Raw genomic sequence first — 71742 nt, 5'->3', positions numbered from 1 at the left:
GCAAGCATTATCTGTAATGGGGATAAGCTAGAAGTTTTCTCAATAAGAGCAGGGGTGAAATGAGAATGCTCATTGTCACCACTATTATTCAGTATTGTACTAGAAGGGTTACCTTTAGCAGTAAGAGAAGAAAAAGAAATTGAAGGAATTAGAATAGGCAATGAGGAGACAAAACCATCACTCTGTGCCAATGATATGATGGTATACTTAGAAAATCCTAGAGAATCAACTAAAAAACTATTTGAAATTATTAACAACTTTAGCAAAGTCAAAGGATACAAAATAAACCCACATAAATCATCAGCATTTCCATATATTACCAACAAAGCTCAGTAGCAAGAGATAGAAAGAGAAATTCCATTTAAAATAATTGTAGACAATATAAAATATTAGGGAGTCTACTTGCCAAGACAAACCCAGGAACCACATGAACACAATTACAAAACACTTTTCACACAAATAAAGTCAGACCTAAACAATTGGAAAAATATCGATTGCTCATAGGTAGGCTGAGCTAATGCAAATCTGTCTAAATTAATTTACTTATCAGTGCCATGTCAATCAAACTGCCAAAAATTATTTCATAGAGCTAGAAAAAATAACAAAAGTCATCTGGAAGAACAAATGGGCAAAAATTTCAAGGGGATTAATGAAAAAAAAATTGCAAAGGATGGCAGCCTAGCTGTACAAGATGTCAAACTGTATTACAAAGCAGCAATCACCAAAACTATTTGGTGCTGGCTAAAAAAAAATAGAGTGATGAATCAGTGAAACAGATTAGGTACACAAGACACAGTAGTCAATGACTATAAATAATCTACTGTTTGGAAAATTCAAAGACTCTAGCTTCTGGGATAAGAACTCACTATCTGACAAAAACTGCTGGAAAAACTGGAAAATGGTATGGCAGAAACTAGGCAAAGATGAACATTTCACACTGTATACCAAGATAAGGTCAAAATGGGTATACAATTTAGATATAAAAGGTGATACCATAAGCAAATTAGGAGAGCAAAGAATAGTTTACCTGTCAGATCTATGGAGAAGGGAAGAATTTATCACCAAACAAGAGATAGAGAACATTATGAAATGCAAAATGGATAATTTGGGTTACATTAAATTCAAAAGTTTTTGCACAAAGAAAACCAATGCAGCTAAGATTAGAAGGAAAGCAGAAAGGTGAGAAACAATTTTTACAGCAAGTGTTTCTGATAAAGGCCTCATTTCTCAAATATACAGAGGACTCAGTCAAATTTCTAAAAATACAAGTCATTCCCCAATCCATAAATGGTCAAAGGATATGAACAGGCAGTTTTCAAATGAAAAAATTAAAGCTATATATAGTCATATGAAAAAATGCTCTAAATCACTATTGATTAAAGAAGTACAAATTAAAACAACTCTGAGGAATCATCTTACACCTATCATATTGGTTAATATGACAGAAAAGGAAAATGATAAGTGTTGGAGAAGATATGGGAAAATTGGGACACTAACGCATTGTTGGTGGAGTTGTGAACTGATCCAAACATTCTGGAGAACAATTTGGAACTATGCCCAAAGGACAATCAAACTATGCTTCTTTCAGACTAGAGACAGACTGACCCACCAAGTTACATGATGGTCACAATAGTGACTAGTGGAAGGTGGGTTAAATGGGCCATGGACAATGTACTAGTTACATTTTACTTTCTTTTATATCCTCCATGTTTTCAAGGGCTGACCAAAATTCTTTGGCAGGCCCCAACCGGCCGATGTGACCATCATGTAACTTGGTGGGTCAGTCTGTCTCTAGTCTGAAAGAAGTGAGAGTTGTATCTTTTCTTTTCTTTTCTTTTTTTAGAGGGAGGGAAAGGCAAGGCAATTGGGGTTAACTTGCCCAAGGTCACACAGATAGTAAGTGTGTCAAGTGTCTGAGGTCACATTTAAACTCAGGTCCTCCTGACTCTAGGGCTGGTGCTCTACTCACTGCACCACCTAGCTGCCTCAGTTGTATCTTTTCACAGTCATTACTGGCACTGAACAGGGACAAAGTCAGGGCAACCATTTGCCAATGCAGTTGATGTCTGCTATGCAATGAGTGGCAACAATGTGAGGGCTTCTTCCCCACCCTTGCTGTGCAGATGCCCTCCAAGTTACATGAGTGTCTGGCGCTCTCTCCAAGGTCAGACAGTTAGTTCTATATTTCTTTGTATATGAGCAGCTGCTTTGAATTTTTTGGTTCCAACATTAAAGTTTTGGGGGGAACTTTGTAAAATAGGTGAGAAGAAACGGAAGATCAAACCAGCATATAGAGTGTTTAATCCAGAGTGGACAGATAGATACTTGTTTACCTCCAGAAGAGACAAAATATCATGCCTCGTTTGATGAGAATAGCTGTTTTTGAAGGAATATAATCTTTGTCGCCATTTTGAATCAAAACAAATTGTTGAAAGATCTCAGTGGAGAATGATGGTTTTTCAAGAAAGTAAACTCAGAAAATGAGGTGGCTACTACGGTTAGTTTTCAGATTTCTAAAGAAATCAATTTCAAACATGATTCTAGAGTATGATAAACTGATTTCTGACAAGAAGTGTAATATGTCCCATTAATTAAATGTAAACAGTAACAAAACCTGAAAAATGTATTAAAACTTGCACCATTTAGCAAAGTAATTTCCTTTAACATTAGTGTGCTTTCATGATAAAAAATCTTAAGTAATAAGCGTAATTAATTGATATTGATTGAAATTTCCCCTTTTAAAATATGGTTTATTTGCAAAATAGTGTAATCATTAATCATACCTTTACTTGGAAAGTGAGTCACTGAATACCCATCTGTGGCCCAAAGAAGTTTAGCCTATTTTAATTTTGGCCCTTATCTATTGCCAAGTTGTGCAGGTCTGATCTAAGACGATTCCAAAGACTCGTGACAGAAAATGCTATCCACATTCTGAGAAGGAATCATGGAATCTGAATGCAGATCGAAGCATATTTCACTTTTTGGGGTTTTTTTTGTGGCTTTTCCCTTTTGTTCTGTTTCTTCTTTCACAACATGACTAATGTGGAAATATGTTTCCATGATTATACATGTATAACCTATATCAGATTGCTTGCCATCTTGGGAATGAAGGAGAGAAGGGAAGAAGAGAGAAATTTTGGAACTCAAAAATATGAAAAAATGAATGTTGAAAACTATCTTTACATGTAATTGGAAAATATAAAATACAATTTACAAAAAAAGCCCAAATTTGGTTGGAATGAGGCATTATGGTCACCTAGCTCTTAGCTTTTGTTTCAGCTGGAGCATTACAGCCTTTGCTGCAACATACCATGTGCAAGCTTTGCTTCAAAGTGGCCAGGATCTCATTGCAGTAAAACACACAGTCTTGTTGCAACAAGTTTTGTTGATCTTTGTCTCACGAGACTATTCGGATACTCAGGACTTGGTTGCAACAAGGTGTCCCTGTTACTGTTGCAATCCTTTCCTGAACTTTCTTGCAACACAACACAGGGCTGGTGGCAACAGGACGTCCCAGTTCTGGTGGCAACAAGCTTCTCTCTTTGCTCCTACTTACTTCTTAAAGAGAAGCTATAAAACAACAACAAAGATTCTCATTGGGATAAAATGTTAAGCTTCTTGTTGCAATAATCTTCTTGACCCTAGCTGCAATCTAAGATGCGAGTTCTTGTTACAAGAGCATCATCATAACATAGCTTCTCTTATTAATGACTGAACTGAGTATGTACAGGCCCAGCTGCAGTCACAGTAAGTAGCTCCCTGATTCCTGGGTGCTCTCAGTTAAGACAGATGGACAATGGGCCCACAGGGCCAAGCCATGGGTGGGGAACCTGTGGCCTCGAGGTCACATGTGGACTTTGAAGTTCTTGTGTGTAGCCTTTTGGCTGAGTCCAAGTTTTACAGAACAAATCCTTTTATTAAAGGGATTTGTTCTGCAAAGGTTGGATTCAGTCAAAGGGCCCCACTTGAAGACCTAGAGGGCCACCCTAGAGGGCTGCAGGTTCCCCACCCCTGGGTCACTATCTTGGAACCAACTATCACAAAGAAATGACTCAATTCATTCTGTCCCTAAAACTACTATTTAGATGCTGAGAACAAAAGGGCCAAGGGTCTGGGGAATCTAGAAAAGAAGAAGCTTTGGAAGTAAGAACAAAATTGTAGGTGAGAAAGCAATGTAGAGAGATCTTCTGTTGGAGGATATATGAAAAAATTCTACCAGGTTCCTTTCAGGAGAGGAATGAAGGAGAAAATGTCAGTGGTAGATGGATGATGGTGGCTAATAGGCACAAAGGACTTTTAGATAGCCAAGAGTAGAAGGTATGATGTCGTAGAAAAGATACTGGATGAAAAGTTAGGAGGCCTGGTTCTCATCTTGGCTTTAAATACTGTGTGAAGTTAAATAAGTCATTTTCCTTCTTTGGCAGAGCTATAAGGATGAGATGCTTGTCTCAGTCATGAAATCCGAAGAGGCACAGAAAATTATATAAAATAGGTATCTACGATACCATGCACAGCATAGCATTAGGATAAGGGTACAGTTTTACATTCTTGTTACAGACACAAAATTAGCTAGTTACCATGCTACTCTCTGGACCTTTGTTTCCTAATGGTGATCTGGGAGTGGGAGGGCAAGAGGAGGAAGAGGGTTGGCTTAAATTAGCTCTCACTTACTTTTCATGTCATGAAAGGAGAGATTAATAAAATTGAAAGTAAGAAAATTATTGAACTAATAAATAAAACTAAGTGCTAGTTTTATGGAAAAAAAACCCACAATGAAATAGGTAAACCTCTGGTTAATTTGATTTTAAAAAAGAAAGAAGAAAAGCAAATTACCAGTATCAAAAATGAAAAGGGTGAATTCACCACCAACGAAGAGAAATTAAAGCAATAATTAGGAGGGTTTTTTTTTGCCCAACTGTATGCCAATAAATCTAACAATCTAAGTGAAAAGGATGAATATTTGCAAAAATATAAATTGCCCAGATTAACAGAAGAGGAAATAAAAAACTTAAATAACCCTATTCTATGACATTGGGTAAGTCCTTGGGGGAGGGGGAGTATTGCATAAGATGCTATAATTAGAATATCTACATTCATTCACTCAACAAATATTTATTGAAACTTATTATGTGCATGGTACTATGGGAAATACAGAAATGGATAAAATGAAGTCCCATCGTCATCCCCTTGAGGAACTTACAATCTAGCAGGAGAGATGAGACACGTATACAGATCATGACAACACACATTAGAACTATGTAAGCAGCTCAAAATACACTAAGAATTAAGAGGAAGGAAAGAGATCTTTCATCCATGATCATCAGAGAAGGCTTCACAAAGGAAATAAAAGTTGAGCTGGACCTGGAAGTATAGAGAGAGGCAGAATTTTTGATAGAGATGTAGTAGTGATCAGTCAGTCAGTCAACAAGCATTTATTAAGGGTCTACTATAAGCTAGCCACTGTGCAAAGTATTGGGATACAGAGAAAAGCAAATGACATTTTTACTTTCAAGGAAGTTGCAGTCTAATGGGGGAGACAATATGTGAACAACTATGTGTAAACAAGATAGATATGGGATAAATTAGGTATAATCGATAGAGGGAAGACACTAGCATTAAGGGGGATTAAGAAAGGCTTCTTGCAGAAGGTAGAATTTCAGCTGAGATTTGAAGGAAGTTAGGAAAGCTAGGTGGTAGAGATGAGGAGAGAGAGGATTCCAGGCATGGGATGGGGGGAGAAGGGAGGATGACATTCTAGGAAGAGGGAATTTTTTTTAAAAAGGCATAGAACATGGAAAGTGATTATGGAGAAATGTTTTAAAAGTCTGGGTTTTATGTGGTAGGCAATGGAGTGAAATTGATGGTTTTTGATGGGGAGAGAGATGTTTGACATGCTGAAAGTCATTTTATTATAATGTGTAAGATAGATTGAATGAAGGAGAGAATAGAGGCAGGGAGAGCAACTGATAAGTTATCGAAAAGATAACATAAATATAAATCTAATAAAGCTGCAAATGAACATTTGAGTCAAGAACATTGAAATCTTTTTTTTTAATAGCTCTTTTTCTTGCAGGACAATGTCTATCACATTTATATTGAAAATATATGTTTTGCTACTAGGTCTATAACACACAAAAAAAATCAAAGAAAGAAAAAAAAAGGACCCATACCTAAAAATATATATATATATATATATATATATATATATATATATATATATATATGTGTGTGTGTGTGTGTGTATACACAGAGAGAGAGAGAGAGAGCAGCGATTTCTGTGTTGGCAAAGAACTGGAAATAAGTAGGATACCCATCAGTTGGGGACTGGCTGAGCACCTCATGGCTTAGGAATATAATGGAATTACTAACATGTTGTAAGAAATGATAAAGGGGACAGTTTCAGAGAAAGCTGAAAAGACTTGTATGAAATGATGCAAAGTGAAGTGAGCGGAACCAGGAGAACAATTTTAACAATACTATAAGACGAACAACTTTGAAAGACTGAGGAACCAACTATAATCCCAGAGGACTCATGATGAAACATGAAACACCTCCTGACAGAGAGAGGTGATGGACTGGGGCTGCAGATTGAGGCACATATATCAGACATAGCCAATGAGGGATTTTTTTTTGTGTGACTATATATATTTGTTACAATGGTTTTTTTTTCCAAATTGGTGTGTGTGTGTGTGTGTGTGTGTGTGTGTGTAGAGGTGGGAAGGAGAGTAGGTTTTTGTTAATTAAAAAAAAAATTAAATTTGGTGATGACTGAAGGCTCCAGGGGTGCAAGATTCCAGGATCATAGGACCATAGAAGTAAATCTAGGAGAGATCTTGGAGATCATCTTGTCCAGGAATTCTTAACCTAGGGTCCATGAACTTGTTTTTAAAAAACATTTTAATAACTATATTTCAATATAATTTGTTTCCTTTGTTATCTTGTGTATCTTATTTTGTACATTTAAAAACCTTATTCTGAGAAGAAGTCCGTTGCTTCGCCAGAATGTCAAAGGTATCCATGACACAAAAAAATGTTAAGAGCCCTTCATCTAGTCAAACTACCTCCTTTTACCAAGGCTCAGAGAGGTTAAGGGTCAGGTCTGAGATCTCATAGGTAGTAAGTGGCAAAGCTAAGATTCAAATTCAGTTCATGTGGCTCCATTGAGTTCATTGTTCTTCCCAATACCAACCACCTGGATTCCCTTTTCAGTTTTGCCCAGGTGACACTAGACTTTCCCATTCCTGAGGCTCTAATTGACCTTTAGAGAAGCCTCAGCTCAGAAAAGGGAAGTAAAAAGTACTGGTACAAATCTGAAGGAAGACAGTAAAATCTATGAATACTTGATAGGGAACTTTCCAATTCCCTCACCCTTAGTCCAGGCTCTGGGACCTTAAAAGAAATGTTGCTCCCAGATGAAGGAATGAGGATCTGGACAAGGGGAAATGCAACACTCTCCCTACCCCTTTCCCAGCCTTACTGTTGTCTCTGTTCTAAGAGACTTTTCAGGTCCCTCCAATTACAGGCAGGGTGCTATAGTTGAAAGGGGACTGGATTTGGTGCCAGGTGACTAGGGCTTGAATCTTGCCTGAGAAACTCAATAGCTGTGCCTCAGTTCCCTCATCTGTGAAATGGGGATAATAAGACACTACCTCACTCGCAGACTCTTTGTAAACCTTAAAACCCTAGGGAAATATTTATTTGCATTATCTCTCAAACACTTGGGAGGAGACATAGTTTTCTGGGAGGGCTCTGTTGGAAAGGGGCAACATGTTTCTGGCCTGATAAGATTGTCCACAGAACTGGTTAGTAAGATAAGCCCCTGCAGGTTAGGAAGACAGACAGACAGCTCAAAAAATGTTAGAAGAAGTTAATTCTGTTAGCAGGGAGATGGGGGGGGGGGGCAGGTTGGAGGTAGGGGTCAGGAGGCTCTTGTCTTAAGCCAATCATTTGGTGATTCAAACTTAGGGCTTATCTGGCCCTACACCATCATCATTTTGGTGCCTAGAATATAGTACGCATTTAATAAATGTTTGTTGAATTGTTTATGGAGCTGAATATTCCTCTAGGAGCCTCAATTTGGGGGATGGGCCAAGCAGTCCATGTTTCCTTCCCCTTCCGGCTCTGCTTTTCATGCTCAGGACTTTGCCACCATGTCTCAGCTTGGAACTTCCCTAAGTGCCTAGGGCCTTCCACCCTGCAACACTTTTGTTCCCTTCTGCCACATGTGAGCTTCTCTAGGGGGTCCTCAGTTTGGAGGACAGAGCCATGGTGTCTTCCTCCATTAAAATCTAGTTCCTTAATGGCTGGGACTGTCTTCTTGTATTTGTATTTCCACTGCTTAGCCCACTGTCTGGCACATGAATATTGTTGCCTTGCCTTCTCTAACACACGAAGGTTTACGTGAAGCTTTCCCCTAAATACCCCAGAGGGGTTAAATAATTTGCCCAACATAACAGTCTATAAGTTGTCAAATTTAGGTCTTCTGACTGGGAATGGAGGCTTCTTTCCAATACACCACCGATGCCTGGAAGCATCACCATTTCTACCATCATCACTGCAGCAATAAACACACTACTAGTACTAGTACTACTACTACTGAGCCTGTGTCTCCCCAGCTGGCCTAGGTGCTAAGCACAATGGCCACTCATGGACTGATCCCAGAGGAGCTTTGGCCTGCTCCATGTCTGACCTTGGCTGATTTGCCCACCTTAGGGATGAGAAAAATTGAGAGAGTTCTGGCGGAGAGGAGTAATGTATTTCTGGCCTGATAAGATTGTCCACAGAACTGGTTAGTGAGATAAGTACCTGCAGGTTAGGAAGACAGGCAAGTCAAAAAGTGTTGGAAGAAGTTGATTAGAAGCCTAGTAGCCCCCCTGTCTCCAGAGCTCACCATGCTGGTGCTCGACTTAGTGCAGATACCCCAGCCCCCAATCCCCCCTCCCACCAAAGGCTTTAGCTATGTTGCAGCTAGCTCAGAGCTCCCCAACTCAAGCAACCCACCAGTCTCAGACTCCCCCAGCTGCAGCAATTATAGGCCTACACCACTACACCCAGTCACCAAGGCCAACACACATTTATTAAGAGCCTGGTCATACCTATAAAATTCTTTAGGGTTATGAAGAATTTTACCTCAGTCAGTCCTCATAACAACCCTAAGAGAGGGATCCTGGTATAGAAAATATTATATTAAATTGTTGCTGTTGTTCAGTGGTGTCTGACTTTTCATGACCCCATTTGGGGTTTTCTTGGCAAAAATATTGGACTGGTTTGCCATTTTCTTTTCTGGCTCATTTTACAGATGAAGAAACTGAGGCAAAAAGGATTAAGTGACTTGCGTCAGGTCACACTGCTAGTAAGTGTCTGAGGCCAGATTTTAACTCAGGAAGATGAGTCTTCCTGACTTGAGGCCTGGCACTCTGTTCACTTCTCCAAGTAGCTGCCCTGTTAGTGTATTAAATAGAGAGTTAGTAGTTAGGAAGATCTAGATTCAAGTCCCACTATGGATACAAATGGGTTTTGTGATTCTGGGCAGACCTCTTAAACCCCCCAGTGCTTCAGGCACTAACATAATATTTGGTACAGAAGGTACCTATGGAATACCATTAGTAGCGGAAGTTACTCACTAAGAACTCCCAACTGATAGCATCACAAGTCCTGTAAGAAAAAAACAACACACAATCCTACGAAGTAGGTGGTAGGAATCTTGGTAACCCTGTTTTACAGAGGAGAGTGCAGGGTCAGAGAATTGACTCACCCAAGATCACTGGGACAGAGGTGGGGCTAGATCCCAGGTCTTCTGACTCAGATCTAGTACTCTTCTCACCACAATATCCTGCCGCTTCTTCCCTAGCACAAAACCTTATTCAGCATCCCTCCCTGGGCTAAGGAATATCGTCCTTGCCTTCTGGGACCTAGCCTCAAAGACATATAGAGCACAGATGTTATAGCACACCACTGATAACAATGGAGGGAAACCCAACCAACTTTCTCTTGTATTTCTCTAATAATACCTCACATTTTAAAAGCTTTTTAAGATTTGCAAAATATTTTCCCAGAAAAAGTCCTGTGACATAGTCATTGTTAGCTCCAGTACTGTAAGCTCCATTTTACAGATGAGAAAACAGAGGCCTCGAGAGATTAAATGATTTGTCCACAGTGACACATTAAGTGACGGATGCCAGATGTGACCTCTTCAAATTCTAACCCTAAATTCATTGGTTTTTTCCACTAGGTCACATTACCTCCCTACGGCTCTTATGGTTTTCAAGTTTCTCAGAAGGAAGAAAGAGCCTATTTTAAAGATTGAGAAAAAGAAAGCTCAAAAAGATTTACTGACTTGCCCGGTCACAGAATGAGTAAATTCCAGAGGCAAGTATCTTCAATTCAACTTGTTTAAGTGCCTAATAAGCACTGAGCTAGAACCTTCCTTGGAGAGAACCTTGAGACTTATAGAGGTCTGAGCAATGGGTAGAAGTTTCAGAGGTGGATTCAGGTTCCATGTAAGGAAAAATCATTTAAAAAAAATAAATATAACTATATCTACCAGATTGGCTAAAATGATTGAAGGGAAAATCAGCAAATGTTGGAGGGGATGTGGAAAAATTGGGACACTAATTCATTGTTGGTGGAATTGTGAACTGATCCAACCATTTTGGAGAGCAATCTGGAATTATGCCCAAAGAGTTATTAAACTGCCAATACCCTTTCACCCAGCAATACCACTACTAGGTCTGTTTCCAAAGATGATTAGGGAAAAGGGAAAAGGACCTATATTTTCCAAAATATTTATAGCAGCCCTCCTTGTGGTAGCAAAGAACTGGAAATTTTGGGGATATCTGTCAGTTGGGGAATGGCTGAACAAGTTGTGGTGTATGATTGTGATGGAACACCATTGTGCTATAAGAAGACCAAAATGAGCAAAACCAAGAGAAAACATTTTGTATACAGTGACAGAAACACTGCTTTAAGAACAACTTTGAATGACTAAATCATTTTGATTATCATAAATAGCCAAATTAACTACAAGGGATGCCTGAAGAAAGATGCTATCTGCATTTAGAGAAAGAGAAATAGAAGGATGTATAGAATGATTTTGCTTATTTGTGTCTAATGGTAGCCATCTTGGGTGGGGAAATGAGGAAGAAAGAAAGGGGGAAAAAGAAATTTACATAACAACTTTGTTGTATATTTGAAAGGAATAGCAAATTGTGCATAACAGATTTGCAGTTTCATGTACAATCATCTTTTTTATTGTACTATGTTTTTGAAATGCTTGTTTTATTTCATAAATTAAAAATAAAATACATTTTAAAAATGATTTTAAAATAACTTTCAATTAAATTATTTGATATCTTTTGCTTTAATATCACCTAGATTTTCCCAACTATCCCTTTCCTTTCCCTCTCCTTTCCCAAATGTCGACCCCCTTCATAATGAAGAATTTTTTGGAAAAAAATAAAAAGGAAAAGGAAGAAATTTCAGCAAAACTGATCAATATGTTGTCTGACATTTGTAGGTGCCAGCATTCTCCCAGTTACTCAGGTTTGAAACCTAGGTATCATCCTCAATTATTAACTCTCCCCACCCCCACCCCCATCTCCAATCTATTGACAAGGCTTGTCGATTTTGCCTTAATAAAATCTTTTGAATATGCTCCCTTCTTTTCTGTGACACTATCACCACTCTGGTATAGGCTTTCATCACCTCATGCTTGGACTGCTGCAATAGCCTGCTGATGGGTGTCCTCTAAACTCCAGTCCATCCCCTACTCAGCAGTCAAAGTGATCTTCCTGAAGTGTAGGTCTGATTGTGTCACCCTCACCCCGACTCCATTCAGTAAGCTCCAGGGTCTCCCTATCAGCTCCAGGATCAAATATAATGTTTGGTATTCAAAGCTTTTCACAACCCCACCTCTCCCCTCCCATTCTTCTTATACCTTACTCCCTGCCCCACCTTGTGCTCTAGTGACACAGGCCACCTTACTGTTCCTTGCACAAGAGAATCTTCCTACTCCAGGCATTCTCACTGGCCATTCTCTCTGCCTCTTGTCATTTCCACCTCCTGGCTTCTTTGGCCTCCTTCAAGATGAAATCCTACCAGCCACAAGAAGCCTTTAATAATGCCCCTTAACGTTAATGCCTTCCCTCTGTCAATTTTCTCCATTCTACTTGGATATATCTTGTTTGTACATAGTTTGCATGTTGGAGTGTGAGCTCCTTAAGAATAGGGACTCTTTTGCCTTTCTTCGTACCCCCAACTCACAACTTGATATACGGGCAAATACTTAATAAATAAACATTTGACTATTGATTTCAATGTTCCATACTTGTGGTTCCCCTACCTCTACAAAGGAGTTCATGGAACTCCCATATCTTCCCATATTTCTCCCATATCTTCTTTGAGGCCAAACTTGGGTCATTAAATTTAATAGCTAAGAAGTAGCTGTAGTGGATAGAACATGAGATATAGAGTCAGGAAGACCTGAATTTAAATCTGACGTAAGACATTTATTACAGATGAATGACCCTGGACAAATCACTTAACTTCTGGATTTTTTTTTTTTGGAGGGGGGAAGGCAGGGCAATTGGGGTTAAGTGACTTGCCCAAGGTCACACAGCTAGTGTGTCAAGTGTCTGAGGCTGGATTTGAACTCAAATCCTCCTGACTCCAGGGCCGGTGCTCTACTCACTGCGCCACATAGCTGCCCCCCAAATCACTTAACTTCTGTCTGCCTCAGTTTCCACATCTGTAAAATGGTGGTTAATAATAGCACCTAACTCACAGATTTGTTGTGAGAATCATCTAATATATTTTAAGGGTTGTTATGAGGATAAAATGAGAAAATTTTTGCAAAGTACTTTGCAAGGTAGCTAGATGTTATTAATAATTTTGTAGCACTTTCGATTGTTTTAATGTTCTTTCCATTTACATTGCTGTAGTTATTGGGTATATTATTTTCCAGGCTCTGCTTCACTTTACATCATTTCATGTAAGTCTTTTTGGGGTTCTCTGTATTCATCGCAGTGGGCACGGTAATATTCCATCACATTTATGTACCACGATTTGTTTGGCCATTCCCCAGTCAATGGGCATCTACTTTGATTTCAGTTCTTTACTATCACAAGAAGTACTGCTAGAAACATTTTGGTGTTTATGGGGCCTTTCTTTTCAGCAATGACTTCCCCAAAGTGTATACCGAGCAGCAGAATCTCTGGATCAGAGGCTATGGATGTTTTAGCCATTTTAATCCTGAATTGCTTTTTCAGAATGGCTGTACTAATTTGTGGCTCCACCAACAATGCATTAGGATGACTGTCTTTCCACAACCCCTCTTGGACTATTCCAGTTTTTTGTTAGCTTTGCCAATTTGCTAGGTATGAGGTGAAACCTCAGTATTGTTTTTGTATTTCTTCTATTAATCATTTGGATCATTCTTTTATATGACCGTTAATAGTTTACAATTCTCCTGAGAATTGTTTATATCATTTGATCACTTATCTATTGGAAAATAGCTTGTGGTCATAGGTTTGTTAGTTGTTTATGATGTATATCTTGATGCCAAAATATTATCTATGACATTTGATAATATTTTTTACCCTAGTCACTGGCTTTCCATATCCCAGATGCATTAATTTTGTTTTCTGCTGGTAGCTAGATAGCTTAAGTTGGAGGGATAAGTCTGAATCACGCCTCTGACACTTACTAGCTATATGACCATGGATAGGTCACTTACCCTCTGTCAGTCCCTATTTCCTCATCTGTAAAATGAGGATAATAATAGCACCTAACTCACAGATTTGTTGTGAGAATCATCTAATATATTTTAAGTGCTATATAAATCCTAGTTATAGCAGCTAGGTGGTGCAGGGTATAGAGAGCTGAGCCGGGAGTCAGGAAGACTCACCTTCTTGAGCTCAAACGTGACCTCAAGACATTTACTAATTGTGACCCTGGGCAAGTCACCCAACCTTTGCTACCACTCTGGTGTGTTTGCTGAGAAAACCCCAAACAGGGTCAGGAAGAGTAGAACAAGACTGAATGGCAACAATAAATGCTAGTTATTTGCAAAGGTTTTCCAATTTTATACAATCAAAATGATCTCTTTCTAAATTTTGCAATATTGTTCTGTTCAGGATTCATTTCCTACCTAGTTGTGAAAAGTATATGATCAACTTCTCTTCAAATTCTTTTATGGCATGATCAGGTCTTGTATCCATTTTGAATTTATTTTGGAATACATTGTAGTAGGTTGGTCCAAGCTCAGTTTCTGCCATATTGCTTTCCAGTTTTCCCACCATTTCTTACTATATATGGAGTTTCTTTCCGAGTAATTTGTATTTTCAGAGGAAAAACTTCTTAGCTATTCGGACCTGTTCCAAAGTTCTATTTTATTAGACGTTTTCAAGCAGAAGCTGGATAAGCATTGTCAGAAATGTTATACAGGAAAGTCTTGCTCAGAAATTAGTTGAATTAAATGACCTTTTCCAACCGTGGCATTCCATCATCAAACTATGTTCTATTTGAAGGGAGCACTGCTCTGGGAAGCCGTCGAGTTGAGATCAAGCTGGAGAAGAGACTTAGTTTCCCGGCACAGTAGCAGAGACAGGGAGGGAGAAGAGGTGTTTGCAGGCAAACTTGAATTTTTGGCCCCTTTCCAAGGAACCCCTGGAAACTTCCCCATAGCCTGGCATGGGGAGCCTGAATCATGGTTTAAAGTCGGAGTGGGGCGGGTGAAGAACGGGCTGGGGGATGGGGCAAGGGAGGGAAAGAGCAGACATTGATCATGTTTTCCATCTTATTTCAGATTCATAAAGGAATAGTTTGTAGCGTGTCTCCCTTTTGGAGAACAGTGTGACTTCTTTCGGGCCAACAGTGAGATTTCATTCAAGCCTCCAAGCCAGCACTCAATCCTGGTACTTTCGGGGAACTCTAACAGACGCGGGCAGTATAGACCAAAAAGAGAAAGAAAGCTCTAGCATTTAACTAAGGGTGGTCACTCTCCCTTTAAATAACCTTCCTGAGTCCTCCAAATACCCATGCACCCCTCTCCTTCCGAGCACCACTGCACAATTACCCAGAGTTAATCAAATTTCCCACAAGTCTAAGCTGCAGAATCCGCAATTTCCCCAAACTGGGTACTACAGTTCCCGAGATGCTCCCGTACACAACACTGATCACTGCGATGTTCTTTGGGAATTGTAGTTCTGTCGGAGGCTCCAAGGCACAGGAAACTACTCACCCCAGATTCCCCCGCGCTGGAGGCGGGTTTTGCTTTCCGCCTGACCTTCGCCTCTAGACTCCACCTCCCGCCGTGCCCCGCGCGAAATCGCAGGAGGCGACGAAGGGGACTTTCGCCAAGGTGGCCGCTGGGAACTGTAGTATTAGAGCGGCGAGGCTAGGGGGAGGCGGAGTGACTCGGCGGCCATTACCTGTGTGGAGCTGCTGGGACCGGGAGCCCAAGCTAAGAGGGAGGCCTTGGTCGGGTGGGGACGCAACCGCGGTCATGGGCTCCCGCCGAGGCTAGGCCTCGGAGAGCGGAGCAGGCGGGTCCTCCCGCCTCCTGTCCAGCCCCGCCTCGCGGTGGGGCCCGCTAGGCCTCTTTGCGTCCCCGGCCTCGATTAGGCCGCTCCTTCCGGCAAGGGCGCCCCGGAGGCGGGCGGGCAGAGCCATGTCTCTAGTTGCCTATGCCAGCAGCGAAGAGAGCGAGCCGGACGAAGCAGAGCCCGAGGAGGAGGCGGCCACCTCGGCCCCGGCCGCTGGACCTAGCCTGGGGGGCCTCTTCGCCTCCCTCCCCCCGCCCAAGGGTCCTGCCCTGCTGCCCCCACCTCCCCAGCTGCTGCCCCCGGCCTTTCCCCCGCCGCTGCTGCTGCCCCCGCCGCCGGCCGGAGACCCCCGGCTGCAACCCCCACCCCCGCTGCCCTTCGGCCTGGGTGGCTTCCCCCCGCCCCCGGGCCTCAGTTTGGCCGAAGCAGCGGGGGTGGGAGAGGGGCTGGGGCTGGGGCTGCCCCTGCCGCGGGCTCCAGGCCTCAACCTGCCCCCTCCGATCGGCGGTGCCGGGCCCCCTCTGGGGCTCCCCAAGCCAAAGAAGAGGACTACGGAGCCGGTGCGGATCGCGGCCCCCGAGCTGCACCAGGGAGATGTGAGTAGCCGCAGCGCGCTCCCGCCCCGCCCCCAGAGCTGCCCACCCCGCGGGGCTCCACCACCGGGCTGCAAGTGGGGGCCACGTCCGCTGGCCGGAGCCCCCTCCAGTCCACTGAGTCCGAGCTCTCCTGGTCGTGCTCCGGGGTTGTGAAAGTTAGGGCTACTTGCACATTGCACTTTTTCTTAAATTGGGCCACTCTTCTAAGGATCCGGCTGATCCTGGTCCCACGACGGACATCAGGACCCCGCATCTCGGACGCTTCTCTGTTGCAGTCCGTGGCTCTTCTTTCCTTCACCCCCCTCACCCCTGGGCCTGTGCTCCTCATAACAGACAGAACTAGAGGCCGAGATAGATACCAGACTCTCGAGTTCTATTCCTTGATGAATGTCATGGCATCATAAATTTATCCATTCTTTCCCAGACTGTGAGCTTCAGTTAGGAGCACTTCTGTCCATCTCCCTCCTCGCCTCCCCTTCTTACAGAAAGATGTGTCAACTAAAAACCATCAATGTCTTTGGAAAAGGTGTACTTAAGGAACACTTGTGAAGCTGGACTACTTTCCCCTTTGCTCTTCTTCCATTTATACCCAGGGGAGGCAGGGACATTGAGGCTGTCTGTCATTGGAGGTTCTATATCTCTTGGCCTCAGTGGTTTCTTTTTTATTGGAACAGCGTAACAGAGGTAGGATTACCTGCTCTTTAAAAGGGAGTTGGGGATGCCCCAGAAATTCTTTCTTTGACTTTCCCACCTGATTTCACATTTCCCTAAATAGTCAGTACTGACCACTGCCTCTTCTGAGTTGTTGGCTGGTCCCCGGGCTGACATATTATGAGTCTTGGGGCTGCTAATTCTTTTCCTTAAAGATTTTCATCACTTTCCCTATCTTACTGGAGATCACTAACACAACCTAGGTGTCCTTCCTGTCTCTGGGTGCTCTTCAGGACAGTATTATAGACTCTTAACCAGTGTGGTATTTTGAGTTGAAAGCAGGCAGAAATGGTTGATTTACTTTCCCTGTGATACCTCTTAAGGAGCTTGCCCCATCCTACAAAGGGGAGGGACGTGTATGAGGCAGAGGAAAATAGATTCTCCATTTTTTTGCTCATTGTCTACTATTGTCATAGTCTTTGATCTCAGACTAAATTAAGGGACATGTGGGTGATGAATGGGTGAAGCAATTAGACTTCTATAGTGATAACTAGAAAAAGCAATTGTAATTCTGGTAGGAAGTATAAAGCTGATGAGCTCAGATGAAGAGGTAGAGATTCTGTGGATTCTTTTTTTTTTATTTTTTTTTATTTTCACTTAACCAAAATCCTCCTCTCCTTCCCATATTCTCCCCCCTTGAAAAAGAAAGAAAAAAAACTAAAGGTCTTGTACAAAGCAAGTATATAGCCAAGCAAAACAAATTCCCACATTGGCCATGTCCTTAAAAAAAAAAGCCTCAATCTGCACTCAAGTACATCAACTCTGTCAGGAGGGGATAGCATGTTTTATCATGAGACCTCTGGAATCATGTTGGGTTATGTTTGATAGATTTTTTTTGTCTTTTTAAACTTTTTAATTTAAATTACATTTTTAAAATTAACAAAAAATCTTTTTCTCTCCCACTCATCCTCTTCTCTCCTTCTTTGTTGAGAAAGAAAGAAAAACAAAACCCCTCTTACAAACATTCTTCGTCAAGCAGAATGAACTCCACTGTTGGCCTTCTCCAAAAGCATAAGTTCTCAATCTGCACTCTGAATGCATGACCACTCTGACAGGAGGCTGGTAGCATATTCCATCATGAGTTCTCTGGATTTGTGTTGATCAGAATTTCTAAGACTTTAAAAACTGATTATCTTTATAATATTGTTGTTTTTGTATAAATTGTTCTCCTGGTTCTGCTCACTTCACACAAGTCTTCCCAGATTTCTCAGAAACCATATGCTTCATCATGTTTTACTGCGCAATTAATTCCCTTATGGGAATTACTTGTTCACCCATTCTCCAAAATTGATGGACACCCCTTCATTTTCCAGTTCTTTGCCATTACAAAAAGAGCAGCTATAAATATATACATATAGGACCTTTCCCTCCTTCTTTGTGGCATGGGCCCAGTGACTTTTGGAGCACAATTCCAAATTGCTATAAATATTTTTGGTATACATGGGTCCTTTTCTTCTTTCTTTGACCTCTTTGGGATATAGACCTGGTAACTGTATTATGGGGTCAAAGGGTTTACACAATTTTATCATTCGGGAGGCAGAATTCCAAATTGCTTTCCAGAATGACTGGACCAATTCACAGCTTCACCAACAGTGCATTAGTGTACTTTTTTCCCCACAGCCCCTGCAGGATTTGTTATTTTCCTTGGTAATGTTACTAATCCTGATGGTTATGAGATAGAACAACCTCCCTTTGTGGACTTTCAGTTCAGTAATCTTTTTTTCCATTTTATTTTCCAAACAACAAACATTTATTTTCCTTCTCATTTACCTCCCCCATTTAAAAGAAAAAAAAACAAAACCTATATAAAAAATTTGCATCATCAAGCAAAACCAATTCCTACTTTATCCATGTCCAGAAAGCCTGTCTCACTCTGAATCTTGACTCTGTCTGTAAGAAGGTGGGTAAGATAGATCATCAGTCCTCTGGAATCATGGTTGGTCATTGCATTGACCATAATTCTTAAGTCTTCCAAAGTTGTTTGTCTTCCGCACCGAGGGTTATTGTATACGTTGTTCCGGTTCTGCTTGTTTCACTCTGCATCAGTCTGTAAGTCTTTCCAGGTTTCTCTGAACCTCTTTTGTCATTTCTTACAATACAATAGTATACATTACATTCACATGCCATATTTTTAGTTCAATTTAACAAACATTTACTAAACATTTACTGTGTTGGGAACTGTTCTAGGAGCAAGAGAAGGTACACAAATTTAGTTACTATATGGTCCTATTGTGTAATTTACATTCGTATAGGGCATAGGATACACAGATAGTTATCTGTGTACCGGGGATGTAAAACAGAAGCATGTGTGAAAGGAGGTCTTTATTGATGGGAAGGAATATGGGCAAGCTTCAGGAAGGCAGTGGTATTTCAGTTTTTAGCAAAGTATATTATACTATGCTTGTGGAAAAGATGGAGAAATGTCAACTAGATGATATTATAATTAGATGGATTTGGAACTCTTTGAATGACTGAACTCTGTCAGTAATGGTTCCTTCTCAGCTTGTCAGGAGTTCTCTAGTGGAGTTCCCCTGGGATCTGTGCTTTGTCCTGTTTAACATTTTTATCTTTGACTTCGAGAAAGATGTAGATAGATAGATAGCCTGCTCATCCATATTTGCAGTTGACACAAGCTAACATGCTGCATGATAGTCAGGATTCACCATTAACTTGATAGGCTGGAACATTTGGCTGAATTTAATCAAATGAAATTAAATACTGATAAGTATAAAATTTTACATCTGCCTTAAAAAAAAAAAACAAACTTCACAAGCACAACATGAGGGAGACCTCAGCACTTTGTCTGAAAAAGATCAGAGGGTTTTAGTGGACTGTTATCTCTCTGAGTCAAGCCTATGAGTCAGTTATTTGGCAGCCAAAAAATATAATTTGCTCTAGCTGCTAGCCCTGCTGGACTGTTCTCTAGTCAAACCACTTCTGTATGATTTTGTTTAGTTCTGTCGACCACATAGTAAAGACATTGATAAGTTGGAGGAGAAGCTTCAGGGTGGTAAAGGACTTTGAGTCCATGTCATATGAAAATTGGATGAAGGAACTCGGGGATATTTAACTTAGAAAAGAGACTACTCTGGGAGAAGCTGTGAAAGCTTTTGAAACATTTGAAGGGATGGTGTATCAAGAGGCATTAGATTGTTCTCTTTGGCTCCAGAGAGCAAAAGCGGGAACAGTGAATGGATAAAAGTTACAAAGAAGCCAATTTAGGCTTGACAATAGGGAAAACTTCCCAGTGATTAGAGTGTCCAAAAATGGGATGATCGGCCTTGAGAAGTGATTATTTTCCCCTTGAAGAAGGGAATTTCCCCCTTTGGAGCTCTTTAAGCAGAAGCTGGATGGCCGCTTGTTGGGTACATGTTAGTTACTGCATAGCTACTGAGGTCCTTAGAATCTAGAAAACAGACCAGTGTGGCTGTCAGCTTTTGAGTTGGATAGTGGTATGGGCAATGATAATAGTACCATCCAGGAATAATCCAAAGATTATATCTGTTTTGCTTTGATTCTTCCGCTTGTCCGCTGAATAGGAGTTGAGCTTCCTATTTTTCATTTGTTCAGTTTCCAAATAATAATTGTTCTCTGAGTGCACCTTGATGGTAACTCATACCAGATCAATGATTTTTTACCTTCATTTTAAAGGTAAGAGTTCTGACATCGGAATATATATATATCCCCTTAAACATTTCCCCTTTTGAGGCTTTTCTGGCTTAGGCATAGAAACTTCTGTTCAGGAGCCAATTAGAAAGAGGCTTCCTTGCTCTGCCTGTAGCTTCATTTCTTTCCAGTAGCATGTACTTGCCTGTTTGAAGCTCCACCAGAGGGTGTTCAGGGGGCAGGAAATAGGAAGGAAAGCTCACGCTGTTCACTCTAGTTCTTTAGGGGGACTTAAAGAGTTAGTGGAATATATAGTGGATAGCACTGGACCCAGAGTAGGGAGATTGTGGCTTAAGCCTCCTCCAATCAATTACAAGTATTTGTGAAGGGCCTACGATGTGTTAGGCACAGAGGATACCAGGACAGACGTGAAACAGCCTCTACTGTCAAGCTACTCAGTCATGGGGGTAATAATTACAGTAGCAGCTTCCTAGAGGTATGGTGAGAAAAGTATTTTAAGCTATGTGAAGGTGAGTTGTTATTACTATAGTAAAATCTCAGCTGTTTACTTTGCAAATTTTATGAGTCTCCTTTGTCCCCATTCCTTAGCCAGGTAGCCTGGTCTCTAGGTGCAGGTTGTAGATAGGAGGAAGCAAGATCCAGGTAGAGGGTGTTTTGAGTTTGTCTCCAGTTGCATAGTAAAGCTAAATACTTCCAGTGACAGGGGCCTCGGTGGTCATTCAAACAGTTCACCTAAACAAAGGAATTTTTACTGAAAGGTACCTGATAAGCAGTTGTCCAGCCTCTATTCGAAGACCTCCAAGGTTGGTGAACCCATCCTCTCTCAAGGCAGCCCTTTCCACTTTTGGATTGTTGTTGTTTGTCCTTGGTTCTCAAAGAGGACCATGATATCAGGGAGGTGATGCCTTGACATGCAGGTGAATTGGATTTAAGTGAGGGAGGGCTGTGCAGTCAGCAGCCTCATTCTCCTCTGGAGCCATCTGGGTCCAGTGGCAAGATATAGATCTGGACAAATGGACATAACCCTAGATGCAGTGGGAGACCTTGACCTTTTTAAGCTAAGGTCTTTAACAGATCTCAGTTTGACTGAGGCAATACCCATTCAGTGATTAAAGCTAGGTAAGTAATGAGGCCAAGAATGGCCTCTTTTACCTAGTCAAAAAAAGAAAATCAATCTGGAAGGGGAAGACTCTCAGGGTTTCTGGCCAAAACAGAAACAGTTGCTATTTACTTTCACTCTGAGCCAATCAGAGCCCAAATAATACTAAATGGGGCTTGGCCTGGGACCTATTGTTGGCCCCTCAAAGAGAGCCAAAATGATTTGGGTTTAAGGCTTGGTCCTTAAGAAAGAAGTCTAGCTGGTAGACCCCAAGGTATCTTGTGACGTTTCAGGGATTACTTCTTTGGGCAGAGCATCCCCAGGAAAGGAAGGGAGGGAAGACTGTGTTGCCCAGCTGGCCAGTTGCAGTTGAGTCCCCAGTGGGGCCACCCCTACTAATTGTAGAGGTTGTCCTTCATTCTCAAAGAAGACCATGACTTCAGGGAGGTGATGCCATGATATGCAAGTGAGTTGGATTTAAGTGAGGGAGGGCTCTGCAAAGGTGGGGAACCCACTCTCTCTCCAGGCAGTCTTTTCCACTTTTAGATAGCTCTAATTGTTAGGAAAAACGGCTAGTGGATGAAATACTGGGCTTCAGATCTGGAAGACTTATTTTTCTGAGTTCACATCCAGCCTCCCACACTTCTTAGCTGTGTGACCCCAGGTAAGTCACTTAACCTGTTTGCTTTAGTTCCTCATTTGCAAAATGAGCTAGAGAAAGAAATGGCAAACCACTCCAGTATCTTTGCCAAGAAAACACCAAATGGGGTCACAGAGAGTCGGATGTTACTGAAATTGATGAGGGTACAGTCTCTGGGAACCCCCTTGAACCTGGAATACAGTCTCTGGGAGAGCCCCCTTGAACTCTTCTTGAATCTTCCAACTAGATCTGGCCTTCTCCTAAGGCCATAAGCCTTACAATTATCTTTAGGCCCAAATATCCACCCTAGCCTAGCCCACCCTTAATCCTGATCAAAATATCTACCCTAGCCCAGTTGCCCTAATTTTCTTATTGTCTGTCATCTCCAGGTAGCCTTCAGCTATTTCCCCACCTTGGAGTCTGACCTCATCTAAGTCCTCCATAGACTCCTCCTCAAGACCTTCCCTAAACCCCTCCTCTAGTCACCCCAGACCACCCCTCAATCCACCCTACAATCTGTGTGTATATAATCTCCACCTTGCCTCCATGAAGGTGCTCAGATTCAATCTAGCTCAGTGGATTGAATCTGGCCCACTTGTCACAAAGTGTCACAAAGGGTGGGATTTCTTAAGACAACCCAATATAGCTAATCCTTAATACACTTTGTCTTTTCCCTTGGCTGAGAAGGCTCGAGTGGAATTCTTTCGGCAGGACCCGGCATGTAGGTATTTTGGGGTGTCAAGCACTCCTAGCAACCTATGGTTCCATACCTGTCATTCATTTTTCTTTAACCTCTTCAAAATAAACAACAAAATTGTTAGTAAGTTTTTTGAGATATCAAGCCTAAATTTTCCTCTTTGCAACTTTTATTCCTTATTCTTGGTTCTGTACTCTAAAGTCAAACAGGACAAATTTAATCACTTCTCCATATGCCAGCCCTTCAAATACTTAGGTATCATGCTGTCTTCTGGTCTTCTCCTCTCCAGGTTAAACATGTTCAGTTCCTGTAATAATATCTTATTATCCATGTGTGGATTTGCCGTGGCTTCATTTTCTCCACCTCATAGTGCTGCTTTTGGTTTAATTCTCTTTGACTCTGATTTTGGGGTGCTTAGAGAATACAAATTTATTTTGATATTAGTATTAAAATATTTTTATGTATTTTGTTTATATATAAATAATTTATGGTGTATGTTCCTGCATGCATTATATCTATCTAGTGCTCTATGTGTGTATGCATAGATATTTATATCTGTCTCTTTGTGTTTGTCATACATACTGATTCTAAAGGCAAATAAGAGTTTTGGGATTATCTGGATTTAGATCCTCTGCTTCTTCCTTAGTGCAAATAACCAAACTGTAATGATTTGAATGAGGGTTTGGGTTTATTTGTAGACTTCAGTTATCTAGGTCAAGCCTTTAATGAACTGAAATAATTAAAAGTTATCCGTAGTTTGGGATTCTGTAAGCTTCTGTACCAGAAAATGGAATGACAGGCAAGTGGGAAGATTAGAAAGCGAAAGGGCAAGCCCAGACATAGAAAATAAAAGATGAGTTTTAGAGAGATAGAAAAGAAACCCTGAATTGAGGTAAGAAGACTGGGGTACAGATTCAGGAGATGCCTGAAACCAAATGGCAAAAAAAAATAAAATATAGGGTGAATCCAGGAATTGAGATAACAGCTCAGAAGAGTATAGTTGGGAGCCCTGAGGGTCTTTTCTTGGACCCTTATTTCCACTCTGGCTCTTGGCCTTGTCTGTGGTGATGGTGATTGCTTTTTGGAAAGTATGGCTTAAAGAGCCAGACCTGCAGAGATAAGAGAGGCTGGTCATGGGGAATGAGGCTCTCATAGATCTATTTAGCCCACTGGACCCAGCTTAATGGAAAATGTCTGTTTCCGCTCCTGCTGTACAATCTGGGCTGTGTGTCTCTTGTCACTCTTGGCAGCTGGATCTAAAGTCAGGATTGAGGTTGACTAGGAACGCTGTCCACGAGGACGCCATACTTTCTCCCGGCTCTATGGCCTTTGTTAGTTTCCAGTATCTTTTACCTTTCTGGTTCTGACTGACACGTATTACTGTCATGTACATTACTGGCAGCAGTTTTAAGAATCCCTCTTCCACAGCTTCCCATTAAATAGATTTCAGCACCTCGCAACTCCTATGAGGTCATTGGGTTTTAAATTATATTCTGATGTGCTTCAGGACGTTTCTTTTAGCCCTGTTCTTAGTGGGTCCAGGATGAACACTTATATACTGTCATACTTCTGCCTTTTCTCTTCTATCCCAAACCTCAGCATTTTAATCTTCAGTATTTTATTGAGATAACTGAATAACTTGTTGCTTAGCCTTACCTCTGCTTCCTATTAGTTTTAAGTCATGTCTCCTCCACATGACTAGAAATACTCAGAGAACATTTCTTTCTTTTTGATCTGGGGGGAAGGTGGAGGACAGGAAGGCAACAGCTGCTGTCAGTGATAGTGACCAAGGTCCTAGCCTTTTCTTTACCTCCGAGGTATCCCATTGTTGTTCAGTCGTTTCGGTCATGTCTGACTCTTCATGACCCTATTTTGGGTTTTTTTTTTGGCAGAGATACTTGGAATGGTTTGCCATTTCTTTCTCCAGCTCATTTTACAGATGAGGAAACTGAGGCAAATAGGATTAAGTGTCTTGCCCAGCTAAGAAGTGTCTTGAGGTCAAATATGAACTCAGCTCTTTCTGACTCCAGGCCTACACCCCATCCACTGAACCACCTAGCCTCACCGGTCCCTTCCCATTGTTAGCCAGAGCTTTGTTTTCTGTAAGTCACAAAGACTGATTCAAAATCTAACCTTGGCCACTTCATTAAGCCTGGTGACCCTGGATTTAACCTTTCCGATCCTTAGTTTCCTCATCTGTAAATAAGAATAACAATACTTGTAGCCTACCTTGCTGAGTGGTTGTGAGGAAAGCACTTTGTAAGCCTTAAAGCAGTATGTAAATAGGAGTTATAGAGAGTCTCTGGTTTTTCTCAGGTTTGCTTTGTGACCTTTTCACCTCTGTGCATTTCAACATCTATAAAAGTGACCTTCCTTACCCTTTTGTTAAAAAAGGGAGGAATATCCATGCGAGTACAAGGTGGTTTTCCATGGTAAAATATTTATCACTGTGATGCTGAGGTAAAGGCAAACACATACTTTAGGAGCTATGATTTTATTATGTGGTATGTGGAAACAGTTGATTTACACTATATTTCTAATAATGAAATTTAGTAGGAGATTGGTATAAGACATTCAGAAAAGGTTTGCTATCATGAAGACCTCTAGGAGTCATCCTCCCAAATACAAAATACAATAGATCTTTATAAAGTCCTTTTTATAAAAGAATTATTGGCCTGCTTATCAAATTTGAATATGTTATAAAGCCAGGAGAGAGAACTAACAGGTTGAATGATAGGATTCAAAGATGTTAGGTTAGAACTTCGGGCTGAATCTAAGAAGATGGAATTTAATGAGGATAAAGTCATTTGGGTTCAAAAAATCAGCATCATAAGTACAAGGTGGGGCAGGCGTGGCTAGACAGGAGTTCATAATGGAACATTCCATAGCTTTGAAATTTGTAGATGTGGGTTCAAATCCTGCATCTTCCTGCATTTTGCACTTTACTTGTGTGCCCTTGGATGAATTAGTCTTTCTGAGACTCAGATTCCTCATCTTTAAAATGAGGGAATTGTTCTAGATGAGGTCTAAGGTCCCTTCCAGCTTTCAATCTATAATCTTATAATCTAGGAATTTTAGTGGACGGCAAGAATCCGGTGAACCATTGTGACGTATAGACCAGGTAAGCCAATGCCAACTTAAGCTGTATTAAGAGGATTTAGCATATAGCACTAAGTTGCAGAATTTCCAGAATAGAGCCACCAGATTGCCAAAGATCCCCTAGTTTATCCTATATGAAGATCTTTGAAGGTACTAAGGTTGTTTAGCTTGAAGAAAAGTAGACTTAAGGGTGTAGGATAACAGTCTTTTAACTACTTTGAAGGCTTGTCATAGAAGAAGGATTAGATTAGATAGATTGGGTTCAGTCCTGGGTGGGTGGGAAGTGGGGCAGAACTAGGAGCAAAGGATAAAAGTTGGAGAGACAAATTTTAGCTTGATCTAATGAAAAACTTCCTAATAATTAAGAGCTATTCAAAGGTGGGTATGTGTGGGCAACCTTGGAGGTAGTAGGTCATTCATCACTAGCAATCTTAAAACAGAGGCTGGATGACCACTTGCCAGGTATGAGTTTGTTTTTTGTTTTTTGGTAAATTTTAAAACTTATTTTAAACTTTAATACAAAATGAGAAAAGAAAAAAAAACATTGCCACGTACACAGCAGAACACAAGAGAGGACTCCATATAAAATAATAAATTTCCATTTCAGGAAAACCTATGTAATAAATACTACACGTTGTTTTCAAAGCTGCCCACTTTTCTTTGCTTCCTTGTTGGTTTTCTTTTATTCTCTGCTGTGCGTTTTCTACTTTATTCCCCCCCCCACCCTAAAGAAGGCTACAATTAAATACAGATATATATGTATGTTTATACACACATATAGATAGCTATAAACATATACACGTACACATATACACTCATACATGTAAGACCACACTCTGCTTATTTCCACTTGTCATCTGTTTCTCTGAAGGTGAATAGCATCTTTCTTCATAAAGTCCAAGTCTTTCCATGTTTTTCTAAATCAACCAGGTGATCATTTCCTACACCACAGCAATATTCCAACCCAATCACATCCTGAGAGATTGTCTATGAGAATTTTTCCCTGATTTTCTGCATTCCTTCTATTCCTGGCTGCACAGGAAAATTTTAATTTAATTTAAAATAATTGAAATTATCCATTTTATACTTTGACAATGCTCTTTCACCTTATAATGTAGTTTAGGGTCTGATACTGCAGAATCTGCTTCCTTTTTACATCTTTTTTCCCTGTTTTTTTTTTTTTTTAAAGTTCTCAACCTTTTGTTTTTCCAGATAAATCTTGTCATTATTTTTTTTAACTTAGGTAATTTTTTAGTCAGGGATGGGATTGAATAAAGAGATTAGTTAGGTAAAATTGTCTTTTTGTTTTTTACTCTATTGGCTTTACCTACATAGTTCCTGTGTCTGTTTTGGCAGGTATAGTCTGAGGTATTTTATACTGTCTAGTTATTTTAAATAGGCTAAACAATATTGAATAATATTGCTAACAAATAGTGTAGTTTCCCTATTTTAATCTTTTAAATCTATTTTAGCTTTAACTTTGCCTGAGATCGACTACCCCTGCTTTTTTTACATAATAAATTCTACTCCAGCCCTTTATTTTATCTTTGTATCTCTCATTTTTATAGCATTTCCTGAAAGCAACGTACTGTTGAATTCAAATTTTTAATCTACCATTAGTTTCCGTTTTATGTCTAAATTCATCTCATTCACATTCTAAGCTATAATTACTTATTTTTCTTCACTATCCTTTTCACCTTATTGCTATCCCTCCTCGGCTTTAATTGTGTCTAGTACCTGCACTCCTATTCCTTAATCTGCAACCGCTTCCTTATCCTCTCCCTTCACCCTATCCCCTTGCTCTCTTATTTATTTCTGAATTTAAAAGACTTTTATACCCTTCTAGCTATATGTTTTTTCCTCTTTAACCCACTCCCCATGAGAGTAAAGTTGGAGCACTACCCACTCTCTCCCCTACTAGCTTCTTCTGTATCAGTTTTTCCTTTTATGCCTCATTTGTATGAAATAATTAGTCCTTTTTATCTCTTCCTACACATTTTTACTTTTTAGAATCACTCCATCATATATAGCTCAGCCCAAGCCTTTCTTTCAAACTACCCAAATAATGGTGACAGTCATGAGAGTACTGATAATATTTTCACATAAAAGAAGTAAATAATTTGACCTTACTGAGTCCCCTATAATTGGTCTTGTAACCTTATATTTCCCCTGAATGTTATATGGCACATTTTCCCTTAAGTTCTGCTGTTTTTACTACAAATATCTGAAAGTCTTTTCAGTTCGTTAAATGTCCATTTTTTTTTTTGCATTCAGAATTATACTTTGTGGGTAAGTTACTCCAGGTCTTTTGCTCTACAAAATATAATATTCCAAGACCTACAACATAGCAGCTGCTAGGTCTTGTGTAATCTTTATTGTAGCTCCATGATATTTAAATTGATTTTTTTCTTATTACTCCCAATATTTTCTCTTTAATTTGGGAGCTTTGAAACTTGGCTATGATATTCCTGTAAGTTTTCCTACTGGGATCTCTTTCAGGTGGTGGTAGTTAATTTTTTTTCTATTTCTATTTTGCTTTCTTGTTCTAGAACTTCAGGGAAACTTTCCTTGATAATTTCTTATAATTTGTTTCAAGATTCTTTTTTTTAATCATAACTTTCTGGTAGTCTGATTATTTTTTTATTATATCTCCTCATATTATTTCTCCTCGATCTGTTCTACAGATCAGTTGTTTTTCTGATGAGATCAGATATGTTATAAAGGGGAATTTTGCTCAGATTAGAGTTGGACTACATGGCCTTTAATGTATTTTCCAACTGTGGGTCTGTGACTTTTAAACTTTTATAAATTATGTAATAGGTATTATAATAGTATTTAAAGACAAATGGACGTAGATGTTTGGATGTCATTTTCCCCTAGACTGTAAGCTCTTCAAGAGCAGAGACTATCTTTTACTTTTCTTTGTATTCTCAGTGCTTAGCATAATGCCTAGCATATAGTAGGCTCTTAATAAATGATTATTGACCAACTGACTTTACTGCCTGCCAAATCTGCCTAAGCACAGGTGACTGTGTCATTTCCCTGCTCAAAAAAGTCACTGCCTCCCTGGTGCTGATAATCTAAAATTACAGATTCCTTGCTTGGCATTTAAGGCCTACTATAATTTTTCTCCAGTTTATTTTTCCAGGCTTATTTCGTATTATTTCCCATAGTTGACATGTATTTTACTTCTTTTAGCCACAGGGAACAGTTTGTGATAACCATTTTTGTTATAAGAATTGGAAAAAAGAATATATTACCTATAGTTATATAATATCCTAAACTTTAATAAATTTACCTTTGAATATCACTTAAAGCTTGTTTGGATAGCCTGTGTTCAGCCTAAGCTATTAACAGTGAATGAAAATTCTGTATTAATCCGTTGGGGGAGGGGTAGAGTAGCTCTCTTCTCATCACACTAGAGAGCAATGAGGCTAGCCAGAAACCAGTTAGAATGGGGCAGAGAGAGAAAATGTACAAAAGATTGAGGATCTGAAGTTTGATTACTTGCCTGTGAAGCAGTCCAAAAGAAAGTACTTCTCTTAGTCTGGTATAAAGGAAACTTTGAAAATATGAAAATGTGTTTGTTAACTGAAGGGCTGGGACTGGTTGAGGATGTAATTAGCTCAGCAAAGCAGATCTCAGTTGTTGGTTACTTTTACAGTCAGTTACTGGCATTTGTTGAGTACCTACTGTGTACTGATTACTGTTGTGAGGAAATATTAAACTGAGACGGAATCCCTGCTGTCAAAGCAAAGGGGTAGGGTCTAAGAATGCCTATGTGCATAAAGAATAGGAAGTTTCCCTATTGGAGAGGCCTATGGTAGAACCACCTCTTTTTTAGGCCTGGGGATTGTGGGGATGACTTTGTGACTTACTCCAAACCTTCAAACTAGTTTTTCTCCAGGCCCTCTGGGAATCTTTAACATCTCTTTGTAACTGAGGCTATAGATCAAATCTGGAAGGGAAATAGATTTCTCCAATGGCTTTGACCTTTAATACCCTGTAGAAAAGTAGTTAACACACCACTTATCCCCATGGATCCCTCCTGCTCTGTGGTTGTATATATTCTTTCTTTGTAAGTGGTTTCAGTTGCTTGGGTGAGGTTGTGGGCCAGTCCCTATTGATCTTTCTGGGGGCAGATTTATTGGAGCTAGGATAGAGATTAGCTGTTAATCTCTATCAAGGACAAGATTTAAACAATAAGAAGACTTTAGCAACTCTTAAGTTTAGTGGGAGGTGTGGGGAATAGCCAATCGTCTTAACCTACGTCTTGCCGCTGGACTCTGATGACGCTGGAGGAGAGAGTGAGGTTCGTGACTTTTCACAGCTCTGGCTCACCTAAATCCATTTCACTTACAAGTCAAGACATCACTCTCCTAATGTCACCGGTCCTCTTCGAGAATGACAGCAACAAAGGTTACTGGGATAAGCTACCAACAAAGGTTGATGCATTGGCACCCCTGGCTATTGCTTCCTGGGTACTTTTTTCTCCTTTTTCATTTTCCTCCCTGTTAGCCCACTCCTCAGTCATTCATCTCCTAAATGTGGGTGTAGATTAGGTTTTACTTGGCCCTTTTCTCTTTCTCTGTACTTTAATATTTTTTGGGGGGTGAGCCTATCTGTTCCCTTGGGTTCAGTCATTATTTCTGTGCAGATTATTCCAAAGTTGGTGTATCTATCCCTAGTCTCTTCATTATCTCCAGCTACATGCTGACATTCTTTATCTGGATGTTCTTCTCCTAGGAGAACTGAATTTACTATCACCTCCTCTTCAATTTCCCTATTTTTGCTGTTGATAGTCATCATCTTCCCTGTCACTCACACTTGAAACCTATGAGGTATCTGTGACTCTTCTCTCTCTTGTATGCCTTGCATCTATTCAGTTATGAAAGTCCTTTTCATTCTACCACTACATTTCCTCTCCTCTCATGTTGCCAACACCCCAGTTCAGACCATGACCATTTCTCACTCATACTATGTAATAGCCTTATAGTGGATCTTCCTGCTTCTAGCCTTAAGTTCAGGGATTTTTAACCTCTTGCATCATTTCACCCCATTTGGCAGACTGGTGAAGTCTATGGACTCCTCAGAGTGTTTTTAAATGCATAAAATAAAATACATAGAATTGTAAAGAAATCAATCATATTGAAATACAGTTGTAAAATTTTAAGAGTTCACAAACTCCAGGTTTCTTAAGAACCCCTCCTCTAGTCTCTCCAATCTGTCTTTCACTTAGCTCTCTCTAAAGTAGCCAGTAATCTCTCATTACTAAATCTAATGACCTTTTCTTAATCCTTATCCTCCTTGTACCTGTCTATACCCTTTGACACTGTCAGCCACCCTCTTCTCCTTGGTACTATGTTATCTCTAGGTTTCTTGGTTCTCCTCCTACCTATCTGACCACTCCTCAGTCTCCTTTGCTGGATTTTTATCAAGGTCAGCTCCCACTTGATCTTATCAGCTCCCATAGATTCAATTATCTCACCACTGATGATTCTCATATCTACTTATCCATCCCTATCCTCTCTGCTATCCTTCAGTATTACATCTTTAGTTGCTTGTTGGACATCTTAAACACAATGTGTCCAAAACTGCATTTATATTCCCCCTCCCCCAAATGTTCCCCTCTTCCTAACCTATTACTGTCAAGGGGACCACCATCCTCCCAACTGCTTGGCTCTCAACCTAGATGTCATCCTTGACTTCTCATTCTTTCTCACCCCTCATAGCCAATCTGTCTCCAGATCATATTGATTTTACCTTTGCAACATCTCTGTTTTTGTCCTCTGGTGCAGCCACTACCTTAGTGCAGGCCCTCATCCCCTGTTGCCCAAACTATTGCAGTAGCTTGCTGGTTGGTCTCCCTTCCTCCCCACTCAGTCTCTTTTCCACGTAGCTATCACATTGCCTTCCTAAAGCATGGGCTTGTCCATGTTACCTTCACACACTCCTTCCCCTCCGATTTAATAAACTCCACTGGTCGCCCCCTCTTACTCCAGGATCCAGATGTAAATCCTCTGACATTCAAAACCCTTAACAACCTGGCCCGCTCCTACCTCTTCAGTCTTCCAGCCCACTTTATTCATCCCCAAGTACCCTTCCATACAATGACATCAACTTCTTTGCTATTCCCTACACAAGACCCTGCATCACCCAACTCCAAATGTTTTCACTGTCTTTCTCCTATGTCTGGAATTCTCTCCCTCCCCATCTTTCCCTACTGATTTCTTTGGCCTCCTTCAAGTCCCATCTAACTGCACCTACAAGAAGCCTTTACCAGTTCTCCTTAATCTAGTGTCTTCTCTCCGTTGATTATCTCCCTTTTTCTCTTGTCTGTATCTTGTTTGTACATAGATGTTTGGATGTCATTTTCCCCTAGACTGTAAGCTCTTTGAGAGCAGAGACTATCTTTCACTTTTCTTTGTATTCTCAGTGCTTAGCATAATGCCTAGCATATAGTAGGCTCTTAATAAATGATTATTGACCAACTGACTTTACTGCCTGCCAAATCTGCCTAAGCACAGGTGACTGTGTCATTTCCCTGCTCAAAAAAGTCACTGCCTCCCTGGTGCTGATAATCTAAAATTACAGATTCCTTGCTTGGCATTTAAGGCCTACTATAATTTTTCTCCAGTTTATTTTTCCAGGCTTATTTCATATTATTCCCCTATGTGAACTCTTTATGTTCCAGCCCAGTTGGGATATTAGCTTCTTCCCAGTCTTTAAATCCTTTCTGCATTCATGTCCCTTTCTTCCCCCAATCTCTGGACACACTCTTTCCTCGTGTTTATCTGTTAACATCTTCTCTTTCAAGGCTCAGGTTAGATACCATTTATTTCCAGATTCTCTTCTCCTTTCCCCCTCCCTGAAAATATTCTTATCCTTAAGATTTTCTTAGAGAACTTTGGATCTCTCCTTTTTCCCTATCACACTTTACCATATATTTTTCTTGTTTGTGTACTTATTATATTTTATTTTTCTCCCCCAAGTAGAATGTAAGCTCCTTCAAGTCATGAACCGTCTTTTTTCAGTGTATCTATAGTGTCTAGCACTTTTTACATAAGTACTTAATTAATATAAATTGAATTGAGTGAAAAAGATTCATTTTTGTATTCCCAGTGTCTGACAGAGTTTTCATACAAAATAGGTACCTAGCAAATGTTTGCCAAGTTGAATTTTAACTCCTTTCACAGGAGAGAAGGCCCTTCTGTCTCTTGTTTACAGGTGGGGGTGGGGGTGGGGGTGAGGAAGGGGGAGCAGGGAAGAGGACTCTTTTAATCTATGATTTGTGTTTTTTTCCTTATGTAAGCATCTCCCCTGTTGGTCCAGTAACTGGAACTTAATTCCATTTCTTTTTTTCTCAGTCAGATTCAGAGGAAGATGAACCTACGAAGAAGAAAACTGTTCTTCAGGTAATTGATCAATATGAAATGATTTTAGTGTTCTTCCTCACTTTCATGTTCTGTACTAGAAGTTCAGATTCTAGACCTAATGACATTTCACATGTTTGGCAGTTTCCAAATTAGGCTCCAGGTAAGTCTCAGTTTGGGGCAGGACTGATTTGTATGGATTATTTAGGTCTCTTGCTGCTGTCCTTCCTCTTCTGTATTATTTCTTGAATTTGGCACTTTCCCAATTCCTTATTGCCTCTACGAAAGGATAAATAGGGGTAGAGAAAGGAGACAAAACTCAAAGAAATCTATTTTTGTACTTTTATAGCTCAAGTCCAAGGATTTGGTGGAAAAAGACAGAATCTAGTCTTTTTTCGGTCCTTTGGGCCTATAAAATAAAACATATACATACACACATACACACACACATATGTATACACACACACACATACACACACACATATATATATATATTTTTTTTTTTTGGAGGAGGGAGGTTTGGCAATTGAGGTTAAGTGACTTGCCCAAGGTCACACAACCAATAAGTGTCAAGTGTCTGAGGCCGCTTTTGAACTCGGGTCCTCTTGACTCCAGACTCAAGGGCTGGTGCTCTATTCACTGTGCCACCTAGCTGCCCCTAAAATAAACATATTTGTTTGTGTTCTCAAAGACTAGCAAGTTGAGAGCTGATATAAAGTGAACTTGTTCTCCCCTATGAGGTTAGAACAGAAGATCTAATGAGTGGCATAGAAGAGTTTTAGAATTGGAAAGGACCTTATAAGGACTTGCTTAGTCTAACCTTTCTATTTTATAAATGAATTAACTCAGATTGGGAGAGGTGGATCAGCTAAGGTCACATAGTAACTTAGCTCAGACTAAAACCAAGGCTGGGTAATAGGAAAGAGGAAGAGAGAAACAGTAAACTCTCTATTGCCTTCTAGGGAAATCTGCTGTCAATTGATTCTTGATTCCTCTCCTCCAGACTTTAGTTTCAAGTGTTTAATTAAATCACCTACTGTGCTCAATATTTGTTGATACCAGCAGTCTGTTTCCTCCTGCCTAGTAAAAAAAACCTTTTAAGTCAAAATGTGCTCAGTCATACACTCCATTAAAGGAATGTGTGAGCCAGACAGCTGGTTTACAAAAGGCTTGGTGTACTTCTGAGAGGTGATGCTGTTGAGAACAAGAACGGAATGGTTGAGTGGGGAGGAAATTTAAGCCAGGAGTGTTTGGGGGACTGGAAAGTTGAACAGCTTTTTATTTCCTCTGGAGTTAAGTCTTTATTATGGGACTTCATTATTTGATGTGAGGCGTTCTTTGATGACGTATATACCTGTGTTTTTATGGAAAGAACAGTGGGCTTGGAGTTGGAAGATCTGAGCTCAGGTTCTAGTTCTTCAGCTTACTATCGTGAAACTATATAGGCAAGTCACTTAACTTCTCAGTCTCAGTTTCCATATGTGAAATGAAAATAATGCTATTTCTACTATCCACCCCAAAGAGATCAAGGGAGAATAACTTTAAAGCACTTTATCTGTAAAACACTACATGAATGTCAGCTGCTGATATTATTGAAATGTAAGTATAAGAACATAGCAAATTGAAATGAATTTTGGATTATTCATTCCACTACTGTCTTTCAGAGTGTGGATAATAAGGAATTGACTGTAGTTCTCTTCGTATGATGCTTGGCAGTATTAGACATTTCGATAATGGCTTTTTTTGTGATGATGTTCCACAGACTCCCAAATGGCAAGGGCTCTGCTCAGCTAATTGAATTCCTGATCTCAAGGCTTGAGGGAAGATGGGGAAATCTTTATCCTGAGGGTTTTCATCCTTTGGCAGAATGAATTTTTCTATATGTAGGGTAGACTAGGCTCTTGGAAACAGGTAGGAATGGGTTTGTGCTGTTTGTTGCTCACAGATTAGGAATATCAGACTGAAGAAGGGGAGGCCCAGGCTGTTGAACTGACATCAGCAGAACTAGAAGTGGTTTTATGCTGTCATGGACAGTATTGGCATAGGTTCTTATCCCTGTTTTGCAAATAAGGAATCTGAGACCCAGAGAAGTAAAATAGTTTGTTCACAGTCATACAGCCATCAAATGTCAGAGCTGAAGGCCCTTATTCCAAGGTTACTGCTTTTTCCACTGTATCCAGCTGCCTCCCATAAACCAACATGGGTTCATGGAAATCTTAGAGAGAATATCAGTAAGGTCACAAGTATCAGCTAAGAAGGGAGATGAGCCTACAGAGATGGCAGCCTCTGGTGGCTCTGGTATGTAACCTTGGGGCTGGAGGCTCAGAATCCTCAAGTGCTCTTTTAAAGATTGCTGTTTGTTTCAGACTTCTGGTGTTTAGCTGAGCAGGCCAGGTATAGCATAGCCTGCCAAACTTTATATCCTGAAGCTCTGATCCTTGAGGCAGGTTACTATGAAAAGAATCCTTTTGCCTGACTAATTAATAGTTTTTGTAGGATCCAAAACTGTAATTTTTGCCCACCCAGACTGTGTGAGCAAATGGAGTTGTTGAGGGAATGAAAATAACTATGAGGAGAATGTAAACAAGGAAAGAAGCCTTCATATGGAGCCAAAGCCAGGGGGCTCAAACCAATCACAATCTACTGATCTCTTTCAACATCACCTGAATGATTTCTAAGCTGATTACCTCCTGGCATGTTTCTCACCCGTGAGGTGGAAAGGCCCACTCCTGACACCCAAGAATTTTTCTTTCCCTTCTCCATGGTCAGCAATGAGCATTCTCACCCCCTCCCTTTATTGATCATAACATTTTGAGGAGATAAAAATAATTAGTTCAATCAGTCAGTAAGCATCTATTAAACACTTACTATGTGCCTGGCACTGTGCTCCAAAAAAGGTGGGGACTTATCTTCTAGGCAGTAGTATTGAAACTACCTCATTTCCTCTGAAATTCTCACCATCATCATACTTAAACCTTTCTTAAAGTGCTTTTCTCTGTATTATGCTGTCCTGGTAATTTCAGATTGAATCTATTCTTCTATCTAAAGCAGTTTGACATAGTGGAAAGAACCCTGGATTCAGAGCCAGCAGACTTTGGTTCAAGTCAGAGTTCTTAAATGTACTGCTTGTGTGACCATGGGCAAATCACTTTATTTCATTGAGCCTTACTTATTAATGCCTGTGTGAAAAGGAGAGCAGGGTCATCCCTTAACACTGCCTGCTTTAGAAGGTTGTCATGAGCAAAGTGTTTTGTAAACCTTAAAAGTATCATACAAATATGTGAACTGTTGGATTTTTAGATCACTCGGCAAAATGACTTCTTTGCTTACAGTATGTAAAACACGTGAAATAGTTATGTTTTTGTGGAAGAGAAGCCTAGATTTTTTAAAAATAATTTTATTTATTTGGTTTTTTTCCCCTGGAGTGGGGAAGGCAGGGCAATTAGGGTTAAGTGACTTGCCCAAGGTCACACAGCTAGTAAGTATGTCAAGTGTCTGAGGCTGGATTTGAACCCAGGTCCTCCTGACTCCAGGGCCAGTGCTCTACTCACTGCATCACCTAGCTGCCCCCCTGAAGCCTAGATTTAAGGTGAGAAGTTGAGGGTGGGGAGGAATGGTTTATGACTCATTCTAGTTTAAAAAAAATTAATCAAGCTGAATTTTGAAATTCTGAACTTAGCAAATGTCAAATAAGATGATTATTTCTGTGTACAAAGCACAAAAGGAAAATAGGTTTGCAGAAGCAGCTGTGAATGTGTACTACATACAGCTTGCTTCTTCCTTCAAATACATACAAATACAACATATTATTTTCAGAGCTGTTTTACTTATTTGTGTTTCTTACCGACCTTCCTTCTGTTCTCTTCTTTGCATTTTAAAAATGTTTTAATGACTTTTTTCTTTTTTTTTTTTAAATTCACTTTGATAACAAAGTCTCTAGTAATGCTTCCCTCTCCCTTGCAAAAAAAGACAAAACCTTTGTATCGATATGCATATATTCATACTCAAGAGAAACATATCTCCACACTGGTAATGTCCAAAAATATATGTCTCATTTTGTACCTTGAATTTATCACTTCACTTTCAGGAGGCAGGTAGTATATTTTATCACTATTCCACTGTAATCATGGTTGATTGTTGGCATTATTCAGAGTTCTTAAGTAAGTCTTCCATAGGTGTTCGTTTTTTTTTTTAAACAATGTTGCTATTGTATAAACTGATGCCCAGATTTTGCTCATTCTGCTTACAGATCTCTCTGTTTGTCTAAAACTATATCTTTTGTCATTTCTTAAGGCACAACAGTATTCCATTACATTAATATACCACAAATTTATTTGGCTATTCCCCAATTGACAGTCACCCCTTAATTTCCAGTTCCTTGCCACTACAAGAAGGAACTGCTATAGATATTTTTGCACATCCAAGTCTTTTTGTTCTTCGTAAGAAGAGTCACCCTTCATAAATAGTTGCTAAAAAAAAACTTTTCTAGCAAAGGTTATACCCCCTTCTCAAGAATCATCATTGGCTTCTTATTTATTGCCTTTAAGATAAAATATAGACTCCTCAGTTTGGCATGTAAAGCCCTTCACTATCAAATATCTCTGATAAAAATCTGACATTCAAGAAATGTATCGGGACCTAACACAAGTGTGTGTGTGTGTGTGTGTGAGCGTGTGTATGTGTGTATGTGTGTGTACATATGTGTGTCCCCACTAAATAGGTAGTCAAAGAATATAAACAACAATAATTTCAAACTGTTAACCATATGAAAGATTGTTTCAGATCAGTAAAAATAAGAGAAATATAAATCAAAGCAACTCTTATTCAGCAAATTTACAAAGGTGAAAAAAGATAGGAATAGGTTCGAAGGACTGTGGAAGGGCAGACACACAAATACACTGTTGATAGAGCTCTGAATTGGTCTAATGTTTCTGGAAAATATGTTGTAATTATGCTAGGAAAGTGACTCAAGTGGCTATATCCTTTGAGCCAGCAATCCCATTGGTAGGCGTGTATACCAAAGTCAAAGACAGAAAGATCCCAAACTAATATGTTTGTAATAGCAAAGAACTGGAAACAAAATAGATGCCCATTCATCAGGGGAATGGCTAAACAAATTTTGGCATGTGAATGTGATAAAATCAGGCTTAGATTAATCTATTACAGATTCTGCATTATAAGAAACTGTGACTATGAAGAAAATAGAGAAGTGTGGTAAAACATGACCTAACACAAAGTGAGATAAGCAGAATCAGGTAAACAACATATAGAGACTACAACAGTGGAAGATGGAAAGGACCACCACCACAAAAATCAGAACCCAATGCTGATGAGCCCCAAAGAAGAGATGAGAATGTGTCTTTCTCCTTTGCAAAGGTGGGGGACTATCAGTGTAGTGCACTGCTTATCATATTGGACCCTAACTGTTTTGGGTATATCCAGAGGCTCTTTCCTCGAACTTCTTTTCTCTTTTTAACTCTTTATTTGTTGACCTCATCAACTCCTATGGGTTAAATTATCATTTCTGTGTAAGACTTCTCCCCATTTTATATATCCAGTTCCAGAATCTCTCCTGGGCTCCGGTCCCACAGATGCCTTGTGGATATTTTATTTTATTGGTTGATTGGCAAATGATAATGACAAGGAAAAAAGGAGCTGCAGCCTGTAGTGATTGATCCCTGTGATGCCAATAGGTGATTACAGATCTTTCCCACCAATAGGTCTCAGATGGGGCTAATTAAGGGAAGCTTGATTAGAGGTTTGTTTGTAGGCAGGTCTACTCCCTTTACTTACTAAGTACTAAGCCCCAGGCCTACATCCTTTCACTTATTGGGCATGAAGCCCTTGGGCCCTAGAGAGAGAGAGAGAGAGAGAGAGAGAGAGAGAGAGAGAGAGAGAGAGAGAGAGAGAGAGAGAAAGTGTGTAGTGTGTGTGTGAGAGTGAGTGAGTGTGTGTCTATGTGTCTATATATATTCAGAAGGTAGCCATTAGGGTTAGAATTCAGAATTCAGCCCAAGGAGAGGGAGTAAGAACTCCAGAGCGGAAAACTGAGGGGGTGAGAAGTCAGGCAAGCAGACAGTTAGGATTCATGAGTGTTTATGGGGAGGCCCCAGCAGGGGGAAAGATTATAGGATGACTTGGTTCCTTGCTATAATACTGTGTCATAATTTCCTTGTTGTTACATTTACTGGTTTTGGAATACAATTACTGCTATATTGAATTGGGGCTATTGGTTTTGGGATTTAATTCTCTAGTGTCTAAATAAATGTGATACTTTCCCTGCCTTCTACCTAGAGAATCTATTGTACTTTGTGATTCTAAACTATACAGGCATGTTCATGGTCATCTTTGAGGTCATGAATCTAGCCTTACTGATACAATCCCAAGAATTCCTGAACCCCAAGTTTAGTTTGGCATGCTGCAGCATATTAGCTTCAGAAATAGAGAAGTGAAATTCCCTGCAGGAGTGTTCCTTTGGGTGGCTGGTAGATTTTATAGAAGGACCTGGTGAGAGTCACTGGCTGCTGCCCAGATGGAATGGCCTCTAATGATAGCAACTACTGTTGATAAAAATGATCAAAGAATTGTCATCAGTATGGACTTCAGTAATAAGTCCTTGAAGTCTAGAGAACCAGTAGGCTCACTTTCTATCCTCAATCCTCTGTTCTAAATTGTTGCGGAAAACTGGGCAACCATAGCTGCCAAAGTCTCAACAGGCGTCAGTCCAGGGTGAGGAAGTCAGCAGTAACCTCTTGACTTGAGTTGCGTGTAATCCAAACTCTGTTGTCTTTTAGTCTTCTTTCATTTGTTATTGTGGTAATTATTCATAATTTTCTTTTGGTTTCACCTTGCTTCCTATCAGTTCATAAGAGATTTCCCATGTTTCTGAATTCCTCATTTTTTACAGTACAATATTATTCAGGTACCACATTCATATACTATTCATGTTCCAACCATAATATTCATATACTACAATTTTTTCAGTGTTTCCCAGTATATAGGCACCCACTTAGTTGGCACTTTATTGCTACAGCAAAGAATTCCAGACTATCTTTCCAAACTTACTTTATATTTCTCCTTCCTATACTCTATATTTCAGCCAGTTAAACTTGCTGTTTCCTGAAATCTGCATTCCAATTCTCACCTGTGTGCCTTTGCATGGGCTGTCTCACCTTTCTGGAGTATATTCCCTCCTCATCTGCACCTTTTAGAATCCTTACCTTCCTTTAAGGTTCAACTTGGGTTGGTAACTCCTTGGTGAAGTACTCTTTCCCTCTTCAAATTATCTTATGTTTATTTAGCTGTATAAATGTTGTAAAATCCCTCTACTAGTAGAGTATAATTTTATGTGAGGTCAGGGACTATATTTCGTTTTACTGTATTTCCAGCATTTAGCATAGTACCTTGAAATAATTGGTGCTTAATAAATGGCTTGGCAAATTATGTTGAATACTAATGGTTGGGGGCTGTGGAGAGATCATTCTTGGTAACATGGGTTAGAAGTTAATCTGAACATCATTTGAGGCAGAATTTCTGTGAGTGGTCCTAGAATGAACTCATGGATGATGTGGGAATGGCTGGTATCACCACCTTTCATTGTTTTGTACTGTTAAAGAATCTTGAACTAGGAGCTCAGGGGATTTGGGGTCTATTCCTACCTTGATTAGTCTTGGGATCTTGGACAAGTTCTTCATCTGTAAAATGGGAATAATAGGACGTGCAATGTCTCCTTCAGAGAGTTATGACAAAAGTGCTGTAAAACCTTAGAGAAATGAATTGTGATAATAAGGTTGGGGCTGTTGTTGACCATACCATCTGCTCATGTGGGAAATGACATAGGCATAAATAGCAAGCAATGAAAACTACTTTTCTGTTGAACAGCTATTTGCTTCTTCCTTCTGTTAATCTTGACCTAAGAGTCATTCACCACTTGGTGGGGCATTTCTTTTATCTGTGAGGAGGTGGAAGAGAGGGAAGAAGGGAGTGACCTTATTTTAATGCCCTTTCTGACATCACAACCTTTAGGTCTTGGGCCAGTAAGAACACTCAGGAAGTAGATTCCAAGAGATTCCATAGATAATGGGAGACTGGCTGGAATGGTGTATTTGCAAACTGACAAGTTAATTGCTTACTTGCTTAATATAACCAAGCTGTTTATAAGCTTCTGAGCACACAGTGGAGTTTGAAAAAATTTATTTTTGCTATCAACATATATATTGAGCATCTCTTTTATATTTAGCCCCTTGCCTAAGGAAATTTCTTTAGGGAAAAAGGGTGTTCCCAAGTTAATAGGAAAGAAAAGAAATGTACCCCTAGCATACAGACAAGACAGTTGATTCCTTCTAGTCATCTCATCCTGTCTTGACTGGATGAGGGATTAAGGAGCATATAATTCAGGCACAAAAATATTTGTCTAGAACATCTTCTAGTGGGAGGGGATTGTGGATCTGGATCAGAAAAAAAGGGAACAGGGGTATGTATGGTTGAGGGGAGCAGAGAGGGAAAATCAGTCCTGTTTATAGGATGTACCAAAATCTTGTAGAAAAACTTGACAGTTGGAAGAAGCAGGTTATAGATATTGGAACATAATGTTGTTGGGGCAACAAAAAATGAGGATTGCTTGATTTTGTAATGTTGGACTTCTTATTGTTGATAATAGTAATTATGAACTGAAAATACAAAGTCTCACTTGTCCTATTTCTCTCCTGCCTCACTAGGGATCTGGTGAAGGGACAGGTTTATCAGCTTTGCTTCCCCAACCCAAAAACCTGGCCACAAAAGAGACTAACCGATTGCTCCTGCCCTACGCTTTCTCTCGAAAACCCACCGATGTCTCTGCCGACACCAAGCTCTCCAAACCAGCCCCCAAGACCAAATCTGCTTCTTCTACTTCCTCCTCTGCCCCTGTTGTGGGTGCCACCACTACTACCCCATCACCCTCAGCCATCAAAGCAGCTGCCAAGAGTGCTGCCCTACAAGTGACAAAGCAGATCACACAAGAGGAGGATGACAGTGATGAGGAAGTAGCCCCTGAGAACTTCTTCTCCCTTCCAGACAAGGCTGAGCCTCCTGGAGCTGAGCCATACCCTTACCCTGTCCCTGCTGCTTCTGAAGAGCCACCCCCAGGCACAGAGCCAGATCCCACTTTTCAGGACGATGCGGCCAATGCTCCCCTTGAATTCAAGATGGTGGCTGGCTCAAGTGGGGCTCCCTGGGTGCCTAAGCCTGGGGAGGACTACAGCAGTCAGCCCTACAACCAGTTCCCTACATATGGTGACGCTAATGCCACTGGCGTTTACTATCAGGTAGGTGAAAAGTGTAAAGGAATGACCTGGGACAGTTATATAGAATGTTAGAGATTTGAGGCTGTATTCCAGTTCCTGCTTTGATGTTTTATGTTACTTCGACTAAATTAAACCTTTCTGGGATCTGTTTTACTGTATTTATCAGACCATAATAAGTACGATAAAAAAAAATTCAGGGTAACATTGGCTAAAATTTGCTCTGTGTCTTGAATCTCATAACTACTAAGTACCATATACTGGGCATTTCCAGTACTTTAGAAACAGAGCTCAATACTAACATCTTGGGTTAGATCTAGAGCCAGACAAGATAGATTCCTTGCTTTTTTATAGTTCCCAGACAAATAACAGAGATGGATATACTTCTAAAATGTGGACAAATAAGGGTAAATAGGCAGAACTCCAGTCATTATACAGGAGCGGAAGTCAAAGCCTTTTTGGGGGCCATGGGAAGTTAGTGCATAAAAGTGGGGTTGGAGAGGATGGCAGGCAGCATGGTATGCTGAGATTTAGGATGGCCTGCGTTAATTGTGCCTGATTTCTGGATAGATTCTGAGAAGAATAATGCTCTGATACTGGGGGAAATCAGGAATTATTTTTCAGGATACACCAAAGTTTTGAAAAGATGTTTCCATTTCAGTTAAATTTTGATTTTTAAATCTTGGGTGCAGCATATATCCTGATGAGTACAATGGTCATACCATTCGCTCTTTCTTCAAGAATGTTAAGAAAAATGAGGTTATAGATATAAAAATGTTTTTATCTCTTTAGCAAAAAAAGTATCCAAGTCCAAAATAGTAGAGGGTTATGCCAAGCTTTGTGCAAAGGGTTAGAATTATAAAAAACAGTAAAGATAGTCCTCAAGGGGCTTACATACTAATAGGAAGAGACTCTCTATATAGGGGAGTGCTCATAAAGTAGAATTTTGTATTCAAAATGTGTCTTCTTTAGAATAGGGATAGGAACCTAGACTTGTGTTTTATTGGTATAGGTGACTTACAAATGAGGAAACTCTTATAGAGAGCTGCTAGTACCGTATTTCCCCATGTATAAGATGCACCTTAATTTTGGGGCCTGAAATTTGAAAAAAATATGTATTACATAAAGTTACTGAATGCAGGTTTTATTCACGTGCTCATAGCTTTCAGGCATCTTTTGGGCAAGTCTGGTGTGTGTACGCATGCTTAGTTTCATGACCCTGAAGCACCAATTGTATCCTCCTTTGAAATCAGTAACTTCTTTTTCATCAGCAATTCTTCTTGCGTCATGCTGAACCATCTTTGTGGACACAGTAATTCCAATTGCCCTTTGCTCTTCAATCCGTATCTTCAATTCCCTTTCTAAATCAGGCCATTTTGCTGATTTGCCTCATGCCTTCTGCTGCCCTCATGGCTTTCTTCTGCCGTAGTGTTTTCAGTAGGGTTTCTTCTTGCCATAGCCAGTCTCGGACTTTTTTCTCAGTTGGAGGAGGACCAAACTTACGTTCAGCAGCATGATTTCCATTCACTTTTGCAGACTGGATCACTTTTAACTTGAATTCAGCACTGTATGAAAATCTTTTCTGAGCCATTTCTGGGCAGAATGTGGCAAAATGTAACCTAATATACTGTAACAAATGCAAAACAAAGACAAGAAGCACGAAAAAGCAGGAAATGCAAGTAAAAAAAATCTACAACCACTGTATAAGACGCACCCAGTTTTTAGACCCCAAATTTTTCAAAAAGGGGCGTGTCTTACACATGGGGAAATACGGTAGATGTTGGAGGTGGACCTTAAACCCAGCTATCCCTGGCATAGAGGAGGGCTCTTTATTTATTATGCCAATAAGCCTTTCATTGGTGGATTTTTTTTTAATGTACTAGGAAAACCTACTATTGAAAGTCACAATATTGTAGGTGCTTTTGTAAAGTGAAGAATCATCTACCAGTTTTGTCTCTTGTATGTATCTTTATTTTCATGTTTTTTGTTTGCCTATAATGAAGTATACCTCTACGTTACTGACCTTTGTTTTCTATTCAACTGTTGGTTTAAAATGGACCATTTGTCCAGGAAACATGTAGGCTAGGAATAGAGTAGGAGTTAAGGAGCTTCAGGGCCAGGAGAGAGAGCAGCTCGTGAGGACTGTGCCTCTCCAGCTTGGCCAGACCAGAAAGGTTCCTTTCTCCTTTCTTTTTTCCCCGGTATACATTCCTTGAAGGGGGACCACTGAATTACCTAACTCTGTGACTCGTGGGAATGGGCAGAATTCAAAATGTCCCTGTAACACTTCATAGAGTAGCTGTGTGGTACAGTGGGATAGAGCATTGGGGCTGCAGTCAGGAGGATTCATCTTCTTGAGTTTAAATCCAGCCGCAGACACTGAGTAACTGTGACCTTGGGCGAGTCACTTAACCTTGTGTGCCTCAGGTTCTTCATCTGTAAAATGAGGTGGAGAAGGAAATGGCAAACCACTCTAGTATCTCTGCTAAGAAAACACCAAATGGAGTCATAAAGAGTCAGACAGAACTGAAATGATGGAACAACAAAAACACCTAATAACTGGTTAGTCATAGGCAAGTCATTTAACCTCTCCAAGACTTAGGCAACTCTAAGACTAATCTGCTAAAATATAAACTGTTTTGATTTGTGGTGGTGGAAGGAATTTTCCTGCCTAAATCACAGATTCTTGACTTATCAATTCTGGTTTGCTTTCTAAACATTGGTTTGCTTTATGTCTGAGGCACGCTTTCCTATGATTCTTTTGTCACAAGACAACACAGAGAGAAGAAAAAGGATGAGTATTGAATCACTGTGTGCTTTTTAGAATGAAAGGTTTTCTGGGCATGTCTTTCAACTCTTGATCTTCAACTTTTGCAGTCTAGTGAGTCATTTCATAAGGAACTGAGGAAACAGTAATCTAGAGGGCCAGGAAGAACCTAAGTCCTATTGTAACTGTTGAACTACTCTGAGTAATATTTGAAAGATGGTGAGAACAGGAAAGCTACTGCAGGTCTAGAGAAAGGCAAGTGTCCCAGTTTAAGAAAAAGGAAGAGAGTCTGCAAACTGGGCCAGTGAACTTAACTTCAGTTTCCTTTTTTTTTTCTTTGCCAGGGAGAAGGCAGGGCACTTGGGGTTAAGTGACTTGCCCAAGGTTACACAGCTAGTAAATGTGTCAAGTGTCTGAGGCTGGATTTGAACTCAGGTCCTCCTGACTCCAAGGCCTGTGCTCTACTCACTGCACCACCTAGCTGCCCTTTAACTTCAGTTTCTTATAAAATTCAAGAATGAATTATTAAAGATATGGTTAGAGTACATCTAGAAAAGGAATTACAAAAGCCACTGTGATTTCATCAAGAATAGGTCATGCTAGACTAGCCTTAGTTCTTTTTTTGATAGGGTTACTAAATGGAGAATGTGTAGAGTTACTTAGATTTTTAACAAAGCACTTCTTAAAGCATCTTGTGCTATTCTTATGTAAAAGATAGAGAGGTGAAAGCTAGATGAAAGTATAATTTGGTAGATTTGGAACTTATTGAATGGCTGTATTCAAAAGACTAGTCATTAATGATTTCATGTCAGCTTGGCAAGTGGTCTTCTGCAGTGGAAGATCCTAGGGATCTTAAGCCTGTGCTATTAACATTTGTGTCAGAGTTGGAGAAAGGCATAGATTAATCAGTCAGTAAGCATGTAGTAAATATCTACTATGTGATGGGCACTGTTCTAGGTATTAGGGATGCAAATACAGAAGGGAGATGTTAGGCTTATCAGATTTTCAGATGACACAGTGCTGGGATAGGTAATACCCTGGATGACAGGATCCAAAAGATCTTCTTAGGCTAGAAATTTTGGCTGAATTAAATAAGATGACATTCAGTATGGATAAATGTAAAGTCTTATATTTGGGTTCAAGAATTAAATCCATAAATACTAGATATCAAAGGCACGGTTAACAGTTTGTCATGAAAAAAGATTTGGGGGTTTAAATAAGTTTCAAACTCAGTATGAGTTGACAGCATGCTACAGCAACCAGAAAAGCAGATGCGATCTTGAGCTATGTTAGTAAAGGCATAGTGTCCAGGACTAGGGAGGGGATAGATAGTCCCGCTATACGCTACCCTGGTCGGGCCACAACTATAGTTCATTTCTGGGGGCCACAGTTTAGGAAGGATGTTGAAAATCAGAAAATATCCAGGGAGGGCAACAAAGATTTGAGTCCATTACACATGAGAATTAAAGGAATTGTAGGTGTTTAGTTTGAAGAAGAGAGGGCTCAGGAAGAACATGATAGCTGTCTTTAGGTATTTGAAGGACTGCCATGTAGAAGAGGGATTAAAATGGTTTGGTTTGGATTCAGAGGACAGAACTAGGAACAATGGGTGGAAGCTATAAAGATGAAGATTTAGGTTTGATGTAAAGAAACACTTGCTAACTTTAGAGCTTTCAGTAAGTGGAAGGGGCTACTTCAGGAGGTAGTGAGTTCCCTGTTCTTTTTGGATGTCTTCCAGTAGAGACTAGGTGATCACTTGTCAGGTGTTGCATAGTAGGTGTTGCATACCTGGGCATAGGTTGAATTAGAGAGCCTCTGAAGTCCCTTCCAGTTCTAAAAATCCTTGATACTTATTTGATGACAGTCTGATAAAGGTATATTTCTCAGGACCTTAGTGTTAGTGGGTACTTCTGCAAGGAATGTCAGGATGGTATGGTGGGTAAAGCACAGGATTTGGATTTAGAAGATCTCTCTTCAAATCCTTGCTTTGTTACATGGAATAAAACATTTGACCATGCTATAACTCTATTTTTTCACTTGTAAAATGATGAGGTTGGCTGTTTATCAGGTGTCAGACATGCCACCTACAACACTGAGTGCAGCCAAAAATACAATAAAACATAAATAATGTTAATATGTGGTTTTCTGAATCAGTTTGTGGCCAGCGGGGATCTTTATATACAGTTTAGTCATACCCCTCACCCCCATTTTCTAGTTGAGTTTAACATCATTGGTCTTAATAACCTCTTGAGTTCCTATCAGCTTGACATCCTATGAAAATATAGTAAAAATAAGATAATCTAATCTTTAATTCCCTATTGAAATTTATTGGCTCCTTTGTATGGAGATCTAAAGGAATATAGTGAATTTGTAATAAAACAAGTTGTTTCCAAGGTGTTGGTATTTAGTGCCTTTATGTTTTCTCTTTTCTCCTTGAAATGCCTTATAGATCCTCCCTTTGTAAATACCTTTTTATTTTTTCTCTCTTTGGCTTTCCCATGGTACTTTGCTGAGGTCTCTCCTTCCCATGTATCATTTTCTGCCTTGCATTATAGTCATTTGTATGTATGTTTTATCTCTCCTCACCCAATTAGATTGTAAGGTCTTTGTAAAAGCAAAGGTTGATGTCTTATTTCATCTTTTTATCCAACTGTTTGGTACAGTGCTTTTCACATAATAGGTACTTAGTAAGTGTTTAAATTAAATTGCATTTATTCTGGCTTTAGGATTATTACAGTAGTGGCTACTACCCTGAGTCTGATCCAGCCTTAGCTCCCCCCCAGGAGATTACCCCAGACGCCTCTTTCATTGATGATGAAGCGGTAAGTTAACATAGTAATTTTATTAATTTTGGTTCAAGAACCCCATCCTTAAGGTCAGAAAACAGATGCTAAAAGAGATTTGGGTTTCTTTGCTAATTTGTTTTACAGAAGCATGTTCTCCCAAGCTGTGTTTTTTAGGCCATTTGAAGTGCTACTTCCTTTAGGAAGCCTTCCTTAATTCATGTGAAGGAAGCTAAGCTATATACCTCATGGTCTTCAAGTCCATATCCGGGGTATTTAGCATGGAGGCCTTCATAGCCCTAGCATTTAATATTTTCATTAAAAAGACCCATAAATTTAGTGATATTTATCCTCTCTCCACCAATAACATATAACAGCTCCTCTAGGCTTTTATAGTGGACCTTCAGAAGTTACTATAGCTAAAAAAATTTTCCGTTAGTGACCAACCACTAGTGATGAGTATCTAAGCACTTTGCCAAACTGTTACTTGAGTTAAGGCACAGAGTCTATCCTGAGGTGCTTAGTTCAGGGTTTCTTAAACAAGGAAATTGTGACCCTCTGGGGATAGTTGTGAAATTTCTGGGACTGTGAAAACTAAAGTTACTTCTTTGCACAGAAGTTGTTTTAAAATTCTCTTCTCTCCCTTTTATCTTTTCATATCCAAAGTTTCTCTAGTTACTCTGAATTATGTGTTCACCCTTTCCAATGTTACCATCCTCATGATTATGTTTATGATTATATCCAAATAATTCCCTTCTCAAAAGCAGGTAGAGGGTATGGTCTCATTGGTGATTGGACTACATATTTGGATCCAGCTCAGGGTTTTGGTAATTTGGGTTGTCTGCCCTCATGCCCTAAAACTCCCCTTGATGCCCTAAGTGGGTAATTTGTATTTATATAACTGGTATTTTTCTGGAAAGAAGACAAATAGCAGTTATTAGTCAAGTTTCCCGAGATCCTTTGCTTAGTCTCTTTTGCAGAGGTCTTCTCTCACAACCCTTACTCAACTCAGTATCTCTTCCCTATACTTTTGGTGTGTGGTAACCTGGCTTAGTAAGACTAAATGAGTACAAAAAAAAAAACTAGACAAAATTGTGGGGAAACAACTTTCATTGGAGAAATCCTGAAAATGTTCTGCAATGTGTTTTTAGATTAAATATAAATTAGATGTAACTGACCCTGTGCAGACTTCCACATATTTGCGTCTAACTCTTAGCTGTCCTTGCACTGGATCTAGGAGGATTTCCTGAAATAGGTAGCACTTCAGATGAAAAAGAAAGGAGGAGAGGTAGCTTAGCAGGTGACAGAGGGTATATTATGTAGAGGCAGCATTTAAGGTAAAACTCACTAAGAATCCAAGTGGCCCAGATTATCTTGCATCCCACCCTTTGTTTCACCTTCCTTTACAGGCTACTTGTAACTTTTCTAATTTATATCCTTTCCTAGTTCAAACGGCTTCAGGGCAAGAGGAACCGAGGAAGGGAGGAGATTAACTTTGTGGAGATCAAAGGGGATGACCAGCTCAGTGGGGCCCAGCAGTGGATGACCAAGTCCTTGACAGAAGAAAAAACCATGAAGTCATTCAGCAAGGTAGAATGAGAGGGGTTGGTGGGCAGCATTAGGAGCTGTTGGAAACAGCTAGTCCTTCTCTCCTTCCCTCCAACACCCATGGAATAAAAAAAGGAAAAGCAAACTCATGTAACAAGTATGCATAGTTAATTAGAGCACATTGGCTAAGTCCAAAAATGTGTCTCATTCTACCTCTTGTTTGTGTTGATCACCTTTCTGTCAGGAGATAGGTAGCATGTTTCATCTTGGGTATTCAGAAATCTTAGCTGGTGATCACATTGACCAGAGTTCTCAAGTTCTTCAAGGTTGTTTTTCTTTATATCGTTGTATAAGTTGTTCTCCCTCTGCTTATTTCACTATGCATCAGTTTTTAAATAGAAATTGTCCCAGGTTTCTCTGAAAATACCCTTTTTATAACTTTGTATGGCATGGTACTATTCCATTGCATTCACATACCACAATTTTTTCAGCCCTTCTCCAATTTATGGACATTCCCATAGCTTCTAGTTCTTTGCTACTACAAAATGAACCCTTTTTTTGTACATGTGGGTCATTTCCCTCTTTCTTTGATGTCTTTGAGGTGCTGGAAACAGTTCTAGAAATGTTTCGTTTTCCCAGTTCCCTTGTTGTTTTCACAGAAATTTTAGCAGGCAACTATTTACCTTTAGTACTAGAGAAAGAACTGTGAAAAAAAACTATAATAGTGATAGTGCATATTAAATATTTGAATTCATATTCAAATGCAGTCTGCTGTTGATAGAGAGCAATATTCCCCAATCTAGGTCATGGCTGTAGGAAGGGGTTACAGATTTTCTGTTCCTCCCCAAATATCCCTCAGCCCACTTTGACATCCTTCTTTCTACCCTGTTGAATCAGAATCTATGCAGAGCTCACTTTAGATGTGGTCACAGTTGCTAAGTTCTATATACATGTGCCTTTTCCTACTGTCCTTATCTTCCTCTTTCCTGCATTACTAGAGCACGCTTTGTGTTGTCCTCCTCTCCACCCCACCCCCCAACACAGCCCTGTCTGTGCCAATTTTCATCACTGGGAGTAGGAGAGATCTCTGTACCCCATAATGTGCAGCATCAGATTTAGATATTATGATCTAACATGGAAAGAGAAAAATATTGGAAGCACTGCATTAGCACAGCAGTGATGACATCAAGGCCATAAGCTTTATTTCCCTCTGGTTTGTGTTGACTCCATTCCATGGGCACAGTTATTGAATAAACATTTATTAAGTATCTACCACATCCCAGGCTCTGTGCTAAGTCTGGGGATACAAAGAAAGGCAAAAGACAGCCCTGTTTTCAAGGATCCTACAATGCAATGGAGGGGACAATATGCAAACAACTGTGAATAAGCAAGCTATATACACAGGATAAATTGGAGACAACCCAGGGAAGGTACAGATGGGCACATTAGCCTTAGCTGTTTGTTTTGCATCTGAATGCCGCAGGTCATATTAAGCAAGAGGGTGTAGTTAGATCAGCATAAATCCATCATTTACTGAAAATAAAACAAAAGACACATCCACTGATGGTAGGTCCGTAGCATCATTTTTATCTACAAAGAAGAACATTATTATTTACAACATCCAAAAGAAATAGCCAGCAGTCCCTGCCCTCAGTGAGTTTATTGCTAAAACTGATTTTATTACTGTTGCGTGAAGCTTCATTAGTAACTAGGAAGAACCCCCAAGTTCTCTGGGTGGACCCCTGTGGAAGATTTATAGGAGAACATGGAGGTGGGGGGATGGTGAGATAGATAGAGCAGCTATAGTTGTGGGAGTTGAAAATTCAGAGAGATGGTTGGCTTTCACATGATGGAATTGGAGAGACTTCCCAAAAGAAGGGCAATTCTGGGGGCAGATTGAATAATGAGAACCTGGTGAGCCAGAGGACAAGAGAATCCTCCACATATGTGGTCCAGGAGGGTAGCAGAGGAGAAAAGATCAATTGAAGGAGCTTTGGGTTGGAAATGAGAGCCGGGCAGGTTGGAGTTGGGTGAGGAAGCCTGGCCAAGATGATTTTAGTGCTGATTGCAGTTTAAGAAAGAGGAGGCCACCATGCAGAACCATTACTTTTGGAGCCAAAGGCTTGTCCTTTCTTGCAGGTTCTCTCCCCTCAGCTCCTTCTGAGGACTCTGGACCAGGCTTCTGGCCACAGTACCTTTTCCAAAAAAAGCTCTTCAGTTAAAATAAAAAGAAAGAGGAGGCCACTGTTTGTCTTCAAGAAATCTAACATAATAGCAGTACAACCCAGACATCTTCAGCAAGTGTGCTTAGTGAGCCTGAACTTTCTGCCAAGGGTTCTAACTCTTTTTTTCTTTTTTTAAATAAACAGCTTTAGACCTGGGTTTTCAGCTGATCTTCTTCCCAAGAGCTACAACCAAATAATTTCTCAAATGTCGATTCTGAATTTTTTCTTGTTCTTACCACCAGCCCTGAATATCAGGGAACCTTTGGACAGGTCTGCCTTCCCAGACTGATGTTTCTTTCTTTAACTTACAGAAGAAGGGTGAGCAGCCAACAGGCCAGCAGAGGCGAAAACACCAAATCACATATCTGATTCACCAGGTGAGCCAGGGCAAGGACCTCAGCCTATCCACTCATGTAGCTTTTGGATGCTATTTGCAGCCTGAGATCGGGTTCTGCAGAGGGAAAGTGCCTGAAATGTGGCCATCATTAAATACTGAATTGATTTCCAGGCATGCCACTAGATGGCGATAGTTTCCTTTGGCATTGTCACCCCATTTTTAACCTCCAGAAGAGATCCTGTATATGTACATGCTTTGTTTTAAGCAAGCCATTTTCTAAAAGGTTCCATCATAGGATTCCTTAAACTAATTGACTCCTCATAATTGATTTCCCAAAATTCAGTTTCTATCCAAATTTTCAGAAGCATATTTAGTGCATAAAAAGTGAATTATGCTTATATAATCAACACTCTAGTTGCCTCAGGACCAGAGTAAAGCAGTAGCAGAGGTAAAGCTGATAAAGCAGATAACCTTAAATTTCTCTATGGTTTTGGGATGTCTTTGTTTTTGTTTTGAATGTGACTTTATAGCAACTCTTTAACATTTGAATACCTAGGAGTAGCTTATTTACATATTACTTTTTCTGAAAATATCCCTTAGAGAGTAGTATAAGTATTTTCTCCATTTTATACAAAAAAATGAGGCATGTTAAGGCTAGATGACTTTTCTAGAATTTGGTCAGACTTTAGATTTGAACTTAGGTCTTTCCTAACTCCTCCAACTCTCAATTTGAGATCACAAATGAGATAATATATACATAAATCGCTTTGTGAATCTTGAACCTGTGAACCAGCCATTAATATTACACTAGGCTCCTTAGAGCATATCTGGCTTTATGGTAGGCACTGTATGGGAGGCAGAGATGTTAGTTATGATCTCAAGTAAAATATCCATAGCAAATATTTTTCATTTTTCTTGTGGCATTTTCACCTTCCCCAGTTCAGTGATGCTTTGTTGTAATCCTTGTCTGTAGTTTTATCCCTGCAACTATTAGGGAAGATAAGCTATTACAGAATTTCAGTGGCTACATGATTCATAACTGAGTGAGAATCCTATCTCTTAAAAAAGAAAAATTCTGTCACTTCCAGGAAAAGTAAGAGTCAGACCTTTTCTTCTTCTTTTTTTTTTGGAGGGAGGGGAGGGTCTTCTTAGATGGGTGAGTGATGCTATTCATTTCTAGAAGGAAGCAGGGAGCAGTTGAGCCAGGGGAGAAGTGGGGAAAGTAAATAGCTGCTCAGTATTGTTATGATTAGTCATAATTCACTTTTAGATAGCATTTTAAGGTTTATATGCCCCCCAGTAAATCATTTCAGCACCCCCATCCAAAAACATGGTGTGACTTTCCCATCTACTTGGGCATGTAGAGATCTGGGCTTTGGATTGTTATCACAGTGGGAAGATTTGGGATCAGATATCTCCCAGGGGCAAGAGGAAGAACTTTTAGTACAATAAATCTTTTCTTAAAATTTTTTCCCTGTTTAGGCTAAGGAGCGAGAGTTGGAGCTGAAGAATACCTGGTCAGAGAACAAGCTTAGCCGTCGGCAGACCCAAGCCAAATATGGATTCTAGGCTTCTGGAACTGATTCCTCAAGGATCCCATCTTCCCCTTTACCCAGTACCAGGTGGCCTGGCCTTGCCCTTCCCAGCTAACACCTTTGGGAGCCCCAGCAGCTCCAAGTCCAGGACCTTTTTCCCTAGGGTCCCAGCCATCACCTCCTTGAGAAGGAACACATTGGATTTCATTTTCTTAATAAAACTTAGAAAATGCAGCTTCCATATCTCTTGGGGCCAACAAAGACTCCCAAGTGACTTCCAGAAACAACTGTTGAATTCTAGGTTGGGAACTTGGCTCCCTAACAGGGTGAAATGACTGGTTGAATTCTGGATTTTGTTTTTGTTTTTGTTTTTTTTTTTTGTTTTTGTTTTTTAAACAAAAACAAAGATGTCTGTTGAAATAAAACATCCATCCTGACAGAAGCTGCTTACCCTGCACCTTTCCTCCTCTGGTGTGGTTTCCTTTCTCTGAACCACACCTCTTTATTTGTTGTTTTTCGCCCCTAATTTGTTTGTACCTTGTGTAAAATACTCTGTGATTACTTCCTGGGTTTCCTCCTTATTGATTGCTTCTCTTTTGACCCTGCCACCTAAAGGGAATTTTTGGTGGCTGAGACAAGGTTCAAATTGGAGTCATGGAGCATAGCTTCCTGCTTGCCATTCCAAACCCCTCAAACTGAGAGGTTAAATATAAAGGAAAGAACTATCTGACTTTTAAGGGTTTGAATCCTGGGAGTGGGTGAGATGCTGGACTCTCTAATGATTAAAATGAGCTTTAGTGGTTTTTAGTCTGGGGCCAATTTGAAAACTGCTTGGAGGCAGGGGGCTGGACCAAATGACCTTGGAGGTCCTTTCATACTTGTAACTTATAATTTCCCAACCCTGAAAGGAATACAGTAGGTCCCTGGACTCCAGCTTGCTCCATGCTAGAGCAGTAAGTTGTGGGGCTATTAGCAGTGCCTTAGGTACCAGCTATGTTAGGAGCTCTGTCCTTGGTACTGTGAAGTAGATATTGTGCAACCTCAGGTGTTTAAAGTTCAGTTAGGAGGATAGCACAACATTCAAGCCTATATAGTGTAGGCTATGTGTATACATAAATACTTGAGGGGACTTGTCTACAGAAATATGGACTAGTACAGAAAGATGTTGTGTATGAAGGGAATTGGAATCCCATTTTGAAGGAAGGGGTGGGGGAAGGGTCAGGCACAGTACAGGATTTTTCCCAGTGAGCTATAAGGAGTAACTATTTCTTGAGCAAGCAGGGGTAGGACTGAATGATTCTTGGGTTAACCTCAGAGAGTTGGGGAGAGGTCAAGAGAGTGGTTAAGAGAGGTGTGATGACCAGGATGGAATCTGAAAATGGAAAGGTCAGGACTCAGGCAAATGGCTTTGTGATATCCCTGGCTTTATGTCCCTGGGTAAGTTAGGAGTCTGTTTCTCATTAAGTATAGAGGAGAGTTTCATCATTTACAGGAAAACCATGGGCTTATCTGAAATCTGACCTACTTCAGGTTGGAGCCAGACAGGTTCATGTGGTCCACAAGGGGCACTCAGGCTCTATCTACCTGACAGTCAGGCTATTCATTGGCAGCGTAGAGTATACAGTCCCTATGCATGAAGGCAGTGGTGGCCGGGCAGCAAGGACTGATGTACTGGGTCTGTAGAACATCTAGCAGATACACAGGCCTGAAGAGTACAAGATGACCCAATTTATCTATAGAAGCCTCCAGAATTAGATGGTACTGCCCACCTCCAATTCTTTTTTGTACCTAGTACTTTATAGATTTAACCAGATGCAGTCCTTAATTCATGAGTTGTCAGTCCAGGGCAGCAGCTTGGAGTAGTGGAAGGAACCCTGGATAGGTGGTCATGGACCTGGGTTTAAGTCTTGGCTCTGTCACTTAATACAATCTCACATTTCTGTAGCATTTTACATATGGTTTCTCATTTTCATTTCACAGATGAACAAATAGACTGAAAGGTGAAGAGGCTTGCCTTGAGAAGTAAAGGCTATTGATGCCATTGTGACTTGGTCAGGTCACTTCACCTCTGCCTCAGTTTCTTCATCTTTGAAAGTGTGGTAGACTAAGTGTCTTCCAAGGTTCCTTCCAGCTCTAAATTTAAGATCACAATAAGTGAGTCTTCATTTTACTTGAATTCCCAATATGTTGACAATAGTTTTTGTGCTGATACTTAATAGTTGAGTCTTTGAGTCTCGTGACTCAAGACAATGTGATAGCAATTTGGGTTGCAGAATAAAATTAATTCAGACTTCAGGGAACATGGGGGGAAATATAAAAGAAAAACCATCTTGTTGGCTGAAAGGTGGGAACATTGAACTTAAATGTGGAAATATTAATCCTGGCAAATTGGGCTTGAAAGTGGGCAGAATTTTTTGGGAAGGTTTCTTGAAACTATCATGAAAATGTGGGGAGAAAGGCTGTGGTGATGGTGATTTTTTTCTCTCAGTATAGGGGCTGGCATAGAGCAGGGATCATAGAGGAGGCAATTGGTTCGTTGGGGAAAGAGCTTGGGTAAGATAGAGCTTGGGGCAGTTGATGGCAAGGACTGGTGGAAGGCCTTTGAAGGCCTGTCAGAAGTTTGTAATTGGTCCTGAAAGTAGGGGGGACATTTTGGAATTGCAAGAGCCAAAATGGCTACTAAGGAGATAGTGAAGGAGAAGTGAAGAAATGGCTGAGCAAAGACCAGACAGTGGTTTAGACTGCAGTCTCGCTTGGAAAATAGTCTCTTGGTGGAGCTAAGCAGAGATGGCAAAGATCTCTTCCTCTCCCATTCAAAGACATTTTGCCTGGGGAGAAGGGCCCAAGTTTGGTACTCAATCTGGGTAATTGGAAATTTGGTAAAAACAATCCTCAGGAAAAAAAAAAGCATCCCCAGGAGGGGGGCCCATTAGCTATAGTCCTAGTGTGGGTTGTTTAGGTTGAAGGCTGGGGCTGAGAATAGCGGTGGTGGTGATGCTGATGAATTCAGTGATGACATAACCTTTGTGTGGTTTCACTTGTTGTGACTGCTCTCTTTCTTTAAACTCCTCTGTGTTTCCTTTTTTGTCTTTTCACTTCTTTGCCCCGTTCCCAGCCCTTCCCATCTGCACTCAAATGTACCATCTTGAAACCATTCTGAACTCCTCTCTTGGGTCAGGTTCCCCTGAGGTGAGGTGAGTGGAGATATGTAGGGGTGGAAGGCCATGTTCACAGGAGTGAGGAGGAGCCATAGTGCTTTGTGAAAGTTTCTCATACACTTGGATTGTAGGACAGGATGGGACCTTAGAGATCATGTGGTCTCTCACACATCTCCCTACCTGTCCCATTTTACAGATGAGGACTGGATTTGCTTTTATGTTGGGATAGATGTTGAGAAAGGGCTTGTGGATGGGGAGAATATAAGATAACTGGAATCAAGTCAACATGTATTTATTAAGGGCCTACTGTGTGCTAAGAGCTGGGTGCTTGAGACAAATTTCCCCAAATCCTTAGGTCTGCCTAAGGATGATTTGATAGAGCTGTCTTCAAAATGCCTCTGCTTTGTTGGCTAAAGGGGTAGGTGGGATGAAAGAATGAGCCTGTGGAGGGGTGTATTTGGGATCTTGGAAGAGCAGAATAGGAAGAAGCTGGAGAGAGATGGGAAAGGCAGCCATAGCTAATGAGAGCTGGAGCTTAGGGCACATTGGAGATTCAGTCATTGGGGTAACATCTGGGGTAGTGAGGAGAATAAGAGGGGCTAGTTTGTTACCAAAGTAGGTGGGATAGATTAGACCAGAGGAAGTCCTTCCCTATTCTTAGCAGGTTGCAAATAGGCCTAGAGGTTGAGGGCCTGAGCCAGGAGAGGTGCTCACCTGAGCAGAAGGAGGGATAGGATTGGATTCAACTCAACTTAGATTTTTATAGTACTTTAAGATTTAACAAGATCACCTTGCAAAGTCAGAATCAGCTGTGATGTGTCAGACAGCTCCCCCACGTCTGATAACCTTGCTGAGCAGAGAAGATGCCAGCTCAGCGGATTTGCCTGTGCCCTCTTTTCTTTATAAGCTATTTAGCATTTTTCATGTCCCACAGCTGGACTCCTTAGCACAGCTGCAGTTCCCGGGGACCCCAATCACATCCCTGCAGTTGTGTCCCACAACCCTGTAAAGAATGCTAGTCCTGCTTGGGGTGGAAATTGGTTGAGGGGAGGTCTACAAGGCCAGTGTCGCAACTGAATCCAAATGGAGTAATTGTTATATATATAGCACTTTTTATGAGGAGGCATTAAGTTGGAGAGCCTGGGATTCAAAGTCAAGAGACCTGGGTTGTGGTCCCAGCCTTACCACTTAGTAGCTGAAAACCCTCAATCTTTCCTACTATCAGCTTCCTCATCATTACACCCATATTGGTGCAAGTATGGCAGCACACCCTGGATAAGATCTCTGAAAGGGCCAGGGTGGGAGCAGGGGCAGGAGTGGGGGAGCATACAGATATTTGCTGGAAAACAAAGTGCTTTATGTCAGTCAACAACCTTGTGAGGTAAATAAGGCACATGTAATCTTTTATAAATGAGGCAATTCAACATAGTTTATTAAATATTTGAATATGCAAGACTATGTTAGGTAATTAGGATATCATGATGGGGCAGGGAAAATCTTAACATACAGCATTTAACAGCCCTGTTCAACAATCCTGTATGCTGAAGATATTGTCCTCATTTTTCAGATGAAGAAATTCAGAAGGAGAGATGACTTACTCAGGGTTACATAACTAGCGAGAATGCTTGAGGCCTTATATTGAACCATGGAGTCTTTCTGACTCCAAGCCCAGGGCTCTATGCACCGTACTACACTGCTTCTTAAAAAAAAAAATACAGCCCCAGCCCTTTAGGGGACAAAGGAAAGATGGAGACAAGGTGCTGTAAGAAGTTTGAGGAGGGAGAAGTCAGCTTCAGCTGAGGGCAAAGGAGAATCAGAGGAGGCTTCATGAAAGGAAGGAAATAAGCATTTTATTAAGCATCTGCTGTGACGGTCACTGTGCCCAGTGCTTTACAAATATCTCATTCGATCCCCACAACCACCCTGGGAAGTAGGTGCCATTATTATCCTCATTTTACAGATGAGGAAATAGCCCGAGAGGTTAAGTGACTGGCCCAGGGTCATGAAGCTAGTCTGAAGCTGGATTCAAACTCGGGTTTCCCTGACTCCAAGTTCAACACTATCCACTGTACTACCTAGCTGCCTCAGACTTAGAAGAAGGATATCAATAGGGTAAGACATGATTTCTAGACGAGGAAATTTACAAAGTTGAGAGATGGGGAAACAACCAGTAGTCTTCTGGGTGAGCTTGGATGAGAGTGTAATGCCAAGCAAAGTGAAACAAGGCTGGAAAGGTAGATTGGAGCCAGATTGTGGAGAATCTTGTCAAGTTAAGGAGTTTGTCTCTTATCCTATAGGCAATAGGGAGGCACCGACAGTCTTTACACAGGGGCTTGACATGGTCAAAGCTATGCATCTTAGAGATTTTGGAAGCTGCATGAAAGATGAACTTGGACCATTTAAGCAGCCATCACAGTATTCCAAGTGAGAGGTGATGAAGGTGGTGGTGGCATTAGGATGGGATAAGAGGAAAAAATGGATGTAGGATACAGCAACAGGACTTGGTAATTGGTTAGGTGGGAGTGAAGGAGAAGGGGAAAAGTCAAAGATTAATCCCGGGGTTCTGAATAATTAGGAGGATGGGGGTGTCATTAATAGAAAAAAGATTAGGGGGATGGGCAAGGTGGAATAGTTTTTTTGGTAGGGGGAGTGGGGTGGGGGGAATGTGGAGATAACTAGCAGGCATCTGAAAACGGGACTAGAGCTCAGCAATAATAGCTAACATGTATCTCTTTAAAATTTCAATATACTTTTCATATATCATCTCATGATAAAACAACCTTATGAGGTAGGTGCCATTAAAATCCCCTTTCTACCAATGGGGAAACTTGGGCTGATAAAAGTTGGGTTACTTGCCCAGGGTCACACAGCCAGTACATATTTGAGGCCAGATTTGAACTGGCAATTCCAAGTTCATTATACCACCTAGCTGCCTAGGTAGAGATTAGGGCTAGATGTAGAGATTTGGGAGCCATCTGCAAAGAGGTAATAATTGAACAAGATTATGATTTACCCAAGGACACCACTGCTAAGTGGCAAACTGAGGCAAACAGAATACAAATTTCCTAATTCCAAACTCCATCTTCTCGTTGTCCATTTACTTCCATTATTTGTGCTCTCACTTTTCATGTTGCATTTTTCCCCCCGTTCAGTAGTGCTCCTTTCCCCTACCTGTGTGTACAGGCTAATCCAGGGAGGAATAGGATCATTTTAGGTCTGTTTTGCTCCTTTACACATTGTGACTTGCTAACTGAAAATCGAGAAGCCCCTTCTGCTCTCCTGGGGTCCCAACACTAATGCGTTGCATGTGATAGGAGCTTAATATATTTGCTGAATTGCATCTCCGTGAATTAACTCCTATTATAGTAACCCATTTTCTCCTGTGATAGCTGCTCACCTCCAGTCCATGTTTTCTTTCAATTCTTTTGCTCAACCCCACCCTGATCAAAAGGGAGGTATGTGGGGATTGTAGGCTTGCTAAGCTGGAAGGGAAAGTCAAAGGTCCCTGCTGCTGGTAGTCATGTCAGAAGGGAAAGGGCAGGCCAAACCTAGCCGTAGAGAATAAGGGACACTGAAAGGATTGTGTGATGGGGAGAGGGAGAAGTCTGAGTTCAGATTCATAGACTGCTGGGCTCATCATATAATGTCAGAGCTAGAGGGGACCTTTGACATCATTGAGTCCAACCTCTTTATTTTACAGTTGAGGAAACTGAATCCCATAGAAGCGATGACTTATTCAAAGCTATTCAATAAGTTCATGGTAGAGCTGCGACTCTAACCCAAGTCTTTGGACTCAAAGTCCTATATTCTTTCTGCTGCACTATCTTGTATCTCCGGTTCCTGCTCTAGACTCTGATAGGAATGGGTCCCCAGGGGTGGGCAACTTGCACCCTTGAGGCCACATGTGGCCCTCTAGGTCCTTAAGTGTGCCCCTTTGACAGAATCCAAACCTCACAGAACATTAGTTCTGGCTCCAGATAATTGGTTTTCCTTCAGGAGATTTCAAGGAGAGGAAAGAGACCCCATGTAGTGGTTACAGTTTGCACCTTGTACAGAATGCAGGGTGAAGCAAGGAGGGGACATGGCCACTGTCCTGAGTGAGCACCTGTTTCAGTGGGGAAGATAGAACCCAGAGAAAGGTTAACACAAGAACTACAAAAGTATCTGGTTAGAGCTCTAGGCATCAGTGTTGGGCTGCTGGGGAATATGAGTGGGGGAAGCGGAGCTGGTAGGCTAATGATGATATCAGTATTGGAGGACTTCCTAGAGAAGTTAAATTATTAGAGTATCTTCACAGCATCACTGGTCACAGAAGGTTAGAGCTAAAAGGTCTAGATTAGACGTCATCTAATAAAATTCCTTCATGTTACAGGGTGAGGAAACAGGAACAAAAGGGGAAGTAGCTTGACCAAAGTCTCATGAACAGTAAGTGACAGAATTTAAAACCAGGCCAGACTCAGCATCTGTAGAACAGGGTTGGAAGAGGGAGGGATGAAGCTAGGCAGAAAAGGAAAGGCTCAAAGGAGGTCATGGAATATCAGGGAGTTTGGAGGGGTGGCAGGTATGCAAAGTGTTCATTAAAGTATAAATTTGACCCAGGAAGACTGAGGCATTGAAGTAGGGAAAGAAACAGAAATATAGGATAGGGAACTGGGATTGAGGAGCAGAAGTTCCTAGGGTTACTTTGGGTTTTGAGGCAATGGAGAGGAGGGTACAAGGAATCTCACACAGAACCATTTGGTTTACTCCCTTCTGTGGACTCCTAGGGACACAAATAATCCACTTCTCTCACTGGTTGCCTCACCAGAAGATCTCCAGGGACCTTCTTTTTGTCCTTAGGATGGAGAAAGTTTAAAGAGTTGGTAGGGCAAAGCAGAAAAGGGGTTGGACCAGGTCATAATTACTCCCATCCACTGGCACCTTCCTTGTCCCTGTTTCTCCACTGGATTTTTCCCAAATTCTTCCTGCTCTTACTTAGAGTGCATATGGTTATCAGAATGGAGTCACAGGTTAAGAGTGTTCCTGTGACAGAGGGTGAGTGCTTCTATGTCTCTCTTCTCCCCTGACACAAACCTGACCCTCCATCCAGTCTGAGAGAAGGTTATTCTCTCTGGGAAGATAATACTGCTCCATCTAATTTGATTTTAGACTGAATTAATAGAAGCACAGTGTAGATGAAACAAGACTGTGATAGTCTTGCTTTAGCATCGTATGGGGCTAGATACCTTGTTTTGGAAAGGACGTTGCTCAGAGGAGAGTGACCAGGTAGTGAGGGACCATAGTATACAAGGATCTATTGGAGGAACTGGGGGTGTTTAGCCTGGAGGAGACAAGACTTACTGGGGAACATGTTAGTTCTCTTCATATACTTGATTAGACCTGGTTGGCCCTAGGAAGCAGAATTGGGGTCAGTGGCTGCCCAGAACCAACTTTTGGCTTAATGTCAAGAAAAACTTCCTAAAAAAGGAACTATCCAGGTGTGGAATGGACTACATCTCTTCACCAAAGGTCTTTATACATATATATGTGTGTGTGTATGTATGTATGTATATGTGTATATATATATATATATATATATATATATATATATATATATATATATATATATATATATAGGTCAGATATTTGTCAGGGATGTTGTAGTGGGAGATACCTATCCCTTCTACAAATAGGGGGACTAGATGGCCCCTGAAGTGGGGAGAGGGGGAAGGAACAAGCACTTATTAAGCACCTACTGTATACCAGGCACTGAGTTAAGCACTTTATAATTATCATCTTGTTTGATCCTCACAACAACCCTATTTGCTGAGGTAGATGCTATTATTACTCTCATTTTAAGAAACTGAGGAAACAGGTTAAGTGACTTGTCCAGGGTCACACAGCTAGAAAGTGTCTTTGATTTGAACTTAGGTTTCCCTGACTCCAGACCAAGTGCTCTAGCCACTTTGCCACCCAGCCGCCTGAGGTCCTTCCCAACTCTGGGATTCTGGCATCTCTCCCCATATGCTAGTATCTCTTGGCTTGTATTATATTTTCCACCTCCATCCATCCTCAAGGCCTGGATAGTAGCTTGCTTTTACGTTGAGCTTTGGGGAATATATTCATGTGCACATGAAAGGGCAGGGTGGTCATGGGAGGGGCTTGGAGAACTTGAATTTCTGAGAGGGGAAGTGTTCGGTGATGATTTATTAGCCAGACAACAACCAACAAACAACACCTCAGCATCTGTTCCCATCAAACCATTCCTTTGGAAAGCAGCAGCATTGGACTGAGGCCCAGACACAAAGGCTTTGGAGCCAAGGAAGCTGGGCTTCAGGAAGAAAAACCAAGACACCTCAGAGGATTTCAAAGCACTTGTACATATGGCTTTGGCTCTTGTCATCCTCTTGAGAGCCGGTGGAAGTATTTTAGGGGGCAGAGGGTGGCAGAGGGAACCTAGGTACTGACCTCTGAGTCCTCTGGCCCATCTCTTACCCTGGGGGGGGAGGGGGAGGCTCTGTATATAGATTTGTTTTTTAAGGCTTGGAATCCAGGGTGGAGATGTTGAAGACACATTAAGAGAAACCTGCCCAGGGGGTGGGTTGGAGGGAGTAGTTATGGTCCTGTGGTACAGCAGAGGATTGAGGCTGCACTCAGATGGGGTCTCCAGTCCAAAAAGCTTGACATTCTATGGAGAGAAGCCAGTGAAGTATAGTGTAGCAGAAGTCAGGTCTCCTGATTCCCAGGCCCACCCTCTCTCTGACACACTCGACCCTACCACCCCATTAAGCTATCATCCGATATTTCTCCTCCTTTTTCCAGATCAACTCCTTAGAAAAAGCTGTCTATAGTAGTTGCTTCCACTTCCTCACCGTCTACTCCCTTTTCCTCATATTGCAATCTGACTTCTGTCTTCACCACTCCGTAGAAACTGCATCTTGGAAGGCCAGCAATGATCCCTTTATTGCTAAATCCAATGGCCTTTTCTCAGTCTTTGTCCTCCTAGACCAGTGTTTGACACTTCTGGCCACCCACTCTTTCTAGATAATCTATGCTCCCTGGGTTTTCTTGGCATTACTCTGTCATGGTTCTCTTCCAACCTGTCGAGCCCATCCTTGTCAAGCCAAGACCTTTGCAGGTCTCACCCCTCTTCAGAGGTCTATCCTAAGGATTATGTTCTAGGTCCTCTCTTCTCTACATTTCTCTTCGTAATTTCATCAGCTCCCACTGATTCAGCTACCATCTTTATGCAGATGACTCCTAAATCAACATATTCCACCCATATCTTTCTCCAGGCCAGAAGACCAGAGGACCTCCATCAGGTCCACCTGGATATCCTGTAGGCATTTCCAACTCAACATGTCCAAAACATAACTCATCTTTTCCCCTAAATACATTTTCCTCTTAATTTCCCTATTTCTGTTGAGGGCATCACCATTTTTCTGGTCACTCATCCTCAACTCCTCATTCTCACTCACCCTCCTATATCTAATCAGCTGCTAAGTCTTGTCAATTCCATCTCTCACATCCATTCCCTTCTCTCTACTCCCAATCCCAACCATTCTAATCCAAACCCTCCTCACATCCCATCTATGCTAACATAATAGCCTCAACTGCTTTCCCTGCACGCCTCTCTCTAATCTGTCCTCCCCCACCCTCCAGCCTGGGTCTGACCTTGCCACTCCCTCACTCAGGAAGTCTTAGTGGTTCCCCTTTGCTTTCATATTAAAATGCTAATTCCCCCATGGCATTTAAAGGCCTTCACAATTTGGCTCCACTCTATCTTTCCAGGCTGATTATACATAAATCCCTCTTAGGAATTCTACACTCTGGTCTAGGCCTGCATCTAGGCCCCCTCTCTGTGTGCCTTTGCACTGGCTACCCCTCCCACCCTGGCCCGGAATGCTCCCCTTCCTCACCTTGGCCTCTCAGGACCCCTAGTTCCCTTCAAGGTTCAGCTCTAACCTTAGTTTTTCATACCCCACTTCCTCTCCCAAACCACTAAGCATTTGTTTTGTGTTTATTCTACGTTGACTTATCTGTGAAAGTGTATCTCTCTAATAGAATGAATGAAACTTCCTTAAGGGGAGGGACTGTCTCACTTTTGTACTTGTATCTCCAGAGTCTAGCACACATTTATTAATTTGATAAATAAATTTAATTTAAAAAATAATACTCCCTAGTATTTAATAAATGCTTATTGACTGATTCTTTAATTCTACGATTCTACCCCACTTGGATCCCATTCTCATTCTGGAAGAAAGAAGCCACTGTGTACATATATATACACCCACGTGTGCAGACATGTACTTGTGTGTGCACCCACATACATGTGCCAAGTACTTCTCTCTTATCCTCTGTCATCCACAGAGAGGACTGACCTAATCAGGCAAATACATGCACCCCTAATCCCAGTCATCCACACTTGGACTCACCTCATCAATGCTTACTGGATCCTAGGAACTGCACCTGTCCCCGGTCTGGGGGGAGTTGTCGAGAAAAGTTACTTGGGAGAGTATGTCCCTGGGGAGGCTGGTGTCGGAGGGAGGAGGTAGTGCCCTGATCTAGGGTCTGTGAAGAAAAATGAAAATATCAGGGTTGTGTCACCCATCTCCTTTTGCTTTTATTGTCCCTCATTAGGCCAAGTTAACAGAGGTTCCTTTCCTGAACTATCTCTGGGTCTCAGAGACACCTGCAGTGTCTTCCCCCTTCCCTGGGAAATAGTGGCCTCAGAATCATTGGACATAAGCTGTGACTTTGGGTAAGTCATTTAACCCTGATGAGACTCAATTTCCTCATTTACAAAATAAGAGGAAATGCTTTTCTTCCTTAGCTCACAGGTTTGCTATGAGAAAAGCTTTTGGTAAATCTTAAAAGTGCCATCCTATTATTCTCTGGGTCCTAGATGCCTAGCTCTTCCTTTCTCCTCTATCTCAAGTCCTTCTTTCCTTCCCATCTCTCTCCAGTCCTCAGACTTCATTTTTTTGCCCACTTCTCTCTGTCCCACTTACCTGGGTTACTACGACAGGACGAGACTGGCACTTCCGGAGGAAATGGTGCCCAAGGGGTAGTGGAGCAACCTCTGAATAGACATTGACAAGGCCATCCTTCTTACTTCCTCTGCCCATGGCATAGAAGGCGATGGGCTCCTCTGGCTCGTGGTAGATGGGATGAGGGGGCACAGGGCGTGGAGCAGGGTGGGATGCCTTTGGGGCTGGAATGGAGTAGAGCTCTGGGAGTATCTGGGGCTTGGCTGGGACAGGGGGCTTGGGCCTGGGTAGCTGGGGAAGGAAAAGGAGGCAGTAAGTCCAACCCTGCCCATCCCAACATCTAGAGCTTAAAGAGATAAGTGAGATCTGGGGAGACCAAGACAGAATGAGTCAAAAGTCAGAGCTGCCCCCTTCTTCTAGCCTGGAGCTCAAGTTTATCTTCTATTCTGTCTCTCTTCACCTCCTTCCTCCTACCCAAGAACTATCTCCCCTTCAAATACCCCCCACACTCAGATCCTCCTTTCCCTCTAGATTTCCTCCTTCCTCTGAGTCTCTCCTTCTGGGCCTCTTTTCCTTCTGGGACCTCTCCACCAAGGTCATTCCTTTCCCAGGCTCCATCCCTACTCTTCTTCCTTTAAGCTCCTTGGCTCCTTGCTCTGGTCCTTTCTTTCCACTCCATCTACTTCCCTAAACCTATCTCAGCATGTCCTCCTCATCCCAATCTGCTTCTTGGGAGTGTTCTTCCCTCTTGCTTCCTCTGTTACGTCTTCCCTTTCCCTAGGTTGTTGGTAGGGTTTGGAGGGGGAGGCAGGAATAGATTCATTTGATGGCCCCACCCACTTCTAATACCTCCTCTGGCTCCCTAGGTCCAGGATTGTCCTTGTTCACAGGACCCAGGGTTTGTTCCTGTTTGTGGACTGGGCTGTACTGGGCAGCTCCATTTCTGCCCTCACTCCTGGATTCTGAGTGTTCTGTTTGCATGGAGATACCAGCTGGAGCAGGGGTCTGTGGGAAAAGGAGAGAAAGCTCAGTGTCAGATGGGTCCAATCACCAGCTGCCCACAGGATCAAGCAGATCAGGAAAGGAGAGAATCTGGGACAGTTGGATAGATGGGGAGGAAGGAGGAAGGCAATAACTCATCAGAGCAGACTCTCTAGACTTGTTAGGTCCTCAGGGAAGGCCTTTGGCTTAATACCAGGGCTGAAGAATAGAATGTGTATGTGTATATGTGTCTCTGTTTCCTTCTGTCTCATCTTCAGTGTTTGTCCCTATCTAGGTTCTGTCAAGTCAAGTCAAGATAACAAACATTTATTAAGTACCTACTATATGCCAGGCAAAAATAGTATCTGTCCTCAAGGAGCTCACAATGGGGAAGACAACATGCAAATAACTATATACGAACAAAAATATATACAGGATAAACTGGACATAATCTCAGAAGGAAGGCACTGAATTCAGGGGGACCAGGAAGGGTATATGGATGCCTCCAGGTGTATCTTACTCTCCACCTCTTTGTCCCCTACCCCTTGCTCCTCCTCTTTTCTTCCCCTTCCCCCTTCATTCCACTTTAGCTGGCCACAATACAGAACTAAGGTGTATTTTTAATATTTATGATATTTGTAGAATAGAATTCTATTCCTTGTCCTTAGCTGAAAAGAGAGACAAATGGAACATCTTGTTTTCCTCTTAAAAAACACCCTAAGTCAAAATGCTTTTAACTTGTATCATCTTTGATTGATTTTTTTTCTTCAGTCAAGAGGAGATCCTCACTAGAACAAAGCCTCCAACAGCCTCAGACTCTACCACCTAGAGCAGATAAATATTTACTCTCCTTTGGAATCTCTCCAGATATAGACACTCCACACCTTCCCACGGCCATCCAGTTCTTTTTCTTTTTTTAATGCCTCTGACAGCAAGTTTCCTGGTGTATAGTAGCTCACCCCTATTGCTCTATCCTCTGAAAAGCCAAAGACCTGTCCAGAACCCTCTTCCAGAAATCCTTTCATGTTTATGAGGATGATAAACGAGTCTTCCCTCAAACTTCCTTTCTAGTGACTCGAGCAACCCCAGATCCTTGCTTCTGAGTCCTGGCCTCTCAGCACTCTCCTCAGTCTTTCTCCCTGTGTCTCCTCTTTGTCTCTCTCTTTTTTCTCTCTCTGTCTCTTTTTCTCTATGTGTGTCTCTTTCTCCTCTCTCTGTCTCTCCAGTCTCTCTCAATGTCTCTCTTTTATACTTCCCCAGTCTCTCTGTCTCTCTCAATCTCTCTCTCGATCTCTTTTTTATCCTTCCCTCTCTCTCTTTCTTCAGTCTCTCTCTTTTTAAAATAAATGTTTATTGCTATCTGTTTTTGATATCCCGACAAGGAGACTCAGCCCCTGTAACCAGGGAGAACTATCAAAAGGAATGCCCTCTATTCTTTCACCTTCACTTTTGGTCAGAAAGAGCCAGAGACCCTTTAGCCTAGACTAGAAGAAATCTCTCCAGTTCTGTTCCCCCAGGACCTCAGCTCTGCTCTCCAGTGTCTCTACCTCAGACTTGTGTGAAATTCGGTGACCTAGCTGTGTGACCCTGGTCAAGTCACTTTGCCTCTCTGCCTCAGTTTCCTCTTCTATAAAATGTAGATAATAATAGCACCTCCCAGGGTTGCTGTGAGGATAAAAAATGAGATTATATTTGTAAGGAGCTTTGCAAATCTTATAGTGCTATGTAAATGCTAGGCATTACTATTATTAACCATTATTAGTCTGCTCCCAGAGTAGAGACAGCTACGCAGTGAAGACAGCACTGGATTCAGACTGGGGCTCTAGTCCTGGCTATGCCTTGTTGTGTGATCTTGAGTGAGCACCATCATCTCTCTCTGGGCATCAGTTTCTTGGTCCATTAAATGAGGGGGCTGGATGAAAGAGCCACGGAATGTCTCTGGGATGGGAGGGACTTCAGAGGTCACCTAGGTCTCCTCTACAGCCTCCCTCATAAGTGGTCATCCAGCCACTGGATGAAGATTTTCAATGATGGAAAGCTGACGATGTCCTGAGTCAGCCCATTCCATTTTTGAATGGCTCTAATGGTTAGGAAGTTTTTCCTTGCATCAAATCTAAATCTGCCTCTGCAATTTCCACCTGTTATTCCAGACTCTGTCCTCTGGGGCCAAGCAGAACAAGCCTCCCCACTCTTTGTTAAGACAGCCCTTCAGATTCTTGAAGGCTGCAGTCTTGCCCCATCCTTCCCTGCCCAAATCTCTTGATTCCAAGCCAGCACTACCCACTGTGCCATTAAACTGCCTCTTGTAAACCCATTAATGTCTCTTTTTTTCGGTCATCCAACCAATTCCAAATCCCCCTAACTGGGCTATAATATAGATCATGCCTCTCCATTTTGTCTGCATGGATAGATTGAGAGGCTTTGTCATATGCTTTCCTGAAATTTGAGCACACCATACCATACTCAGACAATACAGCTATTGGGTAGGGGATTAGTCTAGCCTGAGCTGTTCTTGAAGTCCCTGCCAGCTCAAACATTCCATAAACAGCTAACTGGCACAGAGGATAGACTTAGAGTTAGGAAGACCTGAATTCAAATTCAGCCTCAGACTCTCACTAGCTGTGGGACATCAAGCATTCATGTCACTTAACCTTCCTCAGATTTCTCATCTCATAATGGGGATAAAAATAGCCTCTACCTCCTAGAGTTGTTATGAAAATAAAATAAGACGATATTTGTAAAGTGCTTTGCAAACCTTAAAGCTCTACATTCTAGCTGTCATTATTAGGAAGGAGTACCAAGTGCCAGGAATCAGGCTCAAAGCTTTTTTTTTTTTTACAAATATTATCTCTTGAGCCTCACAACACTCTTGAGAGAAAGATGGTATTTCTATTCCCATTTTACAATTGAGTGTAAGTGACTTGCCTAGGGTCATACAGCTAGTAAGTGCTGAGGTCATATTAGAACTCAGGTTTTCCTGACTCCAGGCTCGGTTTTCTATCTCCTGTATCACCCGCTGACTCTGTGTTGGGTCTAGAAGTCTAGCGAAGGCACCCCAAATGTGAGCCCTTCAGCTTAGGAAAACCCAGGTCCCAGGTCCCGGGTTCCCAGTCTGGCCTGGGTTGGGAAGGTACCTGACGGATACAGGGCTGCGTGAGGTGCTCCCCGTAAGGGCTGAGCGGACACAGGGTATAGTGCCGCAGCAGGTCCGGGAGCCGCTCGTGAGCACTGTCCTCGCCCAGCACCACGTGGCGCCCATCTTCCAGCTGGGCCAGGAGGAAGTGGCGGTAGCAGCCGCGGCTCCTGCGGGAGAGAGCAGGGCCTAGTCATGGGGGCAGGTCTCGCCACCCCATAGCTTCAGCCTCCCAGCCCTGCCCGGCTCCCTGCCGGCTTCCCTCTTCGCTTTGCCCTCTTTCCGTTCTCCTCCTTTTCCCTTCTTCCTTCATCACTTTGCCTTTTCCTAGATTTACTCCCTCAAGGAAATATTGTTTTCCCCTTGTCCCCAGAGCAACTCATTCATCTGTCAATCAGCATGAAGCCCCACCCCCACCTGACAATCTATATGAGCCCACTCGTCTGTCAATTAATACGAAACCCCGACCTCTTCGCTCATCTGCAAAAAACAAAAACAAAAAACCCTACCCCTCACCTGTAAGTTAGCACAAAGGCCACTGTGCTCTCGCTAAACCGCACCAAGTAGCAGCCTGGGGGTTTGTTTTTCAGCAATCTCTCGGCCTCCCTGAAAGTTTGAAGGAAGGGAGAATGCTTGGATCCCCCAAGAGATCGTCCCACTAGACTTCTGGTCTCCTCCTCCCTACACCACCCTCTTGATCTGGTGTCTCCCTAACCAATTGGTGGTGCAGGAGGTAGGAGGCAGGAGGCAGGTCCCCTCCCTAGCAAGATGCTGAAACGGCAGAAAACCCCGGAGAGCAGGGAGAAAGGAGGCATCAGTTAAATGACTGGAATAAATGAATAAATGACTCTCTTGCTAATTTCCTGGAGGGGTCAGGGTCATTGGTCCTTCCCAAGGTAGAGGGGTAGCTATTTGGGTTGGTGTGTGGGGAGTATGACATATAAAGGAAGAGAAAACTGAACTTTTCTTCTTTCCATCAGCTAAGAGAGATAGGCAAGAGGATTGAGGGCTGGGATTTTAGAGATAGGTTTGGTTGAAAAGCAAATTAGGTCTGTCACATTGGAGGGATACACTCACAGAGAAAAAAGTAGAGAAAGAGAGAGAGAAACACAGTTGTAGAAAAGAAGGAGTGACAAAGATATAGTAGAGAATTGGAGACAACCAAAGATACAGAAATAAATTAAAGAAATGGAAATAGAAGACACAGGTACATTGGGGAGAGGAAGGAGACACAGAGAGAAATGGTTACACAGTGTGGAATCTTGAGGGCAGGGGGATGACTGAGAAAGGGGAAACTGAGATCTAGACTGGATTTTATCCATCTGACCCTCCTCACCGTCGAGTGATAAAGCCATGGAACCAGACTGGGGCTTCCCCATCATGAAAGAACCAGGGTGCGTGAGTCTTCTGAAACCAGGCCCTGGTTTCAGCCTGGAGGGAGGGTCCCCCTAGCCCGGGTACTTCCTCAGCCTTCCTTATGTTGCCCGGAATAGGCATAGTCCCTTGGCCTTGGAGAGAAACCTGGTTGGGAGAAAATTTGGATGGTGAGCAAATGCTACAACCAGATGTATCCCATCTCCCGAGCACATTCTGGTCCTATGTTACAGTTTCCCCTGCTAACCGCTCTCAGCTTTCTAAATT

General features: G+C 41.3%; 2 protein-coding genes across 2 annotated transcripts in view; one reads left to right on the top strand and one right to left on the bottom strand.

The window, feature by feature from the left end:
* Positions 1–15289: 15289 nt before the first annotated feature.
* Positions 15290–54302, top strand: PRCC (proline rich mitotic checkpoint control factor). Its single transcript, XM_036758247.1, has 7 exons — positions 15290–16138; positions 33379–33426; positions 42102–42689; positions 48159–48254; positions 49662–49805; positions 52300–52365; positions 53808–54302. The coding sequence occupies exons 1-7, from the start codon at positions 15668–15670 to the stop codon at positions 53892–53894; spliced, it is 1500 nt and encodes a 499-aa protein (XP_036614142.1). The 5' UTR covers positions 15290–15667; the 3' UTR covers positions 53895–54302.
* An 8876-nt stretch (positions 54303–63178) lies between these two features.
* The window catches only part of SH2D2A (SH2 domain containing 2A), a 9465-nt gene continuing 901 nt past the window's right edge, over positions 63179–71742 (bottom strand). The window contains exons 2-8 of the mRNA XM_036754541.1: positions 71438–71622; positions 70618–70707; positions 70103–70271; positions 66837–66992; positions 66009–66278; positions 65433–65568; positions 63179–63685 (exon numbers count right to left, since the gene is read on the bottom strand). Of these exons, the coding sequence (XP_036610436.1) occupies positions 65437–65568; positions 66009–66278; positions 66837–66992; positions 70103–70271; positions 70618–70707; positions 71438–71622 (1002 nt within the window). The 3' untranslated portion in view covers positions 63179–63685; positions 65433–65436. The remainder of the gene's footprint in view (positions 63686–65432; positions 65569–66008; positions 66279–66836; positions 66993–70102; positions 70272–70617; positions 70708–71437; positions 71623–71742) is intronic.

This window comes from Trichosurus vulpecula, chromosome 4 (assembly GCF_011100635.1).
Source record: "Trichosurus vulpecula isolate mTriVul1 chromosome 4, mTriVul1.pri, whole genome shotgun sequence".
Taxonomy (NCBI): Eukaryota; Metazoa; Chordata; class Mammalia; order Diprotodontia; family Phalangeridae; genus Trichosurus; species Trichosurus vulpecula.
The sequence above is the reverse complement of the archived record's forward strand: the minus strand, read 5'-3'. Positions and strand labels throughout refer to the sequence as shown.

Coding starts and splice junctions, on each gene's coding strand:
- PRCC (XM_036758247.1), top strand. CDS start 15,668: ATGTCTCTAGTTGCCTATGCCAGCAGCGAAGAGAGCGAGCCGGACGAA. Junction 42,690..48,158: donor CCACTGGCGTTTACTATCAG/GTAGGTGAAAAG, acceptor TTCTGGCTTTAG/GATTATTACAGTAGTGGCTA. Junction 49,806..52,299: donor CCATGAAGTCATTCAGCAAG/GTAGAATGAGAG, acceptor TTTAACTTACAG/AAGAAGGGTGAGCAGCCAAC.